This window comes from Culex pipiens, chromosome 3 (genome assembly GCF_016801865.2).
Source record: "Culex pipiens pallens isolate TS chromosome 3, TS_CPP_V2, whole genome shotgun sequence".
Classification (NCBI taxonomy): Eukaryota; Metazoa; Arthropoda; class Insecta; order Diptera; family Culicidae; genus Culex; species Culex pipiens.
The window spans coordinates 47,199,685-47,271,773 of NC_068939.1; the positions used below are offsets into that span (position 1 = coordinate 47,199,685).

At 34.7% G+C, this 72,089-nt stretch overlaps 1 protein-coding gene across 1 annotated transcript; it reads right to left on the bottom strand.

Annotated features, from left to right (window-relative positions):
* Positions 1-3,723: 3,723 nt before the first annotated feature.
* LOC120412603 (TLR4 interactor with leucine rich repeats) lies at positions 3,724-50,794 on the bottom strand. Its single transcript, XM_039573151.2, has 11 exons — positions 50,607-50,794; positions 29,017-29,599; positions 21,349-21,571; positions 21,029-21,165; positions 20,802-20,954; positions 20,551-20,731; positions 19,958-20,101; positions 14,085-14,118; positions 13,905-13,914; positions 13,248-13,273; positions 3,724-4,091 (listed from the first exon to the last, which is right to left on the bottom strand). Exons 2-11 carry the CDS (start codon positions 29,507-29,509, stop codon positions 3,828-3,830), a joined length of 1,665 nt encoding a protein of 554 aa, XP_039429085.1. The 5' UTR covers positions 29,510-29,599; positions 50,607-50,794; the 3' UTR covers positions 3,724-3,827.
* Between the last annotated feature and the right edge of the window lie 21,295 nt (positions 50,795-72,089).

Here is a 72,089-nt window from a genome sequence, read left to right on the forward strand (position 1 = left end):
TTTGACAGTCGTTGAGCCGACGGCCGTTTCCAACGAAAGAGTCCAGTAAGGAACTGACCGTACAATACTGAACCACAATAAAACAACTCCCAGCTCAATTACAGAAAACCCTTTCTACTTCTTAGATTTAGTCACTCTACTCACAGTTGTTTATTTTACTCGTTCACCTCCTCAAGCGCCGACTCATAAACCTTCCTTCACTTACACTAAACACAGTTCGACACGGCTCTTACCCATTAAAAACGCCTTCCTCCTCCGCAACCACTCATTTTTATTCACCGAATGGAATTCGACCGACGATGCCTCTTCAATGTCGGGTTCTTGTCGGACTCTACTCACGCACTGGGTTAACCCAAGAGCTCCGTCAGGCAAATAAAAACAAAACAAACCCCACGCGTGCAAAATCTACAATTTTCTTTTCCTTTTTCACAAAAACACAATATTACAGATTAATTCACTACTTTTTTCCACAAAACAAGGGAAAATCATCGTGGCAGGATCGCCAATGTGATATCCTGAAGCTTAAAAGTACAACACATTGTTGCGGTTTGCAATGCACCGCTTTATTCAACCATCTTCGTACACTGACTGGCTCTCTCGAGCGCTCACACGCTTAATCCTGTTTACCTAAACTCAACACTAATTTAGCCATCACACGGCTAATCTAGAATGCCACATGACGTATTCAATCTTTATATTTAATCTATGACACTGACCTTGCTCCCACACCGGGAACGGGGCTAGGCAAATGGACCATTTTTCGTCAGGTTTTCAACTCTTGCCACCCGGAGTAGGCGCTGAAGGGTGGCGTTGGTGTCCATGACGACCGACCGGCGGCGGTGACAAAGTTTGACAGCTCGTTTTTTCTGCATGCTTTTGAAGTGAGTCCTTGCATTTGATTGAAGGGGCAGCGGAACGGGAACAATCATGGTGGAAATTTGACAGTTGGAGGTTTTTGCCCGGAAGGCATTCGCTGGAAATCCAATCAAGTTGTTTGTCCGTGTAATTTGGCGATTCTGGGAACGAACTGATTGATTCGTCTGCAGAATAATTTGGAGCAAGCTCTTTTTCACTCGTCTTGAGTCAGTTCTGGAACAACACCTTTGAAAAGGGCGCCTAAGCATTTGACAGCTGGAACTATTTTTGCAAATTCCAAAACAATAGGTAACTATTTTTTCAAACCAGCATTGTTGAAATGCAGCTGGAGATGTTGTTATGTTTTGTTATTGTTGAGAATCCGCAAAATAGCTCAAGCTGTCAAATTGCTTATCCGCCATTTTTTGTGTAGGTTCAGAGCTGAAACTCGAAGAATAAATGTCAACCAAATTAGCATGGGTAAAAAGTAGTTACCAAATGAGTAACCTCTGTTTAAAGTGTGAGTAATGGTCATCTGTCAAAATGAGCTTGTATTGTTTATTATTCATTTTTAAGACCGTCAACTGTCAAATTATCACCACAATCGTTGTTCAGCCAAAAAGGTCGTTCTTTTCCAATATTTTTTGTATCGCTTTCACAGGTTGGGGTGTAAATAACCTCTAATTTCCAAAAAAGAAAACAGTTTCCTACCTTTGCTTCCAATATCTCTCGTGAAGTCACTCTTAGCCTACTAGATTAAAGGTTGTGTGATATATATAATAAAAAAAATAAAAAAAAAAAAAAAAAATATCAACAAAACTATAAACCCCCACAACAAAAAAACCACTCTCTCCCACCCCAAAAATAAACCAAACCCAATCATCACTTCCTACAACACAAAGTTTGCAAAATTTGATATGTCTTGAACCTTTTTTTTTCTTCTTTTGCGGGATCAAAGTGATATGTTTGGGTTTGGTTAAATAAATTTTCCTATTCACTTACCACCTTCAACTATATAACCCATCCCCCTTTACCCCCCCCAACCACATACACAACCAATTTTTTAACTCCAACCAATTTACAATAAACACAACCACACCAAAAAAACCCCCAAAAAAAACCCTCTCTAAAACCCATAAACAATACTCTCATCCCAACTAATACCACCAACTACTCCCAATAAAAACATAATATACAAAAACCAATAAAACAAACCTCAATCCCAACCCATCATCCTTCCCTCACCTCCCCCTTCCTTGACACTTGACCGGGGGGTCCACGCGTGGCTTGTGCCGAGAAATTCGTACCTTCAAACTTTGTTAGCCGTTTTTTCTGCTAAAAACGTGCTAATCCTTTAACTTCAGAGTGTTAGTTTGTAACAAGATTCGTTATCAACTATGTAGAACAAAAAATAGTTTTTGTTTGTTGTAATTCTGTCTTTTAAAGTAGGAATTTACGTTTTCTTTTGTTTAACAATAAAACTGAAACACTGAAGAGTAGTTTTAAAATACAATAAACTACTATAACCAATAACCCTACACTATATACTATACATCACATCTCAATTAAATCAACCGACTCAACATATTCCAATCATAATGCTTTTTGGCAAATCCATAACTATAAATTCCTTCCATAACTATCTAGACCAAACATACAAAAAAACATAAAATCCACGTCCCATTCAGCCCCCGTCCCATGATCTGATCGAGGTGCGTTCGAGGCTGGAGTGAAGATTGACTTATTCGTAACAAATTTGAACTAAAAAAATATCATCAAAACAACCGTAAATATTCACTAAAATGTTATCAAAAGTCAACGCAATCCAAATTGAAAACAAAACTCTTACTCAATTTTGGGTAGGGTCACCTTTAAACCATTTTTTTGGTAATGTAATCAAAATATTTTTATAAAAATTTTGTTTGACTAAATTTTTATAGAAAACAAGCTTTTCCCGGCAAACTTCGTCCAGCCCTTTTTGGTTTCTTGACGTTTTTAGCTTGTTTGTTTATTCAGCCTCCTGTGATCAAAATTTGATTTTTCACAACTTTTCCCATACAAACGGCGGTGTTCCGGAATCGGTCTGATAGTGGCCAAAGTGTCAACTTATTAGCGTAAAAACCTTCCTTGGGCTTATACGAACCCAACGCAGCAAAGAGCGCTTCGATCCGACCTCCCGTTTTCAACTGATGCGCGTTCGAACAAAACCATCGAAATTTTTTATATGTATAGATATCAAATTTGTATTGACTTACTGAAAATAATTTGCCAAAACAACATTACCCAATTTTGGGTAGAATCACTTCAAACCAACCCCCACCGCCCCGCCCTAGACCTGCCCCTCCCCCCCTACCCCTCCCCCCCCCCCAAAACATCTCCAAAACACCAAAATCCCTCAAAAATTACCATATCATCAACAAAATCTCAACTAAATCAAATTCCGATAAACCCTATCAAAGCTCACCAACCACCACCATCGATTCAAATTTTCAAAAGTCCTCTAAATAATACTTCAATAAAAAATAAATCACTCTCCACATCTCAATTATAGCCACCCCACTCGCCTTCCCATATACTTTTGTGTTTTTTTGGTTTGCTTTGTGTACTTGTAGTTTGCTTTTGCTTCTGGTTGTAATTTATAGCTTCATAACTCTAAACTTATATGTTATACATACCCTCTGTTCTAACTGTTCTAACCTACCCCCTAAATCACCTCACTCTTTCCTTCCGCGTGCTCAAGCAATCATCCCTTTTAACATTGAACAACCAAAATATGGCGAAGGTTTCAACAGCGCACCTTCAAGCAAACTGCCCGGAAAACAACAGTTCAAAAAAATAAAGCAACATTTGTATTTCCCACACTCGTCCTTATCTATCCCTTAAACTCTCACTTCCGATTCCTCCCAATCCATTTCCGATTTCCAATTCTCTGCTCGATGTTCTTACCTTCTCGCTCGCTCGATCGCTCCCACCTAATAGTAATAGTACTGGCACACCCCGGCCCCGGCCATCCACAGCTGCCGCCCGACGACGCCGGCCGTGGCCACCGCCATCCCGGCCACCGTAAGTGCCCCAGGGCCGCCGTGGATGCGCCCCGACTGCCCGTTACCGCTGAGCGACGACGTCTGGTACTTTTTCCCGACGCAGTTCATCCGCTCCAGCGGCATCGTCTGCACGTAGTACTCCCGGTGCTCGTTCGCCATCGTGCACATCGGGCGCTTCTTCTGCGTCATACACTATACTCTTAACAACCTTACTCTCCCTCCCTTTACCTTCCCTCCTCCCCTCACTCCCCCTATCCTCACCCTTTTAATAAATAATTTTTTCCATTCTCCTCCCTACCTCCACTTCCAACTCCCCCCCCAACAACACCCCACCAATCCCCTATCAACATCCACTTTACAAACCCCCCACATTCTTCCCCCCATATCCCTTTTACAACACCTCCCCCACCCCCTCCTAATCCCTCCCCCACAATCAATCTATCCCCAAATACCACCTTTTACCCAAAATACCATCACCCTCCACCTCTTACCTAAAAAATCACACACTATCCTTCTTTTCTTACCTCCCCAACCAAAAATCCCCATCTCCCCCCTCTTATAAAAACCCACCAAATCCTCATCCCCTTATCATCTCACTCCCAAATTATACCCCTTTCCAAAACATACCCCAACTCCTCCCTATTGAAAGCGTACTCAGAATTCCGGAAAAACGTATTTTTCTTCAAAAAAAAAACACTAAAATTTTTTTAAAAACTCTGCCATTTTCAGTTACTTAACTGTAAAAAATTTTGGAGCATGTCGTTTTATGGGAAATTTAATGTTCTTTTCGAATCTACATTGACCAAGAAGGGTCATTTTCTCATTTAGAACAAAATTTTTCATTTTAAAATTTCGTGTTTTTTCTAACTTTGCAGGGTAATTTTTTAGATTGTAACAATGTTCTACAAAGTTGCAAGTACAAAAATTTTGCTATATAAACATAAGGGGTTTGCTTATAAATATCACGAGTTATCGCGATTCTACGAAAAAAAAAGTTTTGAAAAAGTTGGTCGTCGTTATTCATGCCCGTTCATGATCACCCACGACAGACACGGACGACGAAACAAAAAGAAACGCAAAATGTAACTTTTTCAAAACTTTTTTTCGTAGAATCGCGATAACTCGTGATATTTATAAGCAAACCCCAAATTTTTGTAATTGTCTGCTCTACAACTTTGTAGAAGATTGTTACACTCTAAAAAATAACCATGAAAGTTAGAAAAAACACGAAATTTTAAAATGAAAAAAAATGTTCTAAATGAAAAAGTGACCCTTCTGGGTCAATGTAGATTCGAAAAGAACAGTAAACTTCCCATAAAATGACATGCTCCAAAAAAATTTACAGTCAGTAACGGAAAGTGGCAGAGTTTTAAAAACTTTTTAAGTGTTTTTTCGATGAAAATTATGTTTTTCCGGAACCAAATTTCTATCTCATCACCTTTTCAGGATGCAAATTATTGAAAAACACCTCTTTTTTCGCATGTTCGAAAATTAATGGGGTCGTACCGCCTCTCCGTCACGAGATATAAAAAAACGGACCTCAGATTCGAGATCAGGGACAAAAGTTACCCCTTAGGACAAAGTTTCACGCAAATCGAAGAGGGGTCGAGGCAACTGTTCCCGATTTCGTTTGATTTGGTAGAGTATTACCCTCAGGCAATGAAACACAAAAATTCAGCGACTCTAAAACTGAACTTTCTCTTTTCTCTTACAAAGTTTCTATGCGCCATTGGTATTGTGATTTTATGATTTTATGATTTAATGATTTTATAATTTTATGAATTTATGATTTTATGATTTTATGATATTATGATTTTATGATTTTATGATTTTATGATTTTATGATTTTATGATTTTATGATTTTATGATTTTATGATTTTATGATTTTATGATTTTATGATTTTATGATTTTAAGATTTTATGATTTTATGATTTTATGATTTTATGATTTTATGATTTTATGATTTTATGATTTTATGATTTTATGATTTTATGATTTTATGATTTTATGATTTTATGATTTTATGATTTTATGATTTTATGATTTTATGATTTTATGATTTTATGATTTCAAGATTTTATGATTTTATGTTTTTATGATTTTATGATTTTATGATTTAATGATTTAATGATTTTATGATTTTATGATTTTATGATTTTATGATTTTATGATTTTATGATTTTATGATTTTATGATTTTATGATTTTATGATTTTATGATTTTATGATTTTATGATTTTATGATTTTATGATTTTATGATTTTATGATTTTATGATTGTATGATTTTATGATTGTATGATTTTATGATTTTATGATTTTATGATTATATGATTTTATGATTTTATGATTTTATGATTTTATGATTTTATGATTTTATGATTTTATGATTTTATGATTTTATGATTTTATGATTTTATGATTTTATGATTTTATGATTTTATGATTTTATGATTTTATGATTTTATGATTTTATGATTTTATGATTTTATGATTTTATGATTTTATGATTTTATGATTTTATGATTTTATGATTTTATGATTTTATGATTTTATGATTTTATGATTTTATTATTTTGAGTGGTTTTTTACGATTTCGCAAATCGCCTTTCTTTGTATTTTTGATTTGGATGAAACTTTGTCCATTGCCCATGTCCAAAGAAGTCAATTTGCATCATAAGTTTTTCCATACATGTATCCATACAGTTTTGGGGGCTGGTCATACGTCGTGTGAATTTGTGTACCTTTAGAAGGGATTTTCTGATTGATTTGGTGACTTCGGCAAAATTGTAGGTTATAATAGGGCTGTTTAGTAAAATTAGATACACGGAAAAAATCCTATTTTTTATTTAACTTTTTATGACCGTACTCAAAAAACGATTCTTAGAGTTTAAAAAATAATTCTTACGAGAAAAGCACCACTGAAAACAATATTTTTGTCAGCTGAGAAAATTTCCTATAATTTTCTCTGTGGACCTTTAAAAATCACGCAGTTTCTGAGCTATGAAAATAATTTCCAAATAGAAAAATTGAAAAGGTCTAAAAATATATAGTTATAGAAATTATAATTTTTTTTAAAAAGTTGTTGAAATGATTTCAAAAAATTCGCAATAGTTTCATTTTTTAACATTAAAAATCTGACCTATAGGTTTTCGAGATATCGTCAGCTGAATTTTGTCCAGATTTTAAAATTTTTGTATTTTTAGATTTTCAAATTTTATAATTTTGTGGTATTTAGTTAAACAATTTTTTTTCCAAGAATTTAATGACACTTCTCAATTTATTGACAGTATTGTAACTTTAATAGTATTTAAAGCATTTTGTGTTACTTTTTGCTTCATTTTGAAATAATAGCCTTAAAATTTATCTTTTTGTTTTGCCTTCCTCACTTTACTGAGGAAAGGCTATAAAATCACTCGAAAAACGAACTTCTTAATTTGACCTCCTAGACCCACCTTCACGTATACATATCGACTCAGAATCAAATTCTGAGCAAATGTCTGTGTGTGTGTGTGTGTGTGTGTGTGTGTGTGTGTGTGTGTGTGTGTGTGTGTGTGTGTGTGTAGGGATGTGGGTCTGTGCACCAAAAAATATGCACCCGATTATCTTGAGACTGGCTAAACCGATTTAGACCGTTTTGGTCTCATTCGATCCGTCTTGGGGTCCCATAAGTCCCTATTGAAAATTATGAAGTTAAGTTAAGTACTTCAAAAGTTATGCTAAAAAAACGATTTTGACTAAAGTCCGGAAGATTGTAAAAAGGGTGGTTTTTGTAAGAAACCCCGTCATGCTATACATTTTTAGAAAGGTATTTGAAAGACCTTTCTAACGCGTCCAAGACATTGAAGATCTGACAACCCTATCAAAAGTTATAAGCACTTAAGTGTTATTTATGCACTTTTTGGAGGCCGGATCTCAGATATTTTGATGAAAACGTTGTCCGGATCTCTCATGCAACCTGTCGTTGGATAGGTTATCAAAAGACCTGTCCAATGCGTCCAAGACATTGAAGATCTGACAACCCTATCAAAAGTTATAAGCACTTAAGTGTTATTTATGCACTTTTTGGAGGCCGGATCTCAGATATTTTGATGAAAACGTTGTCCGGATCTCTCATGCGAATTGTCGTTGGATAGGTCATCAAAAGACCTGTCCAATGCGTCCAAGACATTGAAGATCTGACAACCCTATCAAAAGTTATAAGCACTTAAGTGTTATTTATGCACTTTTTGGAGGCCGGATCTCAGATATTTTGATGAAAACGTTGTCCGGATCTCTCATGCGAATTGTCGTTGGATAGGTCATCAAAAGACCTGTCCAATGCGTCCAAGACATTGAAGATCTGACAACCCTATCAAAAGTTATAAGCACTTAAGAGTTATTTATGCACTTTTTGGAGGCCGGATCTCAGATATTTTGATGAAAACGTTGTCCGGATCTCTCATGCAACCTGTCGTTGGATAGGTTATCAAAAGACCTGTCCAATGCGTCCAAGACATTGAAGATCTGACAACCCTATCAAAAGTTATAAGCACTTAAGTGTTATTTATGCACTTTTTGGAGGCCGGATCTCAGATATTTTGATGAAAACGTTGTCCGGATCTCTCATGCAACCTGTCGTTGGATAGGTTATCAAAAGACCTGTCCAATGCGTCCAAGACATTGAAGATCTGACAACCCTATCAAAAGTTATAAGCACTTAAGTGTTATTTATGCACTTTTTGGAGGCCGGATCTCAGATATTTTGATGAAAACGTTGTCCGGATCTCTCATGCAACCTGTCGTTGGATAGGTTATCAAAAGACCTGTCCAATGCGTCCAAGACATTGAAGATCTGACAACCCTATCAAAAGTTATAAGCACTTAAGTGTTATTTATGCACTTTTTGGAGGCCGGATCTCAGATATTTTGATGAAAACGTTGTCCGGATCTCTCATGCGAATTGTCGTTGGATAGGTCATCAAAAGACCTGTCCAATGCGTCCAAGACATTGAAGATCTGACAACCCTATCAAAAGTTATAAGCACTTAAGTGTTATTTATGCACTTTTTGGAGGCCGGATCTCAGATATTTTGATGAAAACGTTGTCCGGATCTCTCATGCGACCTGTCGTTAGATTGGAGATCTGACTACCCAATCATAAGTTGTAAGCACCTAAGTGCCCTGCAATATGAAGCTCTGACTACCCAATCTAGTGGTATGAATAATGAGTCAAATTGATAAAACACTGAAAAACACCGCCCTTTTGTGTCTTTTTTGGACAGCACCCTTTAAATGTGAGGAAGGCACCAACCACCCTAGGGTGGATTAAGTAACGTTTTTTTTCTGAATATTTTGCTCATTTAGCCAGCAAAAAGCTGCTCAGATCGAAGCTTGCACCAGACGTGTGCTGTCCACGTTTCCACCAAGTGAGGAAAAGTTTAACAGATCTAAAATTAGCGCACGTTTCCTTTCCGGTGAACGCTAATGGCCATCAACCACACACACATCAGCACCAGCCCAGCATCCTCCTCATCCCTTGGAAAATCGATGGTTTGGGGAAGCGGAGCAGCATTTTCCTTCCGCGTCTTTGTTTGGTCTAATGTGAAAGTTTTATCACGCGGAAACGACCGGACCGAAATGGTTCCAGCTTATCCTCCCGGGGGAACTTGTCCTCGTCCCTGCCACGAACAGACCAGCAGCGTGCAGAAAAGTGGTTCGCCTGGTGCTGACTTCCGGCTTTTTGGGAGCCCACCTAGGTGGGTGGGCTCTAGGATGATCGATTAGGGATGTTCAATTTTAGTTGATAATATTTTTAAGCAAATTTGTAAAATTTGTGTTTAAATTTCGTTTAATATTAAAAAACACTATGTAATATTTTCATTAAATCACATAGTCTTTTACCTAAACATAACCTCAACAGTAAAGCTACTCGGGCAAACACGTGCCCACCCTTTTTCCGCAAAGTTTAATAGCTTTTGGCTTTTACCCCGCCAATGTGTTCGTGTTTGTCGATGTTTGACCAAAGGTACACGTGTGCACACACAAATACACCGTTACACCGTAGGCCACAATCACCACCATCGAGGATGACGGGGTGTGTGCTCTCTGACGAAGGGATTTTCCCTGCGCTGCTGCAAAATGGCGAGGGGCCAACTAATTTCCAGATCAATTTCAAATTGCAGTTTGGCGTGACTGCCGCAAAAGCTCCATCAGCCGTGGAATGCAGCTCTGAAATTGCAGTTTGATGGTATAATTTAAGGTGCGGAAATAACCGAGAGGGGGGTTTCGTTTATGAGAGCTATCAAAATGGTAATATGGAATAATTTTATGTTTTAATTTCAACAGGTTAAAGCAAGCAAAGTACAAAAAGAACGTGATTCAAGTTTAGTGAGAGTTAATTTTATGACCACATTTGTAAATAAACGTTGATTATTTTCTGACGTTAGCAATTTAAATGAAGCATCATTTAAAAAAATAAAGATTATAAGGTTCAGCTTTTTTAAAGTTGAGTGCATTCAAGGAAAACTCGGCATTCCGAGTTAATATATAATTAATTTATCTTTCCATTATCAGGTCTGAAAACGTTTTCCTGCTGAAAATGTTTGGTATTTATATTGATCAAGGAAGTCGCATTTTTAAATTGACAAAATGTTCGCCTGGATTTTGCATGTCAATTGCTGAAATAATTAAGAAACATAAACATTGTATTTTATCTTTGTTTGAGAATTTTTAAAACAACTTATTAACATTTTATTTTAATTCTATTTTTTTTTTTTCTAATTCATTTAAACTAACAAAATAGCGTTAAAATTGAAAAAAAAAACTATTTTATCCGAAAAAGTTAAGGATGTATTAGACTATTACTAACAAACAAACAAACTTTTTAACAATTTGGCAATTTGCCTGCTCTGTTTGTTTACCTGCATTTGTTTGCAGAAACGTCAACCTTGGGAACGTTATCCAGTGGACCCCTTTCCTATAGTGGACCCTCTGAAGGGTTTTGAAGAAAAATTCAATAAAATCACAATTTCAAGCGTGTTGTTGTCTACAAATCTTTAATTTGGCATGTTCAGCATCATTTAAAACAATGTTGACTGACATTGAATTGTCCTTTTCACCAAAATAAGTGTTTTGAGTTCGACATCTGAAATCAGCCATGGCCACTAGCATTTTCACAACAAAACTGCATTTATATTTTATTATTGAATTAACTATCCAATCATTTTTTGACTGATTATTTAACTTCAGCAAGTCGAAATAATGTAAGTTTAAGGAACTTTACTAAAATAAAGCGAAAAACTGCTCATTTTCGAGCAAAAATTAGGGGGGTCCAATATAGGACAACGAAAATCCAAACTTTTCCAAAAGTGGACCCCTGTTAATTTAACCTTCAAAAATGAAGAAAACTGTGTATTTAAGCAAAAGTTTCTCTTAAACATACAATAAATGCTTGTTGTTATCAACCTAAACGCATTTTTTTTTCAATTATGAGTATAAATATAGCTGTTTTCATGTTAAAAGTACCAAAAATGCTGAAGCCGTAAGAATTTATAATTAATCAAAACTATAGTTAATTGTACTTAACTGAAGCATCATAATTGCAGTTTGAAATGATATTTTATAATAATAAATCAATAACAAACATTATTTTTTTAAATAAACAAATCTATTGTTTAGTTTCTGTCAACCATTAATGTAATTTATATGGAAAAATTGGCATCAAAATTAATTTTTTGAATTATTTTTATGTTTACAGTGGTTTTTGAAACGTTTTCTATGATCTTTTTCGGAATTAAATGTGTTTAAATGTCTGTTAGTTTTTTTGTTGTTTAAAGCCAAATTTGTTAACAAAACATATTTGTTTATGATGAAAAGTGAGCAAAATCCATCTTTTATTCATTATATCTATCATTAGACCTACACCATGCATCAAAACATCAAATATCGCTTAAATTTGGTATACAAATAATAGTTTGCCTATAGTGGACCCGGGTCCACAATCGGATTATGGACCCGGGTCCACTATAGGAAAAGGGGGTCCATAACAGGCAAAAAAAACTTTTTTTTTCAAATGGCTATTTTTCTGCTTAAAACAAATAACTGATGAAACAAATAGTCAAAATTATTCAAAAGACTTCAGATTTCATTGTTTTGTACTTTTTGGTTATGAAAAAGTGCTTAAAATATTGAAAATTTGTGAAAATATGCTTCGGCTTTACTAGGGGGTCCACTAATGGTTAAAATACCCTATATACATTTTGCATTGTTTGCGAGTTTGGCAAACTGTCAAACACAAAAAAGTGCGAGTTTGTTTGTTTGTTTGCCATAGTCTAATAGCTCCTTAAGGTGCTATCTCGCTCCTGTCAAAAGATCAAGTGTCCTTAAAACTGGTCTAAAACGCGAGTAAAATGTGAGCTGTGAAAAAATAGTTAGCAAAATATTCGGATTTTATATGAAGATTTTCAGAAAAGTGAAAATTTGATAATTTTCCTGGAAAATTTCACCGGATTTTTTTTATGTAGGGTTGTTTAGCATGCCAAACTGAATCAAAAAAACACTTTTAAAACAAACACAATTTTCCATCAAATAAAGTTCAAGTTCAGTTTAAAACACAAATTAAAAAAAAACCTGATAGAAAAGTGGGGATTCCCATACAAATTTCAATACAATAATGAAGTTCAAAGCTCAAATTGTGGACCTAACCAGTCAGTTAAAAAATTTAGAAGGTTGCTTTGGGGCTCAAAAGGCACCGGAAAACTTGTTCTTGTTAGGTATGATTATTTAAAAAAAAAGGGAAACTAGCCAGTTAATGCATCACTTATTCTTGTATGTTTGTGATGCTAATCACAAAAATCAACAAAATGATGCAATAAAAAAAACTTTTATTTTTAAACAAACCTGAAAACACTTGTTTTAAATAACTATTTACGTACAACCATTACTCAATTTTCATAAAAAAGTTTGTAAGTCAATCGTTATAATTTTGACAAAAAATATTATAAAAGTTTGTTTAGATAACTACCCTGCACATAATGAATAACTGTGTTGACCGTTTTTCTTTTTCATGTCAAGTTTAAATTATCATTATTCAATTATTGCCACCAGAACGTCAGTTGTTGCATTAAAAAATAATATGACTTTGGAGAGTAATTTGATTTAAATAACAATTTGTTGATTTATTTTGGTGTAGAAATTTGCCAAATTGATTTAAATACAGATTTTTTTGCAGTGATGATCATTTTTTTTAAATGATCATAGAATTCACCTTAAAGCATACAATTAATGCATGTTAATACCGTACATACCAAATTAAAGAGGAAAAATAAACAAATATTCCATAAACTGTGCCATTTTTGTCACCACCCACATCATTCTCATCGGAGTCATCACGAACTTAACCGCAGTTTTATGTCGAGGATAGCAAAAGTTACTTGAGGATGTGGGTTTTCTACGTGTTTTTGTGGCACATCGACTGTACGAATGCACGCTATTTGTTGCTTGAGTGTGTACCTTTGGAGGCCATAAAATCGGGCGAAAAAGTTTCATCAAGTTTTCTTTTCAGTGCCTCCATTAGGGGAAACGGTGAAAGAGCTTTTTTGCTGAAAAGTACTTTATGAATATCGATTTATTTGGAATGAGATGCTTTTTATAGGAGAACAGTGGACTCTCTCGTTATCGATATTGAAGGGACCGTCGAGAGCGGAGGTTATCACATTATAGAATGAAAAATCAAAGCAATCTATTTGAAGGGACTGAAAAATGTATTGACAGCTGGAGCAATATTGATATCGAGAAGATCGACAGCCAAAGAGTCCACTGTAATGTATATTTTGTTTTGACAGAATATTAGGTCAAAACAAGAAAAAGTTAAAAATCTTGTAGAAAAATAGTGAAATAAAAAGTCATGGCAAAACTTTGATTTCACAAAAATCACTACAAAAGAGCAAGTTTCGTTCTATCAAGTTACACGCTCCAGTTGCGCAGGACGACAAGTTATTGTGACAGCTTTACCCGTGACTGTCACGTAACGAAAACTTTTACCCGCCTGATTAAGACGAATTATACGCGGGTCGGCGAAAGGACACAAGAGCTAGGATTTTGCTAGGAGCTGCGAGGATAGTTTCCTGGTGGAGAAGAGCAAGTTTATTTATCGATTGAAAAGTTTTGCGCTATTTTGTTGCAAACAGTTTCTGGAGGGGAAAACGAATCTTGTTAGTTCACAACTACTCAAAAGTGAGCTGAGTAAGTCCATAATGTCAAAATATCAAGTAAAAATAAACGATACAAATTCAACCAGCAAAGATTTAATCCTAATTCTTTTCAACATTATCGCAACCAAAAGCAATTCGCGTTTCTAAGAATTGCCACAAGCTGTTTTGTCATCTGATTCCAGCGAAAAGAGCAAATCCAATTTCTGATTTTATCTTCCTCGTAAAAAGATAACTTTTTCTCTCACCCCTTACCCGTTTTCCTACTTATCAGCACGAAATCGAAATCGCTCAAATTATGTATGGGCTCATTTCGATGGCAATTTGGGTTCCACTGATTGAGCTGCATAATTTGACACTTCCGGATTCGTTCCGGTGGTCGGTTGTGTCGTTTCCGATTTGTGCGAGATGATTTTGATAGGTTTGACAGACTACAGCTTTGAATGCGTGAACGCAATCTATTCATGGTTTTTTGGTTATTTGACGAGTTTGTGATTTGCGAAAGTATTTTGCATCAAATTATGCTAGAAATAGTTTTTTTTTAATTCTGCCAAGCCAAATATGGAGCTTTCATATTTTTGCGTTTTGACAGTCACAATTTAAATTTTTTTTCTCTAAAAATTTTGATTTTTTTGTTCACATATCGGAAATAGACGTATCATGTTTATCAATTTTTGTTTAATGGTTTAATGTTTAATGTTTAATGTTTAATGTTTAATGTTTAATGTTTAATGTTTAATGTTTAATGTTTAATGTTTAATGTTTAATGTTTAATGTTTAATGTTTAATGTTTAATGTTTAATGTTTAATGTTTAATGTTTAATGTTTAATGTTTAATGTTTAATGTTTAATGTTTAATGTTTAATGTTTAATGTTTAATGTTTAATGTTTAATGTTTAATGTTTAATGTTTAATGTTTAATGTTTAATGTTTAATGTTTAATGTTTAATGTTTAATGTTTAATGTTTAATGTTTAATGTTTAATGTTTAATGTTTAATGTTTAATGTTTAATGTTTAATGTTTAATGTTTAATGTTTAATGTTTAATGTTTAATGTTTAATGTTTAATGTTTAATGTTTAATGTTTAATGTTTAATGTTTAATGTTTAATGTTTAATGTTTAATGTTTAATGTTTAATGTTTAATGTTTAATGTTTAATGTTTAATGTTTAATGTTTAATGTTTAATGTTTAATGTTTAATGTTTAATGTTTAATGTTTAATGTTTAATGTTTAATGTTTAATGTTTAATGTTTAATGTTTAATGTTTAATGTTTAATGTTTAATGTTTAATGTTTAATGTTTAATGTTAAATGTTTAATGTTTAATGTTTAATGTTTAATGTTTAATGTTTAATGTTTAATGTTTAATGTTTAATGTTTAATGTTTAATGTTTAATGTTTAATGTTTAATGTTTAATGTTTAATGTTTAATGTTTAATGTTTAATGTTTAATGTTTAATGTTTAATGTTTAATGTTTAATGTTTAATGTTTAATGTTTAATGTTTAATGTTTAATGTTTAATGTTTAATGTTTAATGTTTAATGTTTAATGTTTAATGTTTAATGTTTAATGTTTAATGTTTAATGTTTAATATTTAATGTTTAATGTTTAATGTTTAATGTTTAATGTTTAATGTTTAATGTTTAATGTTTAATGTTTAATGTTTAATGTTTAATGTTTAATGTTTAATGTTTAATGTTTAATGTTTAATGTTTAATGTTTAATGTTTAATGTTTAATGTTTAATGTTTAATGTTTAATGTTTAATGTTTAATGTTTAATGTTTAATGTTTAATGTTTAATGTTTAATGTTTAATGTTTAATGTTTAATGTTTAATGTTTAATGTTTAATGTTTAATGTTTAATGGTTAATGTTGGTTTAATGTTTAGTTTTTGTTGTTATCAATCAATCCATGTTTTTATGTTTTTATGTTTTTATGTTTTTATGTTTTTATGTTTTTATGTTTTTATGTTTTTATGTTATGTTTTTATGTTTTTATGTTTTTATGTTTTTATGTTTTTATGTTTTTATGTTTTTATGTTTTTATGTTTTTATGTTTTTATGTTTTTATGTTTTTATGTTTTTATGTTTTTATGTTTTTATGTTTTTATGTTTTTATGTTTTTTATGTTTTTATGTTTTTATGTTTTTATGTTTTTATGTTTTTATGTTTTTATGTTTTTATGTTTTTATGTTTTTATGTTTTTATGTTTTTATGTTTTTATGTTTTTATGTTTTTATGTTTTTATGTTTTTAATGTTTTTATGTTTTTATGTTTTTATGTTTTTATGTTTTTATGATTTTAATGTTTTTATGTTTTTATGTTTTTATGTTTTTATGTTTTTATGTTTTTATGTTTTTATGTTTTTATGTTTTTATGTTTTTATGTTTTTATGTTTTTATGTTTTTATGTTTTTATGTTTTTATGTTTTTATGTTTTTATGTTTTTATGTTTTTATGTTTTTATGTTTTTATGTTTTTATGTTTTTATGTTTTTATGTTTTTATGTTTTTATGTTTTTATGTTTTTATGTTTTTATGTTTTTATGTTTTTATGTTTTTATGTTTTATGGGTTTTATTGTTTAGTTCAAAAATATTTTAAATTGCCTTAAAGATGCAGTGAATATCTTTACAAATTTTTATCGTTTAAAACCGATTTTTTTTAATGTTTGAAAATGTGCTCAAATTATTCAAAATGTTTTTTAAAATGTTTTCAAATGCTTTTGTATGTTTTAGAATGTTTTTAAATGTATTTAACCACTTAAAATGCTTTGAAATGATTTTAAGATGGTTTTCTACGATTTTATATGTTTATTATTTAATTATTAATACTTCCCAGCAGTACAGTACATTAGAGTACACCAGCATCGATTAATAAATTTTTTAAATGTTTAGTGTTCAAACTGTTTTTAAGCAATTTTAATTTTTTTTATTTTATAATGATTTTTATGTTTTAAAATGCTTTAAAATTATTTTAATGTTTTCAAATATTTTTAAATTTTAATGTTTTTAAATGTTTTAAATGTATAAAAATAATTTTAAATGTTATTAAATGTTTTTAAATGTTGCCTTCCTCACTGAGGTAAGGCTATAATCCTGCTCTAAAATTGAACTTTTTATTTAAAGCTCGAAAACCCACCTTGATGTATACATATCGACTCCGAATCGAAAACTGAACGAATGTCTGTGTGTATGTGTGTGTATGTGTGTGTGTATGTGTGTGTATGTGTGTGTATGTGTGTGTATGTGTGTGTGTATGTGTGTGTGTATGTGACCAATAATGTCACGCAGTTTTCTCAGCACTGGCAGAACCGATTTTGACCAAACCAGTCGCATTCGACTTGGTTTAGGGTCCCATACGGTGCTATTGAATTGTTTGAAGTTTCGATAAGTAGTTCAAAAGTTATGTATAAAAATGTGTTTTCGCATATTTTCGGAAGTTGAATAAATGGCAGTAAACTGAACCAAACATCATCATGTTATACATCGTTAGTTAGGTAATTGAAAGACCTTTCCAACGAGTTCAAAACATTGATAATCTGGCAACCCTGTCTCGAGTTATAACCACTTAAGTGATAATTATGTACTTTTTTGTAGCCGGATCTCACTTAAATGTATGTAAACAACGTCCGGATCCATCATCCGACCCATCGTTGGTAAGGTAATCGAAAGACCTTTCCAACGAGTCTAAAACATTGACGATCTGGCAACCCTGTCTCAAGCTATGACCACTTAAGTGACATTTATTTACTTTTTTGTAGCCGGATCTCACTTAAATGTATGTAAACAATGTCCGGATCCACCATCCAACCCATCGTTGGTTAGGTTATCAAAATACCTTTCCAAAGAGTCGAAAACATTGAAGATCTGGCAACCCTGTCTCGAGATATGACCACTTAAGTGACATTTATGTACTTTTTTTGTAGCCGGATCTCACTTAAATGTATGTAAACAACGTCCGGATCCACCATCCAACCCATCGTTGGTTAGGTAATCGAAAGACCTTTCCAACGAGTCTAAAACATTGAAGATCTGGCAACCCTGTCTCAAGCTATGACCACTTAAGTGACATTTATTTACTTTTTTGTAGCCGGATCTCACTTAAATGTATGTAAACAATGTCCGGATCCATCATCCGACCCATCGTTGGTTAGGTAATCAAAAGACCTTTCCAACGAGTCTAAAACATTGAAGATCTGGCAACCCTGTCTCGAGTTCTGACCACTTAAGTGATATTTATGTACTTTTTTTGTAGCCGGATCTCACTTAAATGTATGTAAACAATGTCCGAATCCATCATCCGACCCATCGTTGGTAAGGTAATCGAAAGACCTTTCCAACGAGTCTAAAACATTGACGATCTGGCAACCCTGTCTCAAGCTATGACCACTTAAGATGCCACTTATGAGCCCTTGAGTGATATGTGTGTTTTTTGTATTCCGGAACTTAACGAAATCAGACGAAATTTGTGTCAAAACTCATCATATCACAAATCATTTGTGATATGTCAAAACGTTTGTGTTCAAAACTATTGTTGGAAAAGAGTGAGGAAGGCACCAACCACATAGGTGGATTAAGTTAGTTTTTTTAAATGTTTTTAAATGTTTTTAAATGTTTTTAAATGCTTTTAAATATTTTTAAATGTTTTTTGAATATTTTTAAATGTTTTAAATTTTTTTAAATGTTTTGAAATGTTTTTAATTTTCTTCCAATGTTTTTAAATGTTTTAAAATAATTTTAAATGTTTTTAAATGTTTTTAAATGTTTTTAAATGTTTTTACATGTTTTTAAATGTTTTTAAATGTTTTTAATTTTTTTAAAATGTTTTTAAATGTTTTGAAATGTTTTTAATTTTCTTTTAATGTTTATAAATGTTTTGAAATGTTTTTAAATTTAATGTTTTTAAATGTTTTTTTAATGTTTTTTTAAATGTTTTTAAATGTTTTTAAATGCTTTTAAATGTTTTTTTTTTAAATAATGTTTAACGTTTTTAAATGCTTTAAAATTATTTTATTTGTTTTCAAATGTTTTCAAGTGTTTTCAAATGTTTTCAAATGTTTTCAAATGTTTTCAAATGTTTTCAAATGTTTTTAAATTTTAATGTTTTTAAATGTTTAAAAATAATTTTAAATGTTTTTTAATGTTTAAAAATAATTTTTAAATGTTTTTTAATGTTTGAAAATGTTTTTAAATGTTTTTGAATGTTTTTAAATGTTTTTAAATGTTTTTAAATGTTTTTAAATGTTTTTAAATGTTTTTAAATGTTTTTAAATGTTTTTAAATGTTTTTAAATGTTTTTAAATGTTTTTAAATGTTTTTAAATGTTTTTAAATGTTTTTAAATGTATTTAAATGTATTTAAATGTATTTAAATGTTTTTAAATTTTCTAAATGTTTTTAAATGTTTTCAAATGTTTTTCAAGGTTTTTGAATATGTGATTTAAAATGTTTTTAAATGTTTTTTGGCCGCTGCAAATATTTTTCAAAGTTTATGTCACCCAACAGTTCGACTTCAAATTCCATCGTTTCATTAGTCATTTCGAACAACCAAAGCCCTTCATGACACGGCTTAACACAACTTTGATTACATAAATCCGAACCGATATGCTTTGCTCTGTTGAGAAAACTGTTGAATCTTTCTCCTTTCAACACGACAATCTTGAGCTCGTACTCAAATACGCCGACCAATTTGCATATCGGTTGGGAAAATCTCCATATTCATCGCTCCTAGTTTCCCCCCTCCCAGAGGCTTGCTGTGGGAATTTTCACTAGAGCAGGGTTGCCAACATCTTAATAATTGTTTTTTTATTTTTACATGTTTTTTTTTTTTCAAGATTAATGTAAAAATTTGAAGTCAGATTTTTCTCACTCACCCATGATGTCGACGACGCGCAGCGAGTCCATGATCGGTTCCATCACCTCCTCCGGGATGCGGGTCAGCTTGTTGTTCTGGATGCTGAGCGTCTCGAGCGAGTTGAGGTTCTCAAAGACCAGCGCCGGCAGCACCTTGATACTGCGATGGCAGAGGGAAGAAACGGGACAAGGGTTCGGAAAAGTGACGTTAGCATTTCATCATCGTCGTCGGTCGGTGCGGAGATTTCGGTCCAATTGCGCAGATTTCCCCATGGAACCAGGGAGGGGGAGGGAAAGGGGTTGGAAGATTAGAACAGCATCAGCTACAGCAAAATGAGGGAGGTTTGAAGGAATCAAATGGTTTTGAAGAGAAGTGGGCAAGGCGAGGGGCGAGGAAAGGGGTTAGGATCCCTTTTCAGATGAATTTTGCTACTGCTGGTAATGTTTGCTTTTAATTTGAGGGATAGCATAATTAGCATAAAATGTTTTCATTTCGTCCGGTGAATTTTGGTTTTTCAACTCAAACGTTGGGGAACAAAAATAATTCAATTTCCGAGTCAACAATTTCAGACTAACTTAGAATTGAAATGACGTGGAAACTGCACTTACTCGTTCTTCTGCAGGTTCAGGAACGTGATGGAGTCCCCGAAGCCGACGAAGGCGTCCTCGTTGATGGACGAGATGTTGTTCGAGCGCAGGTCCAGGTGCCGGAGACGGTGCAGCGGCCGCAGCGCCTCGCTCGGGATCCGGTGCAGGTTGTTGTCACCAAGGCGCAGATATTGCAGATTTTCTGTAAAGGAAGAAATTGAAGTTTTTTTTTTTTTTAATTTAAAGAAGACCAAAAAAGAACACCCTCTCACCTTCCAATCCCTCAAAGGCATCCTTATCGATGTAGGAGATCGAATTGCCCTCCAGTTCGAGCGAGTTGAGCAGTATCAGGTGGCTGAAGACGCGGGCCGGAACCTCGGTCAGCTGGTTGTGGGCCAGAATCAGCGAGTCCAGATTTTGTAGACCTGTTGAGAGAGAGCACAAAAGAAAGGTGTAATCGGATAATCTTGACACCATTATCTAACAAAAAAGAAGCTACCTTCAAAATCACCCTCCTTGATGGTCTTTAGGCGATTCTCCTGCAGTTCCAGCTTCCGCAGCATGTCCAGGATGGCGAGGGCCTTCTGGGGGACGGCCGTGAGCTCGTTGCCGCCCAGGTTGAGCCGTTTCAACTTTCTGCCGGGGAGAGAGATAAGAAAGGTGAGGTTATTAGATTAAAGACAGTTGCCTATACAGTGAGGTGTGAGTTTGCTCAGAGGAAAACCTGTCAAAGCAGGATAAAGATGGTCGATAAATCTTATTAAATGGAAGGACTATCTTTGAGGCTTATCTCCCTTTCTGGGTGTTTTGCCAACTTACTTGTCCAACCCGCGGAACGCGTCCGGCTCGATCGAGCTCAGCTTGTTCTCGTAGATGGTGAGGATCTCCAGCGTGTCCAGCCCCTCGAAGGCCCGGTTGTGGATGACGGAGATGCGGTTGTGGTTCAGGTTCAGGATCAACAGGTGGTGCAGGTTCTTGAGCGCGCTCGACGGCACCGTCATCAGCTGGTTCTGGGACACGTCCAGCTGGGTCAGGCCACGACCTGCAAAAAAGAAAAGCGAATATCGTCATTAAGATAGCAAAAGCGTCTTTGAAATCCAAGCACAATAGAAAACTGTGTGTCATCCCCGGAAAATGGGTGTCGGGAAAAGAGAGAGATACCAAGGGGGGTGAAAAGTTAAGACGATAATACCAAAGAAGATTTCTTCGCTGGCAGCTCGAGCAACCGGTTGTGGGTGCTAATCCCGGGGATTTATAATCTGCGACAATTTCAACGCCCTTTCCGGGATGTTTTCTTTGTTCCGACCCCATGGGGGAATCGCCGTTTGTTGGTTTTATGTTACAATAAAGATTTCCTTTGAAAGCATGAAAGGGTGCTACTCTGAAAATAATGATAATCTACCAAATGTTTGATTTCAAAGGACAAACATCACACAATAATGATGTTTGAAATTCTGAGAATATTATCTTTGAAGCGAAATGATTTTAAATAACAAACTTCACTCCTCCGTGTACGCACGAGAGCAAGCAGCAGTCAAGTGCTCAGTGCTCCATCGTTTTTTCGATTTTTTTCGCCGTAGTTTACCGTGATTAGCCGCGAGTTTGCTTCACCAGCATGCCAAGGGCCGGCCGTGGCCGTGGCAGTTCGAGTGCGGCCTCGCGAAGTTCGTCTACCGGCCGTGTGCAAAAAGGTAAACAAACCAACGCCGTGTCGACCGCCATCGCGCAGGGGAGAGTGAGCGCAGAAGGAATCGACAAAAAGTTACTACATCCCGGATATGTTCCGAGATCACCAGTGCGAACCCGTTCCGGTACTTCCGGTGCCACGAACAGCGGCACATCAACATCCGCCAACATCCCCATTAGGAACGAGTTCCAGATGCTGAGCGACGACGAAGAAAACAACAACAACAACACCGACGGTAGCAGCACTACCGACGACGACGACGACGATGATGGTCGTGCACGGAAAAAAGTGCCGAAGTCAAAAAAGAACAATTCTCCAACGGAACGAAGACCACCTCCAATTTTTGTTTTGGACACGTTGGCGGACGATGTTGACGAGTTGCTGGAAGGCCTCGGATATTGTCTGAAAATCGGTAAGTCGGCAGTGCAAGTGATCACACTGAACAGAAAAGATTTCGACCTGGTGCTTGAAGAACTGAAGCGTAGCAACTTCAACTTCTACACATACGACCCAGAGAAGCCCCCTGTTAAGGTGGTCTTGCAGGGTTACCAAGACCGTCCGATCGCAGACCTGAAGCGACACCTCTCGAACGCGGGAATAAAGCCACGGGAGATAAAAGTGCTCTCGCGAAAGACAACAGTCACGGGTACGCATACCCTGTACCTGTTGTACTTCGACCGCGGCACCGTCAAGATCCAAGATCTGCGGCGGACTAAGACGTTGGACGGGTTTTGGGTAAACTGGCGGTTTTACACCAAGAACCCGACGGACGTAGCGCAATGCCACCGTTGCCAGAAATTCGGCCACGGCTCGCGGAACTGCAATCTCCGGCCCCGCTGCGTGAAGTGCGGTGAGTCGCACCTCTCGGAGGCGTGCGCACTGCCACGAAAGGCGGATTTGGGGGACAAGGCAGAACAAACCAAGCCGCGCGTAAAGTGCGCGAACTGTGACGGCAACCATACCGGCAATTACCGCGGATGCGTCGCGCGCAAGGCCTACCTCGAGGAGCAGGAAAAGAGGAAGAAGAAAGCAGCAGCGTCTCACTCTCCTCAGCGAAGTACGAACGCAGCCGTTCCTGCAGCTGGACAGCGTACGGTTCCAGCGGACAACCCAGCGATCCCTCCTGGATGGGGGCGTTCGTTTGCCAGCGTGGTCGCTGCCGGTAGCGGCGATGCGGCCCAGCAAGGAGTCACCGGGGAAGATCTCTTTTCCCTGCCGGAGTTCTTTGCTCTCGCGGGGGAGATGATGACGCGGTTTCGGAGCTGCCGTAACAAGGCGGAGCAATTTCTGGCCCTCGGGGAGCTGATGATCAAGCACATCTATAATTGATTATTTTTGTCTGTGATCTAGTTTTAAGCTTTCTCTCTATCTATCCTTTTCCTATTGCACTTTCTGTAAGTTTTTTGAAAACTTTTTCTTACTCTTGTCTATTCCATAGTTATAAGTAATAGTTTTTCGATTGAATAACGATTTAAACACAGCTGAAAGGAACACCAAAACTCTGTTGTGCACCTAAATGAACTCATTGTAACTTGATTATTCACAAATAAAACCGAATTGAATTGAAAAAAAATAAATAACAAACTTGAACGAGTGTGAAGTATTTACCAAACTAGAATAGGGAAGTAACTATGCTCACTCGTACTAATTAATTTGTAAGGCCATGAATCAAGGTTTCACTACAAAAGGATAAAATATTGCAACTTATTTTTTCTCATAGATCATAGATTTAACTTTACGTAAGGTTTGAATTCAATGTGTTTAAAAATAACCTATAAGGAAATTCTGCAGTTCTCCAAAAAACTAGCCGACCGAATAAAATTTTAAATTCTGTGTTTTTTATTCGGCTTAAATTTTTAAGATGCTTTTCAATTACCAAAAAATACATATTGCATGTTGCACAATGTTCCAGATCACAAAACTAAGTGCAAATTGAATTTTTTGCAAAATTGTTAAGGGGCAACTTTTAAAAAATCAACCGTAGAATGTATTTGAAACGTGTCTTTAATTTTTAGATGACATAATAGTATCTTAATAATAATCTGATCGTTTTTCCGAAAAAAACATTTAATTATTTGGAAGATAAATGGTATACCATACTTTATGTATTTTTTAATTTGGCTCAAACATTGCTGGGGGTTTTCCCTATGACCAAAGAAGCCATTTTGGGTTATTCGTTCACCTATACAAGTCTTTAATTATGGCAGCTGTCCATACAAAAAAGGTTCCTAAATATTCGAAAATCTGTAACTTTTGAAGGAATTTTCTGATCGATTTAGTGTCTTCGGCAAAGTTGTAGGTTGTAGGGTCTTTTTTCTAAATAACTTTTTTTCACAAAACTCATTTTTCTAAAATCCGTAAGTATGGTAATTTTTTTTTCTAAAATCCGTAAAATATGGTCAAAAATTTTGCCGCCAAATTTTTGAATTTTTGGAAAAAATAGTGGTTCGTGGAAAAAAAATCAAAATTCAAACATATATTTTTTTAGTTCGGTCATCAGGGGTGACATTGGGTCTGGGGGGGAGGGGATGAGATTGGGTCATACAAAAATGCTGAATATGTATGACCCAATTTCACCCCCCAGATTCAATGTCACCCCTGATGATGGTTTTTGAAAGAGTCCTGGAAGTATTGAGGATTTTTTTCAAGAATTTTTTTACGCAGTACGCAATTTTACAAAATAAAAAACAAAACATTTTTAAACTATCTTAGATATGCTCAGCATAATTATCAACGCACGAAAATTTTACATGTTTTCAAATTATAAGACTTCTATTTCCGTAATTTTTTTTTAGTTTTTGAAAACTGTTTTTTTTTTGCTCCTTAAGTTTTCGGGCAGATTTTGATGGGATAGGAGGGGCGACATTAGCTTTGAACAATATTTGCAATAGCAACAGTAAACAAAAAATAAAAATAAAAATGTATGTTATCATCATTTGGGATAGTGAAATTTGATAATTTTTGAAATTTCGAATCATTTTCTAAAAACTGAACTCATTAATACCTAAATTAAGTAAATAAGAAACAGTCAAATGAAAAGACAATATTTTCGGAATGATGAGGTTATCACAAAAAGCACAGGGTGAGATGAATGCAGTTTTTTTACCAAACATAATTAAATCAATATAAAATTTGCCATTATGCTTCAACACGTCTCATTTAAATTCATTTTAAATCATTTCAAATTGCCCCAACAAGTATGTTGTGTTTGGAGAAAGCAATCATGATAAAGAATTAATCAATTGAAGTAAACTAATAGAAAGGACTGAAAATCTACTTTAACCCATTCAGGCCTGATGGGTTATATATGACCCAAAAATCAAAAAACTAAAAAATATCCTATAATTTTCGTATGGTCCTAAAAATCATTTTCCCATCATTAGATAAAAAAATATTTTTTTGAAAATTCAGGCCTGAAAGGGTTAAAAGAAAAAAATATTGTGAAATCATAGATCACTATTTGGAGTATCGATGGTATTTTATCAGCATTTCTTCGAATCCATACTGAATTGAATCGTATTTTAATTCCCAGGTAATACAAATTGAACTACCATTTTATTTTAAAATAAAATTACTAAAGAAATTATAAGGTTCAAACATGGTTGATAAATGACTGAAAATGAAATTGAAAATTCAAATGTATTTGTAATTTTATAGATTTTGTTTCAGATTAATATTTTTGTTTCTTGATATTTAATGAAAGATAGTTGAAAACTCTTTAGAATTTTACAATATTTTGAAATGATGCAGAAAATTCTAGTAATTTCAAACATTTTGGCTATAGAAGATCTGAGTTTGACTCGGAATAAAAAAATGCCAAAAAAGTAAAAAAAGTAAAAATTTGCCCATTCATTTGCTACTAAATTTATAATGAGGTAACTTTTCTATAATCATTTTAAAAGATTAAGATTGTTCTGCAATGCCCGTTAAAAGTAAGTTTTACATATTTTACATAAATCTTTTCATTAGTTCTATTGAAAAGATGTTATGTTAAGATCAATCTTACGTAACTTAAAAGATTGACAACATTCAGAAAGGATATTGTAAAAGTGAAAAATGTTAAAAAAAGGAGAAGAAAATTTATTTTTCATCCAGTATCAAAAGAACTTTCTGTGATTTTGACATAAGATTTTCAAGGTTATTTTAACATTTTTCTCGTTCCGTGGATTTTTCGTGAAATTTAGTGTTTTGGAATTATGGTCTCCGTGAAAAAAATGCAATTTTTGAGCGTGAAAAATCTGGGTGCTGAATAGTGGTTCGCAAAACAGCCTCAATTTTGAACTGTCAAAGTGGAACCAATTTACTGTTCGCCAAAAGTAGAGAGTATTGTGATCGATCATTAAAATTGATTTTTTTTTTTTTTGCAAGAATGAAAAATTGGCGTTTGAATTTGGGTTGAAGTCAAGAAACCTTAAGAAAGTTGAAGGCGTTTTTATAATTATGAATGAAAGTTGTTTATGGAGTCGATGCGGTTGTATCCATCCAGAAGCTGTCTCTATTGTATGATTCCGTTTGAAAACCTGATTTAGTGAAAATCCTTTCTGTTTGTTGGATCAGCTTCGCTAGAATTAGCGATGTTTTTTCGCTGGATCAGGAAGAGCTGCAGGATTCCAAAATCAGGGAGTTTATCTGTGACTTCGCAGAACTACACTCTCGCCGCAGTTTTTCGTCACCCGTAGAAAAGAAAAATCTCATCGAACCGATCGAAACGCGACAATTTTCCAGCAAAAAATGTCAAAAACTAGACAAAATAAAACACATACTACTAATTATAAAACAGCTCATTTACCAATGAGAAAAAAGTCATGCTTGTGCTTGAACATCCTCCTACTTTGTAGATGTAAACAAAGTGGGATCATTCGAAAATCACGTTACGCATTCTCTCTATTCATCACCCAGTAAAAAATCACCAAGCCAAATTCAAAATTAAGCATTACACCTCGAAAGTTTTAAAAACACAAAATTTTATCAAAATCAAAAATACAAAAATTAATCATTTGGAAAAAAAAACTGAAATCCACTGAATTATTGGGTTACTTCAAAAATTAGCATAACTGAATATACTCAGTATAAAAATATTAGGATAGTGATTGAATTCTTGAAAAAAAAAGATAGTTAGACGAGTCAAATAAAGGCAATCTATTTGAACATTTCAGTACTTTTTTACTCAAAAACTTGTTTGCCTGTGGTCCAAAAAATTTAAAATTTATAAAAATATTAAAAAGTGTTTATTTGATCAAAAATACATAAACAAGCATTATGCAATAAATTCTGAATAGTTTTCAATCGAGTTTACAAGTTTTTCAATGAAAATTAAATTTTAGTCAATAATTATTGTTTTGCCCCTCGATTTTTCAGAGAAATTTTGAAGGGGAAGGGGGTGACAAAAACTCGAAAAAGTCAAAGTAGTTATGTCACAGACATAACCGGAATGGCGTAGACTACGTAAAGTTTTGAAATGTGAACACAGAGTTTTCCATATCTGAATTTTGATGAATTAGCTAGATACTTGAAATACATTAACGGAATAAGATCGTGAATGCGAGATTGACCCCCCGATAACTAGTAAATTCAATCGGACCGTGTACGTACCGGTTGCTGAAACGGTATTTATATACGATTCGAATTGAATTCCGATAGAGTTGACTTTTACTAGAAAGAGATGGCAAATCTAATGCGAACAAAACCGCAGCTACCATGTAAACATACTTTGAATGTGTTGATAAATCTTTGACTAGACAACATCGAATGGAGGAAGGAAAGAGAAGAACGAAAAACGATTTTTTCACGAACCGAATGAATGTTTGTTAGCAGAATGAGGGGGAGGGAGAGGGCTTGGGGGCGAGAGCAGCCTCAGAAAGCTGTGCAGTCCGTCGCCCCCGAAAACCAAAATTAGTTCCTGAAATTTAAACTGTAATTATTCATTGCGCTGCCTTGCCCCGGGTGGGACGAGGGACAGGGAGGGAGGCAACTCCGAAGAGTTGGGAAGTTTAACAACTAGAATTGGGAAGTTTCACAACCACGGCTTGACCCACGAGAGGTAACTTTTCGGCGAGAAGGCAGCAGGCGCGCGCCTCATCTTGTTGCTGCCTTGTCCCGGGTGGGACGATCCAAACGGTCCGGCCATCGAGAGGCAACTGGCTGACGGTGACGACGAGAAGGCGATGCGCACTTCTTTTGCAGTTCTGGTCCCTCTCTCTCCTGCTGCTGCTGCTCTGGTTTCTCTTCTGCTGCTGCTGCTCTGGGCTGAGCTTTCCTGCTGCTGCTGCCGGTCCGACGTCTGAGACGTGAATGATAGAATGGGCTCTGGCGCGCTCTTATATATGATTTCGGCCCGCTACCTCCCCTCTTTTTTTCGCGACCGACACTCGGTCGCGTTGCTCGGGTGATTTTCCCCTCAAAATAGGTACTTGACATTCCCGTCCGTGAGTGGGAAGCGCTCATTTTGCTTGCAAAATCTCTGCATTTTGAAAACATTTTAAAACATTGAATTGTTTCAATAGTAAAACTATTTTGCCAACAATGAAAGTTTTATAGCAAATTGCTGAATAATTTTCGAATCGAATGGAACATAAATCGTGTCGATTCGATTAGAGGGAAGGAAGATATAAGCGTTTGACGGATGACGCAGTAATCCAGGGCCTTCGGCCCGGGTTTTTTGAAATGGCACCCCAGTACCTTCGACAAAAACGTAGTCTACGTCAATAAAATTTCTAATGGCCTGAATATAAATTTTAAAAACAGTCTAAAAAATTAAAATCGAACGTAAATGTACTTGAAACAATACAATCTTGTCTCACCCAACGAGCTGAGCGACGTCTCCTCGATGGCCGCCAAACTGCTGTTGTGGATCGTCAGGTGCCGGATGTCCAGCGACAGGAACACGAAGCCCTGCAGCTTGGGCAGGTTGTTGTGGCGCAGCTTCAGATAGAAGATGATCGGATTCTTGCCCTTGAGGGCGCTCATGGCCCGCGTAATGTGCTGCACGTCCGTGGCCTCACACAAAATGTCCAGCCCGTTCTTCTTGACCTGGCACAGGCACGGATTAATGTCCGGCACCGGTGGACACGTCTGCGGCGGTCCAGCCTGACCGGCGGCCAACGTGGCCATCGTGACCAGCACCAACCCTGCCGCGATCATCGCGAACCACGCGGTGCTTAACCTGCCAATTGGGTTGCGTCTCCGATGATGGGTACGGGTCGCCATCGACGTCGGCGCCGCTGCCGAGACTGGGGTCGTCGCGAAGGACGTCGTCGTTCTCGCTGGTGTCCGGTGGACATTCCCTGACGGCATCTTCCCGCACGGGTCGCCGCGCGCTACACTTGGTTTCTTCTTCTTCTTCTTCCTCTTCCTGCGTGCCGACACGTTGAATCACTTTGGCATCTGGAAAGAAAGAGAAAGAGGATTTGGAGGATTAGGAGGGTTACATTTTTAAAGTTAATTTTTCGTCAGTGATTCAAAATTTTACCAAAAAAACATAAAAATAGATTCAGACACTTGAGGCTTTTTTGGTTTCGTAAGACATTTTTACAATTCTAGAGTATTTTTTAAGTTCTTTGCGAGTAATTTCTAGATTTATACCAACTTTAAATTACACTTAAAAACTGAAACCATGAAATTCCTTACTATTTACCACTCCCTTTCATCACCACTATATTTGAATACATTTTCCCCCATAATAGCACAAAACAACAAAATGCAAACAACTCGTCCTTCTTGAAAAACAACAACAACAACAACAAAAACCCAACACAAAAGCACTTCCAGTGAAGTCAAGTGTTTGCCATGCATTCATTAGAGCTGTCAGCAGCGAATGCATCTGCACAAACACAAACACAAAGGCAACAAACACCAAATGCAGCAGTCGTTCTCGTCGGCAGTCTTGGCAGCCCATTTTCACACACTAAGACAACAACGACAGCAGCAGTAGGGTAGGGTAGTCATCAATGAGACACTTTTGGTTTTCAACTTTCAACGATTTTTCTAATTTTTTCATCCGCATGTTTTAATGAGCTTTTAGTTGCATTATTATTCTTTTAATGTGTTCTAACATTGACAAAAATATGAGATCGATCCGACATCTACAGCCAGAGTTATTCAACTGTCTCATTGTAGACGCACTTGGCAGGAACAATGAGACAGCTGGGGAACAATGAGACACTCTACGAAAATCAACATTTTTCTAGCAAAACATCATGTTTTTGTATTGTTCCATTGCAGGTGACTTGCCTTAAACATTTTAGAGCAATTTTGCCAACATGAAACTTTTAATAACAAAAGTTACACTAAAAAGTATTTCAATTTTGTAAAATCCATATATTAATACCAAATAACTTTGTATTTTTGGTTAAATGAAGTTTAAACTCTATAAATATGCCAAAAATCACTTTTAATTCATGTTTTGAAAGATTTCCATCGATTTTGAAAAGTTTAATGAAGAAAAATCAAAGTGTCTCATTGTTACCCATGGGCTGAAATGAGTGGGGAACAATGAGACAGCCCTGGATTCTGGGTATATTCTAAATTTTGGCCAAATCTAATGAAAGGACATTGTAGCCCAACTTAATCCCTATAGAACGTCGAAAGAAATTTGAAGAAATATTAGTTTTGGTGTAAATGGCAGCCTACGAGCGAAAAAGTATTTTTTGTACATAATTTACTTTTACACCCCAGAATCAAACATTTATGAATAACTTTTCAAGGGAGCGTCCACAACCAACGCCACTATTATGGCAGACGTGTATCCAGTAGACACACCTTTCCCCCAAATATGAGCCTGATTGGTTGAAACTACGACTTGTGAGAGTCATTTTATCATTGTTCCCCGTGTCTCATTGATGACTACTCTACCCTAATGGCCTTTTGCAAACATCATCGACTGAAACGCGCGGAGACCGGGGAAACGGAAACAGACACCAGCCATTATGCAAATTTTCCGTGCCAAAGTCGTACTTTGGTGGTGCTTGTGGAGGTGCATTGTCTTTTACTGCTGAGCTGCAACAGGAACACTGCACTGCACTGGTGTGGGTGTGACATCATCAGCAAGGAAAGGACTCGTTTAAGGATGCAAATTCCGCTGGGAATTGGATCTGGTGGTGACAATACACAGAAAAAAAAATGATGGTAATATTCATCAGGAAATGGTGACAGATTTTGTGGCTAAAAAAATGATGAATTTTACCCCAGAAAATGATGAATTTTCATCAGTTTTTGATGAATATTCATCAGGTTTACATTTTTACACATTTTTTATGTAATATTACTCTAAAAAAGAGGTAATATTCAACCTACCAAATTTTCAACATTCCAAAATTCAACTTTTTTTTCTGTGTACGTGGTGGATTGAGGTTTTTTTATTTTTGAATACATTTGAAATGAATGAGTAAACAAAATTCCATTTGGGATGTGTTAATTATGTGTACCAAATTTAAACAACAATGCAATGGGTTGAATACATGCAAAATTTTAGAATGCAGGAACTTCTTTAAATTTAGTGGAATCCAAAGCAAACAGTTTATAGCTTATTGTTGCAACGATACTTCTACATTTTTTTTACAATTTTGTATGTGGGTCATTCTTTACCAACTCACACGCAATGAGAAAAAAATGCCTCGACCCCTCTACGATTTGCATGAAATTTAGTACAAAACGGTAGTTTTTGATCCTGATCACGAATCCGAGCTTCATTTTTCGATATCTCGTGACGGACGACCCCTTCCATTTTTGAACATTCGAAAAAATACGCGTTTTTTAATAATTTGCAGCCTAAAATGGTGATGCGATGGAAATTTGGTGTCAAAGGGACATTTATGATTGAGAGCCCGATTTAATGGCTTACTCAAAATTCCGAACGAACGTATTCTTAATCGAAAAAACACAAAAAACCAGTTCTGCAATTTTTCGTTTCTCAGCAGTTAAAAATGGTACAATTTAATGTTCTTTCCAAATCTGCAATAATCCAGAAGGATAATTTTTCATTAAATAAAAATTAAAATTTCATGTTTTTTTAATCTTTGTAGGGTTATTTTTAAAGAGTGTAACAATGTTCTACAAAGTTGTAGAGCAGAAAATAACAAAAAAAGACAAAAAAACAAGCTTTTGCTAATTAGAGAATTTTATTTAACTGTTAGTTTGATTTTAAAAGGATTATATGGACAGTTTTGTAAATGTAAATTTTTATGTACAACGGTAAAAAACATGATAGAAGACCATTTCTGATCACTTTTTTTCAATTAAATGAAAACAAAATTGACAAGACAACATCGATGGATCAACTATGGTCCCCTTGGAACGAGCTGTCAAGTAGAACCTTTTCTGTCAAGAAGGGCCAAGAAGTTTTGTTTTAAATTGATTTAAAAACCCTTTTAAAATCCTTTGCGGTCGTACAAAGGGTCATTGTGCTCGGAAAAATTAGCTTCATCGCTGTGAACAATAAAATCACAAATATAAGCATAATTTTAGGATCCAAATGGTCTCGTGATAACACTCGGAGCGATATTATTCGTAACAGCAAACTTGTCGTACACAGCAAAAACAAGTTGAATTTTGGAATGTTGAAAATTTGGCAGGTTGAATATTACCTCTTTTTTGAGTAATATTAATGCAATTCTCTCAGATTTCGGTCATTCGATTTTTTTTTATTTTTTAAATCCGGCTGAAACTTTTTTGGTGCCTTCGGTTTGCCCAAAGAAGCCATTTTGCATCATTAGTTTGTCCATATAATTTTCCATACAAATTTGGCAGCTGTCCATACAAAAATGATATGTGAAAATTCAAAAATCTGTATCTTTTGAAGAAATTTTTGGATCGATTTGGTGTCTTCGACAAAGTTGTAGGTATGAATAAGGACTACAGAGAAATTCTCTACCAAAACCAGAAATGAATTATTATTTTTATTTGGCTCAAACTTTGTGGGGGCCTTCCCTATGACCAAAGAAGATATTTTTTGTCATTAGTTCACCCATACAATTTTGGCAGCTGTCCATACAAAAATGGTACATAAATATTAAAAAATCTGTAACTATTCAAGGAACTTTTTAATAAATTTGGTGTCTTCGACAAAGTTGTAGGTATTGTTTAGGACTATTTAGAAAATAATAGGTACACGAAAAAAATGCCAATTTTTTTAATAACTTTTTTTTCACTATAGCTCAATTTCCCAAAATATGTATTTTTTTATTTTAGAGATTTTTTGATATGTTTTAGGGGACAAAAACCCGCAATTTTTGAGCCATAAAGAAGTATGGTTAAAAAATCAGCCGCCGAGTAATGATTTTTTGAAAAAAATGTGATTTTTGAAGAAAAAAAAAACGAAATTTCATACAAAAAAAATACATAATTTTAATAAAAATTGTCGAAACCGGCCGATTTCGTAGAGAATTGCTCTACACCCAATGGAAAAATATGTATCAAAATCTGCAACAGTGGATTTGCTGCAGAAAATGTTACATTTTCAAACAGCTTTTGCAGCAAGCTCATAGCTCATTTTTGCCCGCGTGTAAACATGTCAGCGATCTGAAGATCTCACCAACACATATAATGCTGGCGCGTCCCCGAGCAACACTCCAGAGAGAAGATTATGTTGGTGCTCTGTCCCTCTCAATTCATCAAGCGTCCATGGCGCGGTGGTAGCGTGTCGGACCAATAACCAAGAAGTTGATGGTTCAATCCTCGTTCTGTTTAGATTTTTTTTCTCCAATACAATCAATCAGCCGTTGGTAATGTCGATAATTGTCGGTAAAGGGCAAAAATGTCACACCCCTATCCCTATATCGCAAAAAATGCATGGGGACAGATTTCATGCAGATTCTGATATACTTTCATGCCACCATGCATCACAATCATGCGACTGCCAGTTGGGTGTACACTGAAATAAACTAATACACGGTACATAAAATTGTGATTTTTAATTTTTTTTTTGTCAGTAAACTTGATTTGCAAAAAAAAACATTTTTTTTATTTTCTGATGTGTTTTAGTGGACATTAAATGCCAACTTTTCAGAAATTTCTAGAACGGGCAAAAAATCTTTGACGGAGTTTTGAATTTTTGAACCAATACTGTTTTTTTAATCTAAATTTGGTCACAAAAATTTGACAACTCCATTTTTCGATGTAAAATCGAATTTGCGACCATAAAGAACTTTGATGAAATTTTGATAAAGTTCAGTTATAGCTATTTTAAGGCAACATTTTTTTAAATTGTCGTAATTTTTCATTTTTTAAAATTGGGGCCCATGTTTGCCCACTTTTGAACAAAAAATTGGAAAGCCGAGAAAATTCTCTATTTTTTGCTTTTATGAACTTTGTTGATACGACCCTTAGTTGCCAAGCAAAAGTTTAAAAACAGGAAAATTGATGTTTTCTGAATATCACCCAAACAACCCACCATTTTCTAATGTCGATATCTCAGCAACTAATGGTCCGATTTTCAATGTTGAATTATGAAGCATTCGTGATCTTTTCGAAAACTAAATTTTCAAAAATTTTAAATAAGGACTGACATTTCAAAAGGGCCAAACATTCAATATTACCCCTTTTGAATTGTTAGTCTGCGAAAGCACCAAAAAAGTTTCAGCCGGCCTAAAACATACAAAAAATAAATTTAAAAAAAGACTGATTTCGTAAAGAATTGCTCAAATATCTTATTTTCATATTTTACAAAATGGCGTCAGCTGAAACCCTTTTTAATAAAAAAACTAACTTAATCCACCTATGTGGTTGGAGCCTTCCTCACTCATTACCAACACTGGGTGATATGATGGGGTTGGACACAAATTTCATCTACTTTTTAGATCCGGAATAAAAATGTACATAAATTTCACTTAAGAGGCCATATCTCGACAGGGTTGCCAGATCTTCAATGTTTTGGACTCGTTGGAAATGATTTTTGATTACCTAACCATCGATGGGTCGGATGGTGGATCCGGACATAGTTTACATACATCCGGCTTCCAAAAAGTACATAAATATTACTTAAGTGGCCATATCTCGAGACAGGGTTGCCAGATCTTTAATGTTTTGGACTCAATGGAAAGGTCTTTTGATTACCTAACCAACGATGGGTTGGATGATGGATCCGGACATAGTTTTCAGCCATATAAGTGAGATCCGGATATATGTGAAAACACATTTTTATATATAACTTTTGAACTACTTATCGAAACTTCAAACAATTCAATAGCGATGTATGGGACCCTAAACCAAGTCGAATGCAACCGGTTTGATCAAAATCGGTCCAGCCAGTGCTGAGAAAACTTGGCAAGAATTTTGGGAACATACATACATACACACACACACACACACACACACACACACACACACACACACACACACACACACACACATACACACACAGACATTTGTTCAGTTTTCAATTCTGAGTCGATAGGTATACATGAATATAGGTCTACGAGCTGTTTTTCAAAAGTTCATTTTTCGAGCAGGATTATAGCCTTACCTCAGTGAGGAAGGCAAAAAGGAAAAATATGTTTCACAATGAAAGTTTTGTTTTAATTCCTTTGAACAAAATCCCACCCTTTCCCCCCGAATTGCCTCGAATATCTCACCAGCACTGTTCCCTGTTCAAAATCCAAAATCCAGAACAACGTCACACGTGTCAAGCCAACCCTTGTTTCCAGCGTAGCAGTAGTAGTGGGGGGCAAAAGGATCACAACACATCAATCTGAACACGTAGCATCGTAGGTGGAGGGCGGCTCTACCTTCCAAGGAATCTGCACAAAGGTGAAAACCGAACGGAACCGAACCGCCAGGATCCTCCATTATTCATGGCCCGACGAGCAACAAATAGTCCGTCATGTTGTCCGCCTGATGTGGTTGTGTGGGTGCACAGTTAAAAAAATCTACGTAACATTTAATTAAAAAAAAATTATAAGATTTGAAAAAAATACGTTTTTTTTATTTTTAAAATTTTTAAATTTCATTTCTTGCTTTATCACTGTGTTTATAAAGACTAGGCCTCCTGTACTGAAGAGGAAGAAAATTCCGAGCCGTCAAGACATCGGTTCAGCTCAGTTTCGTGATAAGAGGAGAAGGTTGAAGGAAAGGGGATATGTTTGATGAGATGTCCCGAAGGTATTCATCCACGTGTGTTAATCCCTTTGTATGTTTGTTGAAGAGATTGCACGTGTTGGTTTGGAAATCTTATGGTTCCGGTTTTTTTGAAGGATTGATGTGCCAAGTAAATGTCAGACTTTTCAAGACAAAAAACGTTACTTAATCCACCCTCAGGTGGTTGGTGCCTTCCTCTCATTTAAAGGGTAATGCTTTCCGAAATAGACAGGCTCGTGGGAAGGTATTTTAATTAACTATCCAACGACAGGTCGCATGATAGATCCGGACATCATTTTCATCAAAATATCTGAGATCCGGCCTCCAAAAAGTGCATAAATAACACTTAAGTGCTTATAACTTTTGATAGGATTGTCAGATTTTCAATGTTTTGGACGCGTTGGAAAGGTCTTTTGATTACCTGTTCAACAACGGGTTGTATGATAGATTCGGACAACGTTTTCATCGTGATATCTGAGATCCGGCTTTCAAAAAGTGCATAAATAACACTTAAGTGCTAATAACTTTTGATAGGGTTTTCAGATCTTCAATGTATTGGTCGCGTTGGAAAGGTCTTTTAAATACCTTTCTAAAAATGTATAATATGCTGGATTTCCTTACAAAAACCACTCTTTTTACAATCTTCCGGACTTTTGTTAAAATCGTTTTTTTAGCATAACTTTTGAAGTACTTAACTAAACTTCATAATTTTTAATAGCGACTTATGGGACCCCAAGACGGATCGAATGACGCCAAAACGGACAAAATCGGTTCACCCAATGTCGAGAAAATCAAGTGACAATTTTTTGATCAACATCCCACCACACACACAGACATTTGCTCAGAATTCGATTCTGAGTCGATAGGTATACATGAAGGTGGGTCTAGGAGGTCTAATTGAGAAGTTCAGTTTTCGAGCTTCACAAACACAACACTCTTCAATGCCAAATTTATTCTCACTTGATTAGATACTCTCAAATTAGTAAATCAGACGTGTCACGTTTTTTGTGATGTGAGATGTGATTTGATATCTCCTTTCCAAGTAATGTCATGTCCTTTCATCGAGTATCACAAGATAAACATAAGATAAGGAATAATAAGGAAGTGCTACTTTGTAGGCTCTTTCGGTCGCCATAATCGAGCTGCGTGATCTCATTTCATGGGATTATGCTGTCCGGAAATGTATTAAACAGCCCTTCAAGACGTGGGGTTTTGGAAAGATATTGATGATAATTGATTCGTATCGGGGTTTCATCACTATAATGAGCCAATCTTCGTCAACTCGAGTTAAATTGTGGAAAAAGTTGCACGACTAATTTTCATTTTATTTTTTTGTGAATTTTGCAAATATGATTACGATTTTTGGGTAAATTTAACGATAATTCGTGATTGATAAGCGGTTAAGATTCTCAAATATTTGATAATCAAAATAAGAAATTTGCAAAAATAGAGCGAAACTGAAATGATCGATCGTTCAAAATTTATTTCAAAAACTTTCTCCTCCTTAAATCTCTGAGGGTGAACGAAAATTGCCCAGTCAACCAACTTGACAATCGCCATGAACTTGAACGTAAACTTCTCCCCCAAAAAGTCACCACTGCGGAAACAATATTCTGGCCGTTGTCCAATGTTTCACGGGTTTCCTTGCCAATTTCCGCCTACCCATCACCCGGGGCCGGTCACGTCCTGATCCGATGAATATTTTAAAAGACGATTTTCATTGGAGCAAGCAAAACAAAAATGTACTCCAGGAAAGCAAAACAAAAACATTTGCACAATCCAGTGAAAATATTTTCTTCAAGCTCACGTTTTCGCCTAGCTTTGCGGAGGGTGGGGCCGGAAAAATCCTGGCAAATTTATTTATCCTGCGAGTTTTTTTATTCCTTTTCTTTTTTTTTGGCAGAGTGCCACCACTGGTGACTAGGAAAAAGTCGGAAAATAAAAATAAGCTTAAAGAACGCGGCGGAAAACTTCCATGACAATGGGAAGTCATTGTGGAGGAAAATTAGGGTGGCAAAAGCTTGCCAGGGAGAGCTTTTGCTTTTCTGCTTTTGAAGCTTGAAAAGTATTGTGGTTGCAAAATTTTCAAGGTTTTTTTATTGGTTTGTAAATGCGGTTGAAAAAAAAATAGGTGAATACAATTTTTTCTACAATTCCGTTGAAAAGCTTCTGCTGGCGGCGAGGGAAAAAAACTTTTGCAGATAAAATCATCGAGGGAGGGCTATCCAGCAGTGCAGGCTCACCTTTTTATGTCATACGACTGAAATAATAATTAAAATTTGGTGGCGATATGAATTTTAATTACAATTAGTGTCGAATCACGAACTTTGCGGAGGGGTACCGAAAGAATGATAATTAGTTTTGGTCGGAGCAATTTGCGTTTGTTAAATAACAATCGAAGCTCAGGTCGTGTTGAAAGTACTGCTGCATGTTTGTGATGTCAATAAAAGAGAATGAAAAGCAATCCATTGAGTTGCAAATATTGGTTTTCGGGATACAATCAACACAGTTGTGTTTAAATGTATCAATCTTCTTATAAGAATTGTAGGAAAGAAACATTTTTTTCAGAAAAGTTAGAATTTAATACTAAGTTGTAAAATCCACAATTTCCAAATTAATTGAAGTAAAATTATATTAAAAAAGAGGTAAATTTTTTACAACAAATGTGATACATTCAGATTTACATCTTCTTTTAAAGTGTGTTCTCAATTTATTCAAGTTAGTGTCAGTTTTACTAGATCTTCTCAAATAAGCAAAAAACGCACTTCGAAAAAAATGTTTTCAATTTCCTAGCATATCATTTACAAATTCCCTTATCTCGACACGAGTCACAAATCGAGTCCATTCAGGTGTCACCCCTGCCGGTCACAGCATCGTTCAACCATATCTGACACTAGGAGCGGCTTCCACCTGTACAACTGCAACGGTTCAGCACTTTACAAAAGATTGAATGAATGAATAGAAGAAGAGTAAAAACGTTACAAATTACACGCTCCCTGGCACAAGTTGCACACTGAATGCACACAGCCGAGCGATTTCAAAGGACCTTCGCTTTCCCTTTGTCAAACAGGTGAGCCCTGCCGTGACGTGACATACGGCCGTGATGCAACACAATTTCCAGAACGTTTTGTATGGCAGGACACCTTTTTCTGGGTTGTTGGGGTAAATTGGTAATAATTGTCAAAAATAATTATTAAAAAATATATATATTTCCTTGTTCGAAATCAAATTTTCTGTCTGAAATCAATTCGAAATATTTTTTAATCAAGCAGTCCAAAAACCCCACTTAACCCCATCAAGTAAGCATGTGTTCACTGGATGAAGGATCGCATGCAGTCGAGACTATCCATCACGACCGAGTTTGTCCCACTAGAAAAAAAAAACTGCATGTTGCAACTGCGTCATGCTATCCCACATGGGAATCCAGAAGGTTCGCAGTATGAATTGAATGCACTGCACTGCACACTCACGGACAAGCTTGATGAACTGCTAGCTGCTTGAAACTGTGTATGGTTTCTGGATAATGATGCTTTTTTTACTTTTTTCCTTGCAGCTATGAATAACTTGCTACTAAATACAACATTTTACATTTATTTACGGGCAGCTAATGTTATGACAATCTGCACCGTTTTCAACGTTTTACCCGTTTTTTGAGCTTATTGAACAAATATCATTTTTTGAAAAAAGTTTTCATCCCTGTCCATTGGGGTGACAATAAAACAATCGACATCAAAGATACCCCCCGATTCGATTCCTTAGGCAAAAATAAGCAACTGTGAAAATTTTGAGCGAAATCGGTTAAGGGTTAAGGGTCGCTTTTTATCGTTGAAGTTGGTGAAAAAAATCTTTTCATACAAAAACGTCTTCTTTAAATCGTTAATAACTCGTCAGGGTTAACTCGGATCGTTTTGCGGTCTTCAACAAAGTTGTTTGTCATAAAATTTTACATGAGAATCACACACTTGACAATGATCCAACACATTTAACGCCATCTTTTGGCGGAATTTTGAAATTTTTGCTTTTCCCCACGCATTTTTTTGAATTTTCCCATAAAAACTTCAACGAAAAAAGCGACCCTTTACCCTTAACTGATTTGGCTCAAAATTGGCACAGTTACTTATTAGTATCCGAGGAATTTTCGTTTTTTCTTGTCTACTCTACTGTCCATCTCTGTGAATAAAAAATTCAACGAGGTAAGAAAATTCTCCACAATTGTGTTTAGAAGAAATTACAGATCCAAGTTTCAGTGGTTTATTTCTAAATATTTTATAAACGTATCCGGGGAAACACTTAATCACATTTCAATGTCAAAAAATATTCCTTCAAAAATTTATTTCTTCATTATAATATATTTTTTATTGTTAAATCTCGAATAAAGTTCAGTAATTCAGTACAAATTCTTGTTCTTCAAACGCCGTAAATTTAAATTTTCAGAAAGATGAGAAAGTTTCACGAGTTGCGAAATGATATTTTTGAAGAACCTAAATCCAAGTTTCACCATGAATTCCATGATAAATTTTGTCAGTAAATTCAATCCATGCATAATATCAGTTTACCAGCTTTATACACTTTAGCAATCTGTTATTTTCGGAAGTTTTGCTCGCCACAAGCATTCAAGGCCCTTGATAACGAAGAAATAATTTCACCAGAATGCCGCAAAAAAAAATTGTTCGATTGAACAGTAGGGTGCCCAAAAAAAATGACCCCCTGCTTCACAAGCAAAAAACTGGTTATTTTAAGCATCTGTGTAAATTTTGAGCGAAATTGGTTGAGATTAATCCAGTGAAACTCGAGCCTAAAGTTGGTGGAAAAAATGTTTTTCATACAAAAATGACTTTTTTAAATCGCTAATGACTTTTCAGGATCGAGTTTTACAGCTTCGGCATGTTGGACGAAGTTTTGTAGATCATTAAATTTCCAATAAAAATCTCAGTTTTGCGAAAATTTTGATGGAAGAAGCGCTCTCTGCAGACAAAACGGTAAGAAATTAGGGTTTTCCATACATTTTTCCGATTTTTCCCATACAAACTTCACCCTTGGGTAACAATGGGTAAATGTTGACCGATATTGCTCATATTTAACCCTGAGTCCTAAAATAGGTCAAGGAACGATATTCAGCTTGTGGAGCGAGATTTTGAAAAAAAGTCCCATATTCTGGGCACCCTATTGTACAGGTTAACATAAGAGCAATTCTTTGAGATTTCGGTCATTCGATTTTTTTTTTGTATTTTTTAATCCGGCTGAAACTTTTTTGGTTTGTCCATATAATTTTCCATACAAATTTGGCAGCTGTCCATACAAAAATGAAACGTGAAAATTCATAAATCTGTATCTTTTGAAGGAATTTTTTGATCGATTTGGTGTCTTCGGCAAAGTTGTAGGTTTGGATATGGACTACACTGAAAAAAAAATTATACACGGTATAAGATTTTTGGTAATTTTTAATTTCACTTTTTGTCACTAAAACTTGATTTGCAAAAAAACACTATTGAGCAATTCCATCTCAAATCAGGAATTTTTCTGGTACTTTTGTACCCGACCCTCTCCGATTTCAATGAAACTTTGTAGACATGTTATCCTAGGCCTATATAAGCCATTTTTGTGTATATGGCGTAGAGGGTGACGATTCTCGAGATTTTCAATTTCCCGGGAATCGAGAGTTGAATTTGGCCATTTCCCGGGAATTCCCGGGACCCGGGAGTTTGTGTTTCTTTGTCAATAGAGGCAATAATTTAAAAGGAAATATAATAATATTGTTTCTTTTCAATCAATTAAGTTACATTTAATTCATACTTATTCTATGAAACGTTAACTTCAGTATCATCCTTATCTGTGGAACTATATCGACCTTTTAATTTTTTCTGAATCTGCAAATACAAGATCGTTTCTTGTGCGTTTGTAGTTTAAAATGTTAACGAATCTTTATTCGCCCTGAGTGATTTCACAAGCATGAACTTCTTATTAGTTTTTTGTGAAGTAAAAAAAATAGATAATATATAATTTCCCAGTATCGGGATATTTGCAATATGATAAACAACGACTCAAAACAACAATTTAAACTAGTTTTTTTAGTTCCTTTTTAAGGTCAACTTTTAATATTCATTGAAGAAATATTTACAGTTATCAGGAAAATCCGAATGTTCTCAATTGGTGGACCTTAACTTTACAAAGATTGACAGAGTGTTTTTTTCCAAAATATAATTGAATATTGAGGATGACGATAAACACAAAATGACTTATTGACATTAAAAAAGAAAATTACCTTGATACAGCGAAATTACCCAAGGAACTTAAAAAAACAGATTATGAGGGTTGCTATGCTCGATAGAGGATATGAAAATTGAACTTATTTTGAAAAAGCTTTCCCTCTTAGAAATAATAAATAAAAATAATTTAAAAAAAAGATTTCATTTCTGGGGTGTAACTGCTAAGTATGCATCAAGATAAATTTTGGGGTCCATTTTTTTTGGCTTCTCTCAATTAAAGTTATTGGAATTTTTGACAAGTTAAATTTTAAACTTTCTGAATAAGAAGATCAGAGAAGCATTTGTTTATTCGAACTTGGACAGCGAACATTAACTTCCAATGTTCTAAACATTTTTTAAAATAATTTTCTGATAAGTTTATATAATTTTGCTTCGATATTTATAAGTATAATATTTCCCGGGAGTCTCGACCGAATTTCCCGGGAATCGAGAGGTCCAAAAATGGTCGATTTCCCGGGAATTTTTTCCCGGGAAATCCCGCTCGTCACCCTCTAATATGGCACCAATTGTACTCGAAAATGACATTTGAGAAGGGCGTAAGTTATTGAAATATTTTTGTATTCTGTAATTTAAAAATGACTGTACCTCGAAGGCGTTGCATCGTACCAAAAAGTGGTCAAAGACAAACTTGTAGGAAATTAGACGGGCTTTCTGAAAAAAATACACTGAAAGAAAAATACACGCCACTTCTATGGGATTTTTCAATTTTTATGTTTAAAAGTTAAATTTTATGGTGAAGTCACAATTTTTTTTTCGTTTAAATTTTTTGAGGAAATAGCCTAAAATGGGAAATTGGACGAGCTTTCCGGTAAAAATATTTTCGAGACTGAAAAATCAAGTCAGTCATATAGAAAATGCCAAAAACCACCAAAAAAGCTATTTTTTCAACATTTCAACAACCGCTGTATCTTCGCATGGATTGGACTTGGACAATGGTCAATATGGAGACTTTTATGTAAAATTGTCTGAAAAATCGACTCCCACTATCGGTTTTTGAAAAATTTTACGTTTAGACCACTTTTCAAAAAAACAGTTTTAGTAAATGATTTTTGTATTTTTTTAGGAGAGACATACCATCCTGCATTTTTCGTGAGTCTTTTTGAAACATTTTAGGCTATTTCCTCAAAAAATCGTATTTTCACCATAAAATTTAACTTTTAAACATAAAAACCGCTGTAGAAAAAATCTGTATTGATTCAAAAAATCATAACTCGGTCAAAGATTTTTTGCCCGTTCTGTAAATTTCTGAAAATTTGGCATTTCATGTCCTCTAAAACATATCAAAAAATTAATAATAGTTTTTTTTTTGCAAACCAAGTTTAAGTGACAAAAAGTGAAATTTAAAATCACAATTTTTTTAAACTGTGTATCACATTTTTTCAGTGTAGTCCATTTCCATACCTACAACTTTGCCCAAGACACCAAATCGATCAAAAAATTCCTTCGACAGATACAGATTTTTGAATTTTCACATATCATTTTTTATGGACATCTGCCAAATTTGTATGGAAAATTATATAAACGAACTAATGATGCAAAATGGCTTCTTTAAGCATACCGAAGGCACCAATAAAGTTTCAGTCGGATTAAAAAAATACAAAAATTAAAATTAAAGAATAAAGACCGATTCCGTAGAGAACTGCTCATAACAAATACATTAATTCTAACATGAGAACATGAATGACGAGTTCTCTTTAACATTTCTCTTTTAGTGTTTGTCAAAAGAAACTCTTTTGGTGAAGAAGAATTCAAGTTTATTTAGAAAAAAAATCAGCTTTTGATGGAATTCAAATCGAGTCATAAATGAGATGACGTGCGAGTTTTGGAAGAAGATGACGTTTTTCTGGCGTTGTTTGAAAAAATTTCACACTCGCTAAGTTTTCTGCATTTTTATTACTAATATTGTTAAAAATATGCTTTATTTCTCATTTACGCTAGTTTACAAACTATAGATTGATCTTTTACTACACTTTTTCCTTCAATTGAACATTCAATTTTTTCCTGATTATCCTCAATTGCTATTATTTCTCTCTATGTTACTGTCACATACTCATCTTTATTCTTTCTTTTTTATTGATGAAACATTTATTTCAGGCTTGAGTTGAGGTAATAGATTTAATATTGACAAAACTATATTCTTTTATTGAAATAATACCCTACAGACCAACATTTACTTAAACACACAAACAAATCACTAAATACGTCACTGACATAACCATTTTTTTTTTTTCATTTGCCCCATGAAATTCCCCGTTTCCAAACCACCCAACAAAAATCCGTTCACTATTAAAAGTCGCGTGGGTTCCCCGCACTTTTGCCACTAGTGAACAACAAAAACATCCCCTTCCACATTCCTACGGGACTGTATGGGCGTAGCCTTGGAGCACAGTGAGGAAATCTACTTTCTTAGATATTTTTGTTTGTATCGGGCAACAATCAAATTGTCAAAGAATATTGATTTGACCATTGTTGCATCCCCTACAACGTGGTGCAGACTGGTGCAGACAAATTTAATGGATTATATATTTCAAATAAGTTTTTAACCAACAACGTTCTCTGCAATTAAAAACATCATATTGAACAAATCTCATACTCTAAACCTCGTAATTATCTCGCCAAATGGTTGATCTGATTAAGTTCCACGCTACTGAATAATTTGGTGCCGTACTCCCTCCAAACGCCACACTTTGTTCCCACCTTACCTAGTTTTTGGTTCATTGAGCCCAAAGCAAGCGGCTATAGCTCATATGTAACATTTTGACGGCGCGGAATATTGCTCGATAAGCGCACAATTATTTACGAATAATTTATACCATAACCTGGGGGTTGGGGGGGGGTCAAAAGCCAGCGCAAACTGGCAACACTGCTTTCCATGTAAGTGCGAGCGATTATTTGGTGAAATCACGCAATTATGAGCAATGAAAAATCTTACGATTTGATAGCAACATGCATCAGATTTTGTTTGAATGCATTAAAGTTTAAAATCCCTCGAATTGCAGGTCACCAATCAATGACATCCCAGCTAAACGCCCACTTAAAGTTATTTCCTATAAACAAGTGCAATTGTGCCATGAGGGGAAAGGGGCACTTTCGATCCATTTTCCACCCCTCCTTTGCAGTCTTTACTGGGGTGGAAAAACTCATCGAGGACATAAATAATTGATTTTTTTATTGGTCAGTCAGCCAGGAGTGGGGCACAGTTTGCGTGCTTTTGATGAATTAGTGAGGGCTCTTCCGAGAACTTACTGTAATCGATTGCGTTACGTTGGTGTTCGGGGAAAGTTGAGTTTTGATTTACGGCCTCGCGGAATCAGAGGCACAACATGTGTTTGTCGAGTGCTTGATACAAATTTTGGAGCATAAATAATAATCAAGAACCACCAAAAAAATTAAATTGACAAATTATTTAAAAAAAATCAAAACTTCATGTTCCACTTCAGATCGGACATATTTCCCCTCAATTTGCTCATTCCACACAGAGTTCAACAGGAGGCAACGAAATTGGAGCCTTGGTCTAAAATTAGAACCTTTTGCGCCATTCTTGAACGATTTTATCGATTTTCTGCCCGTCGTGGGCCAGGAGTCCACACTTCGATCTGGAACGATGGGATTTGCGAGGATTCTATCTTTTGGCGTGTATAAATCCGTAGGAGAATTGAGAATAACCTTGCTTTAAAATTAAACTCAACATTAGCCTGTCCCATTTTGAGGTCATGTCGAGGAATTTCAGGTGCTCACTTCTTAAATGGTAGATTATGATGTTAGGAACAATGTTTTCTTAGACAAGAAAAAATAATAAAATACTTTCTCGCACCCCCTAGTCGATTTACTGAAAAAAGTCACTTTTTTGAACAAATTTTCTAAAATCGCTTGGAATCAATACAAAAACTGTTTCGATCAGGTGTGTATTATCTTCAAACGATAGGTTTTTGTCCATAGATTAAGATGCACTATCAATATTGGACCAAAATTTAAGTTTTTGGACTCTCCCAGGCGGATTTGTGTCGAAAAATTCGCATTTTTTCGAAACTTTTTTCAGAAATGTTCATTTAATTTAGGGTAGCCTATTTTTCCCAGTAAAACCAATACATGCAGCTTGTAGGAAATTTCATGGCGAACATTTTTCCCTCTGAGAAAATGCAATTTCGACACTCCAGAGCCGAGATATTTGAGTTTTAGTGAGGAAAAAAGTGACAATTTTCAAAATTTCTCAGAATTCAGAAGCAAGGCCTACTAATTACAAGATGTAGCAAGCATATGTCTCAAAGGTCAGGGTATGCTTTTTTATAGTAATTTTGGCCGCTGAATCCGAATCTGAAATCAAATTTCGTGTAAACAGTGATGTTTTGGAGCTACACCCTTTTGGAATGTTATTTGCGTGTTTAAGAGGCAGTTTTTGTAAATATTGATCGGTTTGTTCTAGAGGTCGTATCGAGGTGCTCCGATTTGGATGAAACTTTCAGCGTTTGTTTGTCTATACATGAGATGAACTCATGCCAAATATGAGCCCTCTACGACAAAGGGAAGTGGGGTAAAAAACATAAAAAATCTTAAAATTAAATTGCTCGCATTTTAGTAAAACTTCATCAATTCCCACTCTCTTAGATGCATTCGAAAGGTCTTTTGAAGCACTTCAAAATGAGCCATAGACATCCAGGATTGGTTTAACTTTTTCTCATAGCTTTTGCAAATTACTGTTAAATTTTTTTGCAGCAACCTCCAACACCCATACTCTTTTAGTTCAAAAGTTAGGGAATTTCATGGACTATAAGCCTACGGTAATAACTTTTTGGTCAATCGCAGTTTTTCTCATAGTTTTTCGATTTTTCTATAACAAACATTTTACAACGTTAGTTATTGTCCTGTAGGCATCCATAGCGGCTCTTTTTAGTCTAACTTTTGTCATATTCGAAATCCTCGGAAAATTCAAACTTCAATGCCCGTTTACCCCACTTCCCTTTGTCATAGAGGGCTCATATTTGGCATGAGTTCATCTCATGTATAGACAAACAAACGCTGAAAGTTTCATCCAAATCGGAGCACCTCGATACGACCTCTAGAACAAACCGATCAATATTTACAAAAACTGCCTCTTAAACACGCAAATAACATTCCAAAAGGGTGTAGCTCCAAAACATCACTGTTTACACGAAATTTGATTTCAGATTCGGATTCAGCGGCCAAAATTACTATAAAAAAGCATACCCTGACCTTTGAGACATATGCTTGCTACATCTTGTAATTAGTAGGCCTTGCTTCTGAATTCTGAGAAATTTTGAAAATTGTCACTTTTTTCCTCACTAAAACTCAAATATCTCGGCTCTGGAGTGTCGAAATTGCATTTTCTCAGAGGGAAAAATGTTCGCCATGAAATTTCCTACAAGCTGCATGTATTGGTTTTACTGGGAAAAATAGGCTACCCTAAATTAAATGAACATTTCTGAAAAAAGTTTCGAAAAAATGCGAATTTTTCGACACAAATCCGCCTGGGAGAGTCCAAAAACTTAAATTTTGGTCCAATATTGATAGTGCATCTTAATCTATGGACAAAAACCTATCGTTTGAAGATAATACACACCTGATCGAAACAGTTTTTGTATTGATTCCAAGCGATTTTAGAAAATTTGTTCAAAAAAGTGCCTTTTTTCAGTAAATCGACTAGGGGGTGCGAGAAAGTATTTTATTATTTTTTCTTGTCTAAGAAAACATTGTTCCTAACATCATAATCTACCATTTAAGAAGTGAGCACCTGAAATTCCTCGACATGACCTCAAAATGGGACAGGCTACTCAACATACTTCTGGCACAATATTTGAGCTGCAATTTAAGAAAATAGTTTTAACAAGATTTTTATTTACGGCTTCTCTGAAATTGGAAAAAGAAAATGCACAGAAAATAAATAATTCAATTGGATTTTAAAAACAGTAGTTGATAAACTTAAACATAACATTTTCATAGCGCTATCAAGGTTGTCAGGTTAAATTATCAAAATTATTCAAAACAAAACCTGTTGGGCCACATTCATAAATTTTTGTATGAGTGTTGTTTTTATTATCAATTTTTTGTATGTTTTACGGAGCCATGATGCAAAATCTGATACCGGAGTAATGCATTTTTTGAAAGTATCGAAAATAAATAGAAAAACATACAAAGTTGTTTTACAATCATTAGTTTTCAAAAAAAATGCTTTGACAAAAAATATTTTTTAGAAAATAGTTTGGGCGGTACGAAAAAAAAACCAACATTGATTGAACAATTTTTGTAAAGGCGATCAAAAATCACCATTGTTTTTTTTTTAATTAAATGCATTGTGCTCAGTATTGGGACTGATTGTTTATTTACCCAAATTTGTTTTAATCACCTTAAATTGTTGAAATTACGGGCTTTTATCGGTAGTTTTCGGTGAAATTAAACTCACAAATTAGAAGAAAGAAATGAAACTGATAGGTGGATAAATGACTAGTGTCTTAGAAGAAGATTGAAAAGGACGGAAACCAAGGAAATGCATGGTTTTTAAGTAAAGAATTTTACCGTTATTTTTTTTGCAATTAATCTTCGTTTTTTTATATTTTATTAAGGAAAAGCAGCCCTGAAAAATTATTTCCGGAAAGCTGATAAAATTTCCTTTCTAGGTATAGTTTATCAGACTGCTAGATGCTGAAATTAAGCCTCTAAAGCAACTCTAATGGAATAAAATTTGTAAAAAATAAGTTTTTTTACAGTATTTAACTGGCGATAGCTCAGAAGCTATTGGTTCAATTTTCAATATCAAAAAATTAAACTATTCTAAAATTTTCTTCTTTTTTCGATTAAAATAAATCCTCGTGTAGTAAGTATATTTGACTTTTCAAATCAAGCCAAACTATGAAAAGAGCAAAACATATGTTTTGAACATATCCAAATGCTTGATTTTAAAATTTCGAGATTATTTTTATTGAAAAAAGAGTACAATCTTTCACAAAAGTTACATTTTTGACAGGTATTGAATATCATACCAATAGTTTCCGAAATATCGTTAGTTGAAACATGTTGGCTTATTTGTTGACTCTGAGGAAACTTATATTTCACTATATTTTTTATTTTAGAGGCTATATTTCAGAAAATTGCTGGATTTTTTTTTCATCTAATTTTATTTTAATTCATTGGATATTTTTATGTTGCAAAAAAATAACATTTTTGGGCACTGAAAAGGGAATTAGCCAGAAGAAAGTGGGTTCATTGGAGAAATAATGGCTCGACGACGATTTTATTGGAATGGTTCTGTTAATTCCGAGAATAATCACAAAAGGTTTGTTAGTTAAAAAATGTTATGACAATATCAATAAAAAAAGAAAATCAACAAAACCCATTTGCTTTTCACAATAATTTCCCTAATGATCAATTACAATACTTGCTGCTCCTGGCGAACAGTAAAATGGTTCCGCTTTGACAGTTCAAAACGGTTCTGCTTTTGAGCCGCTCTATTCACCCCCTATGACTATGCCGAAGACACCAAATCGATCGGAAAATTACTTCTTGAAATAATTTTTTTTAAATATTCACTGGAATTAACGTTGCAAAATGGGTTTTTTTGACGTAGAGAAAGTATGAGAAAAATGTCATATAAATCAAATATAAATAAATTAAAAAGAATAAAAAAAGACATTCTTTACAATAACACGTTGATTACAAGTATTCAGAATGTTAACGCTTTCTACATCTTTAAAATTAATGACTGAATGCATAGTTATTAAATGACGTATCGAAATCTGTGCAGAAAGGGATTTTTGGAAGTCTTTTTTTTACATAATTAAGTGAATCTGAAAAAAAACTGGAGCATGAAACCCAATCAAAATTACACTTGCAAATCAAAAGCATAAAAAAATGTTAATTAACATCGATGAAATCAATTTTATTTTGCTCCATTGGTCCGGAAATTAAACAATTTAGTTTTTCCTCCACCGTTTGCATTCCCAAATGTCATGTCAACATGAGGGGAAATTGATTGATGGCTTCGACAAACAGCACAATCACACACATCCATCTAAAAACTGCAGCACCCCTTCAGCAGTACTCACCAATACTCGACCGGAAGTTTGTAGTCCACCAACGGCTGCTGTCCCATATCCTATTTCATGACCGATGAGTTCGCCGGGGCTCGGAACTGACCTCAAGTATCAATATTGATCACCACATACACACTCACACCCTCCTCACTACTGCTGCTATTTGCTTGCAGCAATCACTTTCAATAAAATATTTATCTCCGACTTTTTTTCCTTTTTTCGAAGCACACACACACACACACACTGTCACTGAAATGCCAAGATTTGGTGGTGGTTGGGGATGTGTGCAAAAGGGTGGGCGGGAAAACACAAATTTTCCGCTCGTTTTTCACTACCTTTTGGAGAAATGTGGGGTGGTGATGATGTTTGTCGTGCTGGTGTGGGGTACGTGGGATTGGGGACAAACCCAAACTAAACGGCCACTCACACTGATATGTTGTTTCTAGTTGATTGGGGATTCACTGAACAGAACTAAAATGTCACTACTATCCATGCACTCTGAAAGTAAAGAGAATGGGAATCTGGTGTTAGGATATTGATGTATCAAATAATATGGAAACAATTTCAATCATAAAATTTGAGTATTATTCTAGTAAGAAATGACGTTTTGGAAGGTTGAAAATGTGTATAAAAGTTAAATTCAATGAAAAATGATGAAAATTCAACCAGTTCCTAATTAAAAATAAGACTTTTCTACGCAAAAAGTTTAGTGAAAGATTTTGTGTCGAGTTTGATTTTGTTCTATTGAATTTCACATTTCGGTAAAATTTTATAAAAAGGAATAATATTAATTATTAAATTTTCAACCTTTATTTATATTAGGAAAATTACAGGAAAAGAGGTAATATTAAACCATAAAATAAAGACAACTAAGCAACTTAAAAAACATTTTTAAACGGTATGTTTGTCAAAGTTTTAATCCATGAAAAAAATAGTCGAAATTGTAATGGATTTTTATTTTATTTCATATTTCTGAAATAGAATCACAGTTTAAATTTAAGAAAAACCCCTTTTTTAATTTAGATAAATTGCGTTTGGTAAACAATTTCTGAAAATCATCGAGAGATATTAAAATATAATAAAAAAAAACATAAATTAACTTGAAATTAATTTTGTGACAGCATCACACTAAGATTTTTTTACCGTAGTCGGTAATTTTTTTACTGAAATCTAAACAGCCGTGCACTCGATAGTCATTTCAGTAAAATAACTTATTACCGCTCTACCAAATTCAAAACGTCCAATATTACCCCTTTTTGAAATGTTAGTCTTGATTAAAAAAATTAAAATATTGTTTTCAACAAGATCAGAAAATTTCACGAGTATTTCATTTTTTAACATTGAAAATCGGACCATGAGTTGCTGAGATATCGACATAAGAAAATGGAGGGTTGTTTGGGTGAGACTTAATGAAATTCAATTTTCCTGTTTCTTTTTCTTTAATCCGCTGTATCTCAGCAACCAGAGGTCCAATCTTCAATGTTTCTTAGACGAAATTGTAGGAAATTTTCTGAACTTTTTGAAAAAAATATATTCAGGAATGGACATCATAGACATTTAAAAAAAATCAAAAAACCGGATTTTTTTCAAACAAAGTTTAATTTTGAATGGCTGTATTTTCAGACGGTGCACTTAATTTAAAAAAAAAATGTAAATTACTTTTCGATTAAAAATTCGGTTTTAAACACAATTTTGAAGATAACTGGCATAACATAACTGGTCGGCAAAATTTTAGTCCATACTCTTGAATGGCTTAAAAGATGCGGGGGTTTGTTGCCTAAAACATATAACAAAACTTTAAAAATTAAAAAATACGGATTTTGGGAAATTGATTTTTTGTAGAAAATAAATTCATTATTTAAAACAAAAAAAAAATTCCGAGCAATTCCATGTCAAATAGAGAATCGGTTGTACCCGACCCTCTCCGATTTCAATGAAACTTTGTAGACATGTTATCCTACGCTTATATAAGCCATTTTTGTGTATATGAGGTTAGTTTCACTCGATAATGACATTTGAGAAGGGCGTAAGTGTTTTAAATATTTTTGTATTTCGTAATTTAAATATTGTTGTATCTCGAAGCCGTTGCATCGTATCAAAAAGTGGTCAAAGACAAACTTATAGAAAATTTGAATGGCTTTCCGAAAAAAATACACTGAAAGAAAAAAAACACTCCACTTTTATGAGATTTTTTGATTTTTGAGTTTAAAAGTCAAATTTGAAGGTGAGCCCACGATTTTGTTCCGTTCAATATTTTTGTGAAAATAACCTGAGATGTTACAAAAAGACTCACGAAAAATGCAGGATGGAGCAACTCACCTAAAAAATACAAAAATCATTTACTGAAATGTTTTTTTTTTAAGTGCTCTAAACATCAAAATTTTCAAAAACCGAATACGGGAATCGATTCTCCAGACAATTTTACATAGAAGTCTCCATATTAACCATTGTCCTAAGTCCAATCCTTGTGAAGTTACAGCGGTTTTGAAAATAAACGTGTTGAAAAAATAAGTTTTTTGATGGTTTTTGGGAATTTCTATATGACAGACTTGATTTCAGTCTCGAAAATATTTTTACCCGAAAGCTCGTCCAATTTCCCATAAGTTTGTCTTTGACCACATTTCAATTGGATGTATGGGCTTACAGATATAAGCTAATTTACTATCCAGGTTACTATACTACACGGAACAAATATTATGTTTTCAGTTATGAGCAATGTAATAACATGTCTACAAAGTTTCATTGAAATCGGAGAGGGTCGAGAAAACAGTACCTAAAAAAATCCTGTTTTGGGCTGGAATTGCTCTTCCGCGTTCCTGTTTTTTTTTTAACTGTCCTCATCAATACCAACATTTTTCCCAAGACATCAAATCAATCAAAAAATTCCTTGAAAAGTTACAGGTTTTCGAATATTTACGTACCATTTTTGTATGAACAGCTGCCAAAATTGTGTGGAGTTTTGTATGGGTGAACCAATGACACAAAATGGATTTTTTTGGTGATAGGGAAGGCCCCCACAAAGTGGGTTTAAACATTGATATCGGTGAAATTTCAAATGAAACCGGCTGAGTTTGTTTGGATCGCAGAGTGTTAACATGTAGAATGGAAGTTGTAATAAAAAATAGCAAAAAATAGAAAAAAGAGTTTTGCTTGCTAAGATTTTCTAATTGAATCATCAGGTGGGAACGAAAAATATGTTTAAGCTCTAAAATATACTAAACAAAAGCATTTCCCCCTTCTTTATCGTTACCCCAGAATCCATCTAATTAATTAACATCGTTTTCCACTCTATGCACTCTTATTTCAAAATGTGCGATTCCGGGATTCCCCCTCTTCCAACAATCCTGGTCAGCAAAACCACGCTCTGGTAGCTAGGTAAAAATTCCCTGCCAACACGTTTTCCGTTTTATGCAAATAAATTTTCATCTAACGAGACGACGACGACGACGAGGATTCCACCAGCAGCGAAACTCGAGCGAGAGACAGTTCATTAAAACTTTATGAAAATTACCTCCAGAAAATGGAAAAATACAACAGAACTTCGATTTTCCCGAGCCAAAAGGTTATTGCATAATTTGATGTCGGCAGAAATAACACCACGGGGGCCAATAATAATTACCCGCGAGAAAATTGTTATTATCAATGTGGTGGCACCGAGACAGTAATGCGGACCATGATGGCGGTTAATGGTTAATGGAGGAGGACATTTTGCCGGTTAACGGTTATGTTGTGGGAGCAGTGAAATTTTAGAAATTAACGGGGAAAAGTTTGTCCGATTCAGATAATTTCCTTTGCCACAGAATGAGGTCCAATATTGTTTTTCTAACTTCAAAGTGAAATTATTTAGTTTTGGAAACTCTATCCCAAACAATGTCGTTCATAACCAGAAGAAAATGCCACGTGTGAATTTCCCAACTATTCTTAGTACACAAACAAGAGAACACGTGCCAGCATGGTGCACTCCTTTATGCAATCTAATAAATTCAAGAGATTGAACGACCCCAACCACCCACAACAAAGGTGCAGGGTTTACGCTGCAATTAGTTCCTTCTGCAATATCATATGCCTTCTTAAGTGTCAGGGATGGGAATCTTCTAAACGATCTTTTAGCGCATTTTTTTATGTCGGCTGTTTTTATGTATAATAGACAAAAAAATGTGTTCATATAAATTAAACAGGAACAAGATTTTTTTACCATCCCTAGCAAAATTATAAAATGTTATATGATGCCAAGACTCACACATTGCATTGAGCAAAATAAACCAATTTATTTGCGCTCACATCTTGCTCCCCTTTTCCGCTTGGAGTAAGAAGAAGACTGTACTCCTCCATAAGCTTCCTTGAGCTTTTGCGGTTACGGGGAAAAGGATTCTCATCTCGTTACACCTATCCTGGGTGATCATGCTCCTTCACACACACACATACACGAACGTACCGTCACAAACATCCATAGGTTCTCTTGGCATAGACAGGATGTCTTCAAAACCAGAAATACACACACACAAGATAACATTTCAAAGTGCAAAATTTCACCGAGTATCAGAATCTTTGCACATGAACGCACACGAGGAACTCTTAACCCTTGATTCCTTTTTTTTTTTTCAAGTCACATTCCAGATTTGAAACTTGATTTTTTAATTGGATAATTTATTTGCTATTTTTTGCAAAATGTTGAAAACTGGTAGATTTTTTAAGCACTCATTTTAGTAAGTTTACAAGCCATTGTTTTTCCATTTGATTATATTTGTTAAATACGCAAAATATACCAGAACAATTGCTCGACAATTATTTAAATACAAAGAATATGCATTCTGCAAAAACGCTCAACCCAACCACAAATATTTAAATTTTCATAAAAAATATTTTTTTGGCAAGAAAGTTTTTGTTTGTGGATAAAATTAACTTTTGCGATGTTGCAGATCGGAATTCACAAAAAATTAAAATATGTTCAAGCTGGTTGAAATAAAATGATCATTAACGCAACAAAAAATGTTTTCAGTTTAGCACAAGTCTTTTTTTTATTTAGAAGTTATGTTTAAAAAAAAGTTTTCCTTTTGATTTAAAGAACCTGTAATAAAAAGAATGGCGATTAAAAATATTGTAGCTAAAATTCTCAAACTTACAGATGATTTCTATAAATAGTTATATAACAAATACTATTACAAAAATAAAAAAATAAAGGTGCAAAAAAAGTTTGTACACTAGGGTGCCCAGAAAAAATGACCCCCTGCTCCACAAGCAAAAATAGGTTTTTTGGGTTATTTTAAGCATCTGTGCAAATTTTGAGAGAAATTGGTTGAAATTAACCCATTGATACCCGAGCCTAAAGTTGGTGAAACAAATGTTTTTCATACAAAAATGAGTTTTTTAAATCGCTAATAACTTTTCAGGATCGAGTTTTACAGCTTTGTTGTGTTCTACAAAGTTGTAAAGCATTCAATTTTCAATAAGAATCTCACGTTAAAGAATGTTTGGATGGAAGTAGCGCACCGTGCAGACCAAACTGTAAGAAATTTGGGTTTTCCATACATTTTTTTATTTTTCCCATGCAAACTTCACCTTCGAGTATCAATGGGTAAATGTTGACCGATTTTGCTCATATTTGGCCCAGAGTCCTAAAATAACCCAAGGAACAATATTCAGCTTGTGGAGCGAGGTTTTGAGGAAAAGTCCCATATTCTGGGCACCCTATTGTACACCCATCGAAAAATTAACATAAACAAAGTTATTTGTTGACAAATCACCATAAATCCAGTCTCCCAACTCCAAACAGGCATCCTTGACTGATTCAAAAAATAATTTGGATTAAATATAAAGTTAACTAACTACTAAGTATAAAAGTTTATATAACTCTGGAAATTCTATATAAAACTTATCTAAACTTGATTTTGCAAACTTTGAATTCAACTAAATGTCAATATATTACCATAGAATTGCTAAATAAACATTTTGAGGTGGGTATAATACCGTTTTGGGGGTCTTTATATCGATAAAATAGATTTTTCGTTGGAATTTTGTACCAACCCGGAATAACGTCGTCGGAAAATCCGCCGGCATCCGAGCCGGTCCACAATTCACAAGTCAACCACAAGGCATCGGAAAGGGCATAAAATTTCCGATCTTTTGATACCCATACATATAGGTTTTCTATGAAACCCACATTTTTGGCAGATTGCTCAAACGAAACCATAACAACGTTTTTGCCTAGGTACCGTAAACTGGGGTGACTTTGACAGGTTTTTCAAATGCCCGTCAAATTAATATTTAAACATTTTTGAGAATTTTGAGTATGTAAGCATGAAGGGATAGCTTATTATCGAACATATAGCAAAAATGTGACTGTTACATTGGATGTATCAAAATTAGTGGCCAAATCAAATTTCTATCAATGTCACCCCGGGCTATCAAAGTCACCCCAGTTTACGGTATTTAAAAACGTAAGTTTTATAGAAAACCTAGATGTATGGGTATCAAAAGATCGCAAATTTGATGCCCTATCCGATGCCTTGTGGTTGACTTGTGAATTGTGGACCGGCTCGGATGCCGGCAGATTTTCCGACGACGTAATTCCGGGTTGGTACGAAATTCCAACGAAAAATCTATTCTATCGATATAAAGACCTTCAAAAGCGAAGTACGAGCGTAACCGTGCCGGCTGCTGGGCAGCGTACGGTTCCCGCGGACAACTCAGCATTCCCCCCTGGCTGGGGGCGATCGTTCGCCAGCGTGGTCGCTGCCGGTAGCGGCAATGCGGCCCAGCAAGAAGTCACCGGGGAAGATCTCTTCACCCTGCCAGAGTTCTTTGCTCTCGCGGGGGAGATGATGTCGAGGTTTCGGACCTGCCGTAACAAGGCGGAGCAATTTCTAGCCCTTGGGGAGCTGATGATCAAGCACATCTACAAAGGATAAAATACTGTGATGTAGTTATAAGCTTTTTCTCTTTCTTTCCCCTTTCCTTTGCAATTTTAGCAAGTTTTTTTTTAAATTTTTCTTGCTCTTGTTAGTGCCATAGTTATAGAAATAATTGTTCCAAAATGGATTATGGTGCAACACACAGCTGAAAGGAACTCCAAAACTCTGTTATGAACTGCAAAAGAACTGATTGTATCTTGATTATTCACCAATAAAACCGAATTGAATTGAATTGAAAGACCTTCAAAACGGTATTATACCCACCTCAAAATGTTTATTTAGCAATTCTATAGTAATATATTGACATTTAGTTGAATTAAAAGTTTCCAAAATTAAGTTTCGATAAGTTTTATATAGAATTTCCAGAGTTATAAAAACTTTTGTACTAAGTAGTTAGTTAACTTTATATTCAATCCAAATTTTTTTTGAAACAGTCAAGGATGCCTATTTGGAGTTGGGAGACTGGATTTATGGTGATTTGTCAACAAATAACTTTATTTATGTTAATTTTTCGAAGGGTGTACAAACTTTTTTTGCACCTTTTTTTATTTTTGTAATAGTATTTGTTATAGAACTTTTTATAGAAATCATCTTTTCATTAGCTTTTTGTAGCAAAATGTTCGGCATGAGTTTCTGAACAAAACGCAGTTCTAGGTTTCTGTCAAACTTTAAATTGTTTACATGTTTCATCATAAAATGTGCATAGTGCCCAAGGGGTGTAAATACTTTTTTGACATACTGTACATAGAAAATATTTAACAATAAAAAAACTTTAAAAAGCGAAAAACATTTTAATGTCTCTATTGAAAAGTAACGCTTGGTATATAATTTTTAACTTAATATTCTTCTTAAGACCGAATTTACAGCTCCTTTTTTAAAAGTTTGCTATTGTATCGATTTTTAAATTCATTTATTTAAGCAAAATCAAATTTATTTTCTTAAAGTAATGAACATATTATAAGATATCTGTTTTGAAAAAGTGTCATGCTTTCCGTTTATTTATGAAAGCATTTTTTTTATTGCTGAAAAAAGCTCCAAAATTTTGGACATTGAAAATTGAACAAAAAGTTGGATGGAATAGGTTAATTAAATTGCAATGAATTGAATTTCAGAAGAATGAAATCATCTAAGTATTTTTCAATTAATCGAATAAATGTATAGCATTTTTCAAGTATTTTTTTTAATAAAAATCTTCTTTTTTTTTAATTGTCCTTTTCTACAACTACAACCTTCATTAAAATAGCATTTAAGGCTCTGGAAGGCATCATTCTAGATCGGCCATTTGGCGGCCGTGTTTTTTTTTATAAAAAACATTAAAATCTTGATTCAGAATGTATCAATCAAAAAATGGTTTTCTTTGTGTTGTTTGTAGAAGCATTTTACATATCGTGATTATTTTTTCATTTCAATTTACTATTTCTTAACCCGGAATTCAGAACCATCATTGACAGTCATTGCCCCAAAAGTGAAAGAACACCTTCTACGACCTTAAGGGGTTACATTAGAGTGTAACAAAAATGACTTTTTGGCGGGCATTCAGGGGTTTGTTCTGGTGGGCATATCAAGCCGAAATCCAAAATATGAGCTTGATTGGACGTAACAGGAGCTGGCGCTCCGCCCTTCAATTTTAAATGGGATTTAACCCGTAAAAAAGGAGCTCGGTACAAACCTTCAAAGTTTGGCAATTTTTCGAAAAATCGGCCCCGGCAATAAAGATATGCGTCGCGCCTCGCAACGCCCTAGACGCCATTTGATTTTGCCGGGGCCGATTTTTCGAAAAAAATTCCAAACTTTGAAGGTCTGTACCGAGCTCCAGGGTGCTCCAAATCTCAATGTTATATACACCAAAAGATGCGCAAGGATCTGGCCTACACGCCAATGATGTTGAAAATGAAAGCTTCAGTGGCCAAATTTCCTCAAAAAGTGACATTTTTAAAAAAATCTTTTTTTACGGGTTAAATCCCATTTAAAACTGAAGGGCGGAGCGCCAGCTCCTGTTACGTCCAATAAAGCTCATATTTTGGATTTGGGCTTAGTATGCCTACCGGAACAAACCCTTGAATGCCCGCCAAAAAGTCATTTTTGTTACATCCTAGGGTTACATACATGTAAAAAATCATGAATCAGGTGGGATTTGAACTCACACCTTTGGATTGGAAGTCGGATGCTTTAGCCATTCGGCCACCAAGGGATTGATACTTCTTGAGTGAATTAATCCGTAGTGGTGAAATAATGTCACAAGGTTATTTACTATATAATACAACAATCCCTTCCCCAACGATTCCCCTACACACCACACACCATTATAATCTATAAATAACTCGAACCGGTTGGTACGGTATGTCCCCGGCTTCTTCTTCTTCCCCTGATGGTTCTATGAAATGTGGGATCCATTTAAGAATCTGTCTCATGCGGTTAATGCAACGCAGTAGGCCGGGCCGCTTTAATGAGTGTAATACACTTCGGGGTTCTCGAAAGTATTGCAATCATTAATAATGGACAAGAAGGAACTTGAGGCGGAATCTAACCATAAGTTCTTCCCGGATGCTTTCTTCGGACTAGCTGCGCTTGTGTTCGATTAGATTAGATTAGATTAGATTAGACAAGATTTGTTATTCGTCGTTATGATTTTTTTGTTATTGGATTGTTATTGAAATAACATACTAATAACATTTTTAGTTATTCTTCGAACAAATCTTTGTTATTATTTTTTGTCATTTTAACAACTAATCCGATCATCCCAATAACAGTTGGAGGTATTCTTCCATAACAAAAAATGTTATTCCAAAGTTGTTTTGGCTTTCATCCAATATCAGACTAATAACAAATTTTGTTATGATAACATAAACTGTTATTAAGTCCTTATGCAAAAATGGATTTTCCAAGAAGATTCCATAACACTTTCTGTTATTTTAACAGTATTTGTTATTGCAATGGCATGCATTTTGTTATTACCGTCTGCCCGGGAATTAAAAAAAAAAAAAAAAAAAACAACGCAGCAAGAATACAGCTTCAACAGCTATCCTGATTCGCTCCAAGTGCCAATGTATGAAAATTTATTTCAAATTTGGCTGGTTCAAATTATATTTTAAGATTTTGTCCTTTTTTTCTGGCCAAGATTTACTAACTAAGTTTCAATTTTAAAATACAAAAATTCACAAAATATCTTTGCCCTTCAATGATATGTGGTTCCAATATTAAAAATTAATAAAACATTTTAAAATAATTGTTCGATTAAAAATTCTTTAATAATTACTCTGCATTATTAAAAAAAAAATATTAAAAAGTTTTTTTCAATGAAAATTTACGTTTGAACAAAAAGGTTTCATTTGCTCCCTGTTTTTTTCCGAAACCTCGACACTCAAGTAAATTAAATTGACACTTAAGTGCTCGTAACTTTTGATAGGGTTGTCAGATCTTCAATATGTTGGACTCGTTAGAAAGGTCATTTAAATACCTTTTTAAAAATGTGTAACATTTTTTAAAAACCACCCTTTTTACAATCTTCCGAACTATTGTTAAAATCATATTTTTAGCATAACTTTTGGAGTTTTTTACAAAACTCCATAGTATTCACTAGAGTCTTGTGGGACCCCAAGACGGCATGAGATTAGAACGGTTCAAATCGGAATTTGATTCTGAGTCGATATGCACACGTGCAGGTGGGTCTAGGAGATCTAATTAAGTAGTTCATTTTTAGAGTAATTTTATAGCCTTTCCTCAGTAAGATGAGGAAGGCAAAAACAATAATATTTGCCATCAGAAGAGGGTCAAAAGTCAAAAAAATCGACTGAAAACCGCAGCATTCTCCAAATCTTTCAAAACTCCATAATGCTTCAATTTGTATCAAACAATTCCAGATAGTCACGGTTGGCGACCTCCGGATACGTTTCCCTTAGAAGTTCACCAACGGTTTGAGAAATGTCACCGGCAAAAAGAAACGACATTTCGCAAAAAAATATCCCTCCATCCCCTGGGTAGGTGGCTGCTTCCAGTGTCGACAAATGTGATCCGCTTTCCATAATAATGTGTCAAATCGATACATCAACGATTTAAAATTTCTTAGAGAATAAATTTAAAAAAAAAAGTTTAGGTATTGTGAAGAAAATTATAATTTGAGTTTTTTCAGCCAGCACAAAAATTTCAGACATTTTCTTCCTAAACCCTTTCACGCTGTGACCACCTATTTCACTTCTTCCTTGGTTCACAGCACTGGCAGAACCAATAAAAATCGATCGCGCGCAAACCTTCTTCGAAGCCACATCGACATCCATCAGGGTCGAGGCTCCTGGGGGCCAAACAGAGGGGGTAGAATCAACCGGGGGTGGGGTTAATTTCAGGTCTAAAAATAAAACGTGGCGCGCCTGGTGGCTCGTCGGCAGCATAATAAGCCATTTTCCATTTTGCTTCTTCTTTCCCGTAGCGTTGGCTTCTGGGCCATCAAACGCAACTCCTCGAGGGAGGTGTGTCGGTGTGTTTGGAGAGGCTCAATTATCTGCTCGACACCCACCCACACAGTGTGGGTCGATGACGCGATGGGCCGTCAGGATGCATGTGAAAAGGGTTAATTGGATGGAGCATTAGCATATTTCGATCGGGCAAAATCAGCACCGAAGGGCGGGGAAAAGTTTTTCCGAAGAAAATGTGGGGGTTTGAGGAAATGATGTGGGTTTTTCATGGTTTTACTTGCTACTGTTTGAATCAGGATTGCTTCTTTTGAAAAGGTCGTGGTTTTAAACAAATTAAAACAGCAATTAAATTGTGACACTTGATGGAACGATGTAATTTAATCTAGATAGATACTGTTAGTAGGTTTCTAGAGAAGGTATTGTGGTTCTATTCTGAATTTGACTCGAAACATTATAAAATTACATTTTAACTTCAAGATTTGTTTCTTTCAACACTAGTTTCAATCATTATTTGAGGAATTTGCATTGCAAATATCACCTTTAAACTATTAGTGGGTAATTCTCCACCAACTCACACAGCAGTTGCCCCGACCCCTCTTCGATTTGCGTGAAACTTTGTCCTAAGGGGTAACTTTTGTCCCTGATCACGAATACGTTTTTTTATATCTCGTGACGGAAGGGCGGTACAACCTCTTCCAATTTTGAACATGCGAAAAAATACATGTTTTTCAATAATTTGCAGCCTGAAAAGGTGATGAGATGGAAATTTGGTGTCAAAGGGACTTTTATGTAAAATTGGACGCCCGATTTGATGGCGTACTCAAAATTCCGAAAAAACGTATTTTTCATCAAAAATAGCCCTAAAAAAGTTTAAATAACTCTGCTATTTTTCGTTACTCAACTATTGAGGTTTTGCAGCGCGACTGTGTTTCAAATGTAGGTGGCGCCAAAATGAGGTTACTTGCCAAAAATCGTATTCCTTTCTGCTGAATTGAAGAACAAAATCGCTTATTTCTCATGATTCCCTGCCTCAATCTTAATGAAACTGGTTGCAAAAGACGAGAAAAATTTTTTGCTTTAAAATAATGAATATCAATTTTTGGGCGCGCAAAAATTTGTGACCTTTTTCTTTAAAAAAGCAAGTTTTGGAACACGAAAAAATGAGTTTCCCAGTATATATTAATGAAATAAACAGTTATATAGTTGTTAACAGATGTGTTAACGTATATTCAACAATTTTTATAGATTTTTGATAGATTTTCTTGCCAAATAGTCCAAATTACAATCTTTTTCTAAATTTACAGTTTTCTCATAGACAAATCAAACAAATACTGGAAAAATGTACACCAAATTGCTGGAAATAATTTTTCTCATCTGAATCCGGCATAAGTTTTATAAAAATGTTGATTATGAAGGAAAAAACACATTTTTTCAAAAATTCATAGGTTTACGCTATTTGTTTATAGGTGGCGACATGTGTCTTTTAGCTTTGCTGCAAATTCTCTATAAAAATTGTTTTTTTTCATAAAATTATTTTTATCAGGTCCTTTTTGTAAAAATTGTTGGAACATGTCGTTTTAAGGGAAATTTAATGTACTTTTAACCCAGAAGGGTCATTTTTTCGTTAACAACAAAATTTGTAATTTCAACATTTCGTGTTTTTTTCTAACTTTGCAGGGTTAGTTTTAGAGTGTAATAATGTTTTACAAAGTTGTAGAGCAGATATTTAACCATATTACATAAGGGGTTTGCTAGTAACTATCACGAGTTATCGCGATTTTACGAAAAAAAAGTTTTTTTTATTCTCAAATGCGAGATTCTCATTAGAAATTTAATTCTCAACCACATTGTAGAACATAGAGAATTTGCAGCAAAGCTAAAAGACACATGTCGCCACCTTTGAACAAATAGCGTAAACCTATGATTTTTTGAAAAAATGTGTTTTTTTTTCTTCATAATCAACATTTTTATAAAACTTATGCCTGATTCGGATGAGAAAAATTATTTCCGACAATTTGGTGTACAACTTTTCAATATTTGTTTGATTTTTCTATGAGAAAACTGTAAATTTAGAAAAAGGTAGTAATTTGGACTATTTGGCAAGAAAGTCTGTCAAAAATCAATAAAAATTGTTGAATATACGTTAACACATCTGTTATCAACTATAGAACTGTTTATTTCATTGATATATACGGGGAAACTCATTTTTTCGTGTTCCAAAACATATTTTTTACAGAAAATGGTCACAATTTTCGCGCCCAAAAAATGATGTTCATTATTTTAAAGCAAAAAATCTTTCTCGTCTTTTGCAACCAGTTTCATTAAGATTGATGCAGGGAACCGTGAAAAAACGCGATTTTTTTCTTCAATCCAGCAGAAAGGAATACGATTTTTGGCAAGTAACCTCATTTTGGCGCCACCTACATTTGAAACACAGGCGCGCTGCAAAACCTCAATAGCCAAAGCTGTAAAACTCGTTCCTGAAAAGTTATTAGCGATTTAAAAAAGTCATTTTTGTATGACATTTTTTCCCAACTTAAGGTTCGGGTATCAACGGGTTAATCTCAACCAATTTCGCTCAATATTGACACAGATGCTTAAAATAACCCAAAGAACCGTTTTTCGCTTGTGTAGCAGGGGGTAATTTTTTCTGGGCACCCTAATGCGCACCCACTTATTATTGCTACCACCACAGATAAACGTGGGAGCGCATGGTTAAATTTAAATTGTTTTTATAGAGGATTTGCAGCAAAGCTAAAAGACACATGTCGCCACCTATAAACAAATAGCGTAAACCTATGATTTTTTGAAAAAATGTGTTTTTTCCTTCATAATCAACATTTTTATAAAACTTATGCAGGATTCGGTTGAGAAAAATTATTTCCAACAATTTGGTGTATAACTTTCCAACATTTGTTTGATTTTTCTATGAGAAAACTGTATATTTAGAAAAAGATAGTAATTTGGACTATTTGGCAAGAAAGTCTGTCAAAAATCAATGAAAATTGTTGGATATACGTTACCACATCTGTTATCAACTATATAACTGTTTATTTCATTTATATACGGGGAAACTCATTTTTTCGTGTTCCAAAACATGTTTTTAAAAGAAAAAGTTCACAAATTTTTGCGCGCCCAAAAATTGATGTTCATTATTTTAAAGCAAAAAAATTTTTCTCGTCTTGTGCAACCAGTTTCATTAAGATTGATGCAGGGAATCATGAGAAATAAGCGATTTTGTTCTTCAATTTAGCAGAAAGGAATGCGATTTTTGGCAAGTAACCTCATTTTGGCGCCACCTACATTTGAAACACAGTTGCGCTGCAAAACCTCAATTGACAGAAAATTCGCTTAATTTTAATGCGGTAGATTGGAGTTGGAGTCGATTGGATTTTTAAATCAATTTTAAAGAAATAAAAAAATATGTTTATTACCTTTACATAAGTTTATGATCAGATTGGTAATTTTCTAACTTTTTCTGGCTAACGTACGTAACCTTTTGGTCACTCTTATTTATCAAATGAAAACACCAAATTCGAAATTCCGTTACCATTTCCCCCTACTCGGAATGGTATACAAATCAATCATGACAGTCAATTTAATTTTCCACCATGCATTACGTGCTAAGTGGATTTTCGTCGCTTATTATCGCTTCCATTGTACCATTCTCGGAAGCTCACACGAATCGTCGTGTATCACAATATTAGCTCCCTGATGACGGTCCAATCCTGTTTTGTCCAGCGCTCCAATCGTAACCGTACCCGGGCAGTCCTTCTTATTATTAGATACCACTTCAGACATTGCACCGTGGTGGCAGCACGTAACATGACACCGCCCTGCTGGATTAGCCTGGATTTTGCGGATTCGAGGTTGTCGCGACGACACTAGCAAATGCGTAACGGACACTTGTGGTCGTTGGGACTCGAACCCGCATCACCCTAGCTAGAAGGAACGAACATCAATCAACCCGGAAGTATCAAATCAACTCTCGCATTGTTGGGCTGTGTATCTTCTCTGTTAATTCTCTCAAGAGTGCCTCCACCGTCTCCTTTTGAAGATGTATCCATGATTTCCATGACTGGTTCGGACGCGCTCGAGAACAATTCAATTGTCTTCCAAGAGGCAAAGTGCACATCGTTTCCGATGTGCTCAAGAGGAGCTGGATCTACTTCTCTACCAGAGGATGATACTATCCACTCGCTGGGTTCTTCTCTGTAGAGCATCGTGTAGCGCTTGGTTTTCTCCTGTACCATTTTGACTATGTTATCGAATGCACTGCACTAGAGCTTACGATGCTGCTTTGAGTGGATTTAAGGTGGGCAGAGGTTCTGCAAGTCTTCTTTATCCTCGAATATATTTGATTTCGATGCACACAAAAAAATATTTCCGAATGTTACATCATTTATCATATATTATGCTCGTCATTATACATTTTAATTTTTAAATGCAATTTGGTGTAAATTTGCAGCAAATTATCGAAAAAACATGATTTTACGTGTGATTCAACCGTTTACGTCGAATCTCAAGTTTACATCAACTGAGTTTAAATGTGATTCATCTTTTCCGTGTCGAGTAAATTCACACTTTTTTCTGTGTAGGGGAGCACCTAATGTTGGCATATCAGAACAAAAATCATGGTAATATAACATCTGGGAATAAGTACATCGTTTATGTCATAAACAATGTATAATTTCACCTCTAAAAATGTGTATTCCAGTGTTTTGGTAGTTTTCAGTCTAAATTGAGGTAATATTACATCATAAAAGAAGTTAGACTACACATTCAAATGTTGCACTTTCCAAATTCTCACATATTTTTTATTGTGTTTACCTTCTAAAAGAACGCAATCAATACAAAAAGTAAGTAAGTATGAAATTTTGAGCTTTGCTAAATAATTTGTTTGAATTTTGGAATTCAGCAAATTGTTTGGCAATAGGACCAAACCTCAATCTGCCATACACATGAATATTTTCACGTATTTTATCTATCTGTCGTAATCTGTATTTGATTTATTTGTCGTCACTCAGAAAACCTATTTTTTCCTACTTGTTTATCTCTCAGAGAAAGAAGAGATTTTCTGATCCATCAAACATGAAAATGGTATGGTAAAAATCTTTTTTCAAAGCTTTTTTTTACTCAAGAATTTATTATGACAATCTCGTTTTATAGTTATGTTCTTAGAAAAGATATGTTTGGCAATTATTTTTTTATAATGTAACTAAGTTAAAATGTGACTACGCATTTTACTAAATCTTCTCACAATTGAGGGGCCATTCATAAAACACGTAAACATTAGGGGGGAGCCTAGCACAGTCCATAAAAACAAAATTTATTTTTTGTTTGGCTTATTGTAAACAAGAGCGAAAATCAAAAAAAAAATATAGCTTTACCAAAGACACCAAATCAATCCTGAAATCAGTTATCAAGCAATCGAGAATATTCCGATGGAATCTTAACAAAAATGCTAATTTATAAAAAAAAATATTTAAGCTGTTAAAATCCGAAAAGCATCCGCTTCTGAAAATGTTCGTGAGACAAATGGTTGAAAGACCTAATGTCGAAAGACAAAAGGTCGAAAGAAAGAGAGGTCGAATGTGGAAAAATTGTCGAAAGTAATAAAACCGAGAAAAAGTCGTGACTCAAGTATTTCGAAACAGTGCATTACAATTATTTAATAAGTTTTTTTGTATCATTTAGTGCGTTTAAAAACTTTTTTTTGCGAAACAGCCTACTTTTTTCTACCATAAATAACAGAATCGAATAGTAACCCTTTTCAAAACAAATGCTGAAAAGTTCAACTTTTTAGCACTGAAACGGATGCTAAAAAGTTGAAATTTTTAACACTTGTTTGGAAAAGTAATACTTTTCAATATTTTTTAATTAAACGATTTATTGACTAAAAATATGGACATTTGACTAATAATTCTGTTCAATGGCTGTTTTCGAAATTGCAAAAAATGTTGTATGGAACTCGTTGCAAAACTTAATTTTTTCATCACTCGTCGTATTTATCCAACTCGGTGAACCTCGTTATATAAATGTACGACTCGTGCTGAAAAAAATCTTCTTTTTGCAACTTGTTGCATAAACTACTGTTTAATTTTTCATTAAATTCAAACATGCGCAGTTCTTTAAAAAGTGGTACAAAAAAGTCTAAACTCAAAATAAGGTATTTTGAAGAATTTTATATTGCTTAAAAAAAATTGTTCACCCTTTTGAACATAGCCCAGTTTTTTAAAAAGTTAGTTGATATTTTTTTAATTATCAAGTCATTTCTTTACATTTTTACAAATTAGTATATATTTTTGTTTCAGTTTGTTGAGCATATCTATTTTTTCAAGTTTCATGAGAAAAGACTAGAATAGATATTTTTTAAAGAGTTTAATTTCTGTTTTCAATATACTTTATTCCATTAATGTTTATGAAAAAATACTGAACTCTAACTTATTATAAAAAAAATTCTTAACTTTCAAAAACTGAAAAGCTGTTTAATAGTTTTTTTCCGGGTTTATCCATTCTACCAAACAGGAACAATTCTCTGAAAACTTATATTTTATTTTTTCCAATTCGAGCATATTTCCATATTTTTTCAAATAAGGACAATGCAAATTTTAGTACAAGTTTTCCCCACCCTCTTCGAAAGTTCCCCAAAATTCAGGAGACAAACACATAATTATAGCTTAAAATTATAATTTCCAAAAAATAAAAATAATCTTGTAAAACCAATTGGGATATTTTAAATATATTTTATAGAACGATTATTTTTGCATTTTCGATCAAATAAAAGGGTTTTAATCTTTTTAAAATGTTTAATCTTGGGACCACAGATAGGAAAAAGATGTGCAACTTGAGAAAAATAAATATTATCATAAATTTATTAATATTTTGAAAATTTGTGACACAAAACTTACATAATGCCAATCTACCTGTTATTTTTTTATTTAATGCCGTTGCTAATATTTTTCAAAGTTTATGTCGTCGTCCCCTTCAAAATTTGTCCGAAAAATCATTGGACAAAAAATAATTTCATTTTAAGGGTGCACAGCAACCAAAGAAGTTGGTGTCTTCTTATTCCAAAATTGCCAAACTTACGGACCCAATCCTGCAACAATTTGATTGTAAAATTAGTCATATGTTGTTGTAAATTGTTTTGTACACAGTACATTACGGGATGAATAAAAAATGATATCAATAGTTCCCGTAGTTTTGAAGATACTAAAATATCTGTAACAAAATTCTTGGTGCAAATGCTCTGGTTGATGTGCACCGTTAATGAAAATAAAAGTCAAATCAACTTAAAACAATCTAACTCGCATTTTTCTGCATTGATAATCATATTTAGCATGTTTGTGCTGGGTTAAAAATATTTAGAATTTTTTATGAAATTCCAATGTACAGCACCGCAAAAACTTTTTATTTTTGCAAAAAAAAAATTTCATCAATTCTTTGGTATTTTGGAAAATAATGATCGAAAAACAACTGGACAGGTGTATAATGCATTTTAAAACACTTTTTCATTCAAATGTTGAAACCATGGCTCGTAAATTCAATTTTTAAACTTTTTTATTTTTTTGCCTCTCCCCCCCCCCCCCCCTCGACTTTGATCAAAGTCGAGTGAAATAAACTTCAAAAAATATTTGCAACGGCCTAAGACTTAAAAAAGAATTTACCTTATGTCTTTCAACCTTTTGTCAAACAATCGATTCTTCCGATATTCAATTTAATATTTTTTTAGCATAATATCTGAAGGATCTAGAAAACGTCATGATGTTGGTTTGTTGGGTTTTGAAAGGGCTGAGCCTCTGACCTCTTAAAAATAAACAAGCATTTTGAATTTTTTATCAGCTAAATGAGTCTGGAAAAAAAACAATTCATACAACATCGTCCAAATCAGCAGCAAATCCGGTATCAAGATATGTTCATAATAGACTGTTGATTGGACATCTACCAAAATTTGTATGGAGAATTGTATTAAAGTACACGAAAATTGTTCGAAATTTCTGCGAACTTCCCAGCGTTGAAAAGTTTGTTCACCACTGGATATTTATACCAAATGTAGACCTCCTCTCGATGTGAAGTGTTGTGCTAACAGTACTACACCCTAACCGATAGATTGATCACCATGCAGTCCTCAGAATTCGAGGTTCTATCGACAGAATCCACAAGGGACCGGACGAACCTGCACCGACCTTGCAAAGCCTGTATATTTCATCCTGGTCAAAACTTGAACGTCTTTCCGGTGAGTAAACAATTGCGACTTGCCATGACCCCAAGCTACCCGGGAACGATTCCGTTATATTGCCGCTCTGGCTCTCGTTTCCTAGCTGATTGCTTCGGGGAGATCCGCAAGTGCTTTATTTATCCACGCAGCGCCGTCGTCGTCTGTATCGAAATGGAGGCCTTAAACATTTATTTATTATCGTGCCTTGCCAGAGATTTGGCAACACGGTTCGATCAACGGAGCGCTTGCTGCACTGTGCTGGTGTATGACTCTCCAGAGGACACTTTCGAGCTGGAGTAATTTATGCTTCGAGTTTTGTACGGATGCTGAAGAATCATACATTCGCTACGGTACGAACTGTGTTGAGCGAATGTAAGGGGTCGTCCCTAAATGACGAAAATGTGAACAAGTCTCTAGAAACTAAATAAATGTGTTTATATTTGTATCAAAACATTTGTTTAAAATGTATTACTTTATGACGTAATTGATGACAAACACAAAATCGACAAAAAACGACAGAATCGATGGCTTATACTTGTTAGTGAAAATTGAATTTGAAGTGCATACGTGGATACTGCAAAATAGCAAATTGCAAAAGCATACAGTTTGAATTCATTCAATTTCGTTTGCACAGGGGAAATTGGTTGCAGCAAATTTGATGCTAAATTCAAATTGAAGTTCACACTTTTAGGGAAAAAACAAACGGAATCTAAATTGAATTAAATAGGGCAAATAAACCCATTTTAATCACTCTAAGCCATTCGACCAATTCTTATCACTTTTGCCGTTTTCCGCTATTAAATCAACATTTTCAGATTTATCAACAATGGAGAGTTGCTTACTCACTCTTATTTGAGCTATTTATTACTTTGGAACAGTCAAAAACACTTTACGAAAACTTTAATTCATGTTCAAAGTGCTGATAGGCCGATAATAGAAATAGGCTGAAAAAGGGTATAGTTCCCCTAGTTGTTATCCAAAATTTTAAAATATTTTAATCATCAAATCTAGCGTACTTTTTTTCAAAAGAACCAATCTGCACGATATCCTTGACTATTTTTTTCTAATCCATCGCTCCATGTCCAGTTTGTCATCATCATGGTCCCCCGGAAGCAAACACTCCCTAATTGCCTAATTTTCCATCAAATTACTTCCCTCTTACTTTGCGTCTTCATAAAGCTCTTGTCCTCAATCAACAAAAAGCTCCTATTTTCCCTCCATCACCACCACCACCACCACGAGTCCCACAGTCCTGGGGGGGTGGACCCTAAATCGTGCCCAACCCACGACGCCTCCGGAAATCAAAGCGCCATAAAAGTCGCCTTGTTTATCTATTACTTCGCTATAAAATGCGTCTTTCCCCTCCCCTCCACCTATATAGACGAAAATCCCCTCCAGCAACACTCCTTCTCAATGACCCATGCGGTCACTCCCGCGTAGGAGGGCGGCCATGGCCAAGTGTTTGGCCCCGAGGGATTTTCCAGTTGGTTTTTTTGCCCAACGTGATATTTGGGGCATTGTGTGCAATCTAGGGGAGGGTGGCCAGTTGTTGATAAATCATTTTTTCTTAAATTTGGCATTTCTTAAAGATTTTTCTAGAAACGATAAAAACAACTGTCATTCCAAGGTTCACCAAAAAGTATTGTAGGTAATTTCCTAAAACATAAAATACCATTATTGAAACCACTTACCCTGCAACATTAATCCAGAGGAAGTGAAGCCCGGAACGATAAAATAAAGAAAAATGATGGCCCTTTCACGGGCAGACACGCACAACATGTAATCGCAGTAGAACTACCGTGGAAGAATGTAACATCAAGAAAAAAGTGGTTTGAAAAAAATCCGTTGTTCAACAGGTGCAGTTGAAACATAATTTGCATGCCAAATTTCCCTTCATTTGTTTTGAATATTTTTGTTATCTAAACAGACAAAACTATATTCCCGTAATCGTGAA

Excerpts from the sequence above, each read along its gene's own strand:
- LOC120412603 (XM_039573151.2), bottom strand. The coding sequence starts at position 29,509 with ATGCCGTCAGGGAATGTCCACCGGACACCAGCGAGAACGACGACGTCC. Across the intron at positions 20,732-20,801 it reads TGCCTTTGAGGGATTGGAAG|AAAATCTGCAATATCTGCGC; the intron begins GTGAGAGGGTGT and ends CTTCCTTTACAG. Across the intron at positions 14,119-19,957 it reads GTCGTCGACATCATGGGTGA|CTCACTTTTGAGTAGTTGTG; the intron begins GTGAGAAAAATC and ends GGACTTACTCAG.